We start from the raw sequence: 72,089 nt of genomic DNA, 5'->3' as shown, positions 1-72,089 counted from the left end.
AACTGTATTTTTTTGTGAAGAATCAACAACAAGTGGGACACAATCATGAAGTGGAACGACATTTATTGGATATTTCAAATTTTTTTAACAAATCAAAAACTGAAAAATTGGGCGTGCAAAATTATTCAGCCCCTTTACTTTCAGTGCAGCAAACTCTCTCCAGAAGTTCAGTGAGGATCTCTGAATGATCCAATGTTGACCTAAATGACTAATGATGATAAATACAATCCACCTGTGTGTAATCAAGTCTCCGTATAAATGCACCTGCACTGTGATAGTCTCAGAGGTCCGTTAAAAGCGCAGAGAGCATCATGAAGAACAAGGAACACACCAGGCAGGTCCGAGATACTGTTGTGAAGAAGTTTAAAGCCGGATTTGGATACAAAAAGATTTCCCAAGTTTAAACATCCCAAGGAGCACTGTGCAAGCGATAATATTGAAATGGAAGGAGTATCAGACCACTGCAAATCTACCAAGACCTGGCCGTCCCTCTAAACTTTCAGCTCATACAAGGAGAAGACTGATCAGAGATGCAGCCAAGAGGCCCATGATCACTCTGGATGAACTGCAGAGATCTACAGCTGAGGTGGGAGACTCTGTCCATAGGACAACAATCAGTCGTATATTGCACAAATCTGGCCTTTATGGAAGAGTGGCAAGAAGAAAGCCATTTCTTAAAGATATCCATAAAAAGTGTCGTTTAAAGTTTGCCACAAGCCACCTGGGAGACACACCAAACATGTGGAAGAAGGTGCTCTGGTCAGATGAAACCAAAATTGAACTTTTTGGCAACAATGCAAAACGTTATGTTTGGCGTAAAAGCAACAGAGCTCATCACCCTGAACACACCATCCCCACTGTCAAACATGGTGGTGGTAGCATCATGGATTGGGCCTGCTTTTCTTCAGCAGGGACAGGGAAGATGGTTAAAATTGATGGGAAGATGGATGGAGCCAAATACAGGACCATTCTGGAAGAAAACCTGATGGAGTCTGCAAAAGACCTGAGACTGGGACGGAGATTTGTCTTCCAACAAGACAATGATCCAAAACATAAAGCAAAATCTACAATGGAATGGTTCAAAAATAAACATATCCAGGTGTTAGAATGGCCAAGTCAAAGTCCAGACCTGAATCCAAGACCACAGATTCTCAATTGGATTGAGGTCTAGGCTTTGACTAGGCCATTTCAAGACATTTAAATGTTTCCCCTTAAACCACTTGAGTGTCGCTTTAGCAGCATGCTTAGGGTCATTGCCCTGCTGGAAGGTGAACCTCTGTCCCAGTCTCAAACCTCTGGATGACTGAAAAAGTTTTCCCTCAAGAATTTCCCTGTATTTAGTGCCATCTATCATTCCTTCAATTCTGACCAGTTTCCCAGTTCCTGCCAATGAAGAACATCGCCACAGCATGATGCTGCCACCACCATGCTTCACTGTGGGGATGGTGTTCTCGGGGTGATAAGAGGTGTTTGCGCCAGACATAGTGTTTTCCTTGATGGCCAAAAAATCTCAATTTTACTCTCATCTGACCAGAGTACCTGGACCTTCTTCCATATGTTTGGATAGTCTCACACATTCCTTTTGTTCAAACACCAAACATGTTTCCTTATTTTTTTATTTCAGCAATGGCTTTTTTATGGCCACTCTTCCATAAAGCCCAGCTCTGTGGAGTGTAAGGTGTGGCGGATGAATCAGAATTAGTTGGGTAACAGATAGTTAAGATGTTTTATTTGCATAATATGCTTATGTGAGATACTGGTCATTAGAATGTATCCTTTTGGACTATAGTGTTGGCAGTTGCACTTTTCCCTCAGCCAGGCCTTAGTCACTTGGGGCCCAGAGAGGGGAGAGGTCAGGCTTGTCTTTCACATGTCCCTGGTGCTATGCAGAATATCAGAAAGGGAAGGGGACAGAATGGAACATTGTCTTCATATGTGAATGTGTCTTTACCTATTCCTAAACCATGTGAAGGGATGGTGTGATTAATGGGGAACCAATTACTTGTCTCCACAATGTCTGTGAGCCAGTCACTCCCTCCTTTTCCCATTGGGGGGAGGTGTATGGCAGTGTCTGGAAACATTGTATGTCCTCTCTGACTCTTACATTTATCCTGGGATAGTGTATGAACTAGAGGCTCACTTCCCTCAGTGAGCTTGTCCAGGAGTGGGGTCAAGAGGGGGTTTACTTGAGATGGGCGTATCTAGAGTTGACAATTGATATATGCCATTGGATGAGTTGGTGTTTTTTTACTATGAAGTACCAGGAACGAGATTAGAACCTTGTCTGAGGGACCAAACTGAACAATAATTTATAGCGAATGTTATCTGGCTACGGGATATTCCTTTGTAATGTATTTCTTTGTGAACTGTTCTGTGGTTCATCACGTGAGTTGAGATGATGGTGTATCTGGGCTACAAAATATTTATTTAGTTTTCTGTAGGTACTTTTCAGTGGTTCATCACGTGAGTTGAGAGGGGTGTATCTGGGCTACAAAATATCTATTTAGTTTTCTGTTGGTACTTTTCAGTGGTTCATCAGAGATATCATCATTGAAAGTCAAAAAGGGCTATTGCAAAGCTCTTAATAAAAAACATGTAGTTTAAGTATAACTCTGACTGGTGTGTAGTTTGTAACTCTCCTTATTTGGTAAAGCAGAAGAATTCCACCACAATGGCTTAAAGTGTTCCTATGGACAGATAGTCAGATCTCCGCTGTGGAGCTTTTACAGCTCCTTCAGGGTTATCTTTGGTCTCTTTGTTGCCTCTCTGATTAATGCCTGGTCTGTGAGTTTTGGTGGGCGGCCCTCTCTTGGCAGGTTTGTTGTGGTGCCATATTCTTTCCATTTTTATTAATAATGGATTTATTGGTGCTCCGTGGGATGTTCAAAGTTCTGATCTTTTTATAACCCAACCCCGATCTATACTTCTCCACAACTTTGTCCATGACATGTTTGGTGAGCTCCTTTGTCTTCATGGTGCCGCTTGCTTGGTGGTGTTGCAGACTATGGGGCCTTTCAGAACAGGTATATATATACTGAGATCATGTGACAGATCATGTGACACTTAGATTGCACACAGATTGTCACGTTCTGACCATAGTTCTTCTGCATTTTCTTTGTTTTAGTGTGGTCAGGGCGTGAGTTGGGTGGGCAGTCTATGTTTTCTGTTTCTATGTGGGGTTTCTTGTTTGGCCTGATATGGTTCTCAATCAGAGGCAGGTATTAGTCATTGTCTCTGATTGGGAACCATATTTAGGTAGCCTGTTATCTGTTAGGGTTTGTGGGTGGTTGTCTTCAGTCTTTGTGTGTCTGCACCAGATAGAACTGTTTCGGTTATCACTGTTGTTGTTTTGTAATTTGAAGTGTTCAGTTTTTTGATTAATATTAAATTAAGATGAACACTAACCACCCTTTGGTCCTCTCCTTCTTCCACCCAAGACAGCCGTTACACAGGTGGACTTTATTTAACTAGTAATGTGACTTCTGAAGGTAATTGGTTGCACCAGATCTTATTTAGGGGCTTCATAGCAAAGGGGAGAATACATATGAACGCACCACTTTTCAGTTTTTAATATATATATTTTTTTTTAAAGTAATTTTTTCACTTCACTTCACCAAATTTGACTATTTTGTGTATTACATGAAATCCAAATAAAATCCATTTAAATTACACGTTGTAATACAACACAATAGGAGAAACACCAAAGGGGATGAACACTTTTGCAAGGCAATGCATATAGCTTGCTATAACTCAGCATAACTGTATAGCTGGATAGCCTGGTATAACTCAGTATAACTACAGTATATAGCCTGGTATAACACAGTATAACTACAGTGTATAGCCTGGTATAACTCAGTATAACTGATAACTACAGTATATAGCCTGGTATAACTCAGTATAACTACAGTATATAGCCTGGTATAACTCAGTATAACTACAGTATATAGCCTGGTATAACTCAGTATAACTACAGTATATAGCCTGGTATAACTCAGTATAACTACAGTATATAGCCTGGTATAACTCAGTATAACTACAGTATATAGCCTGGTATAACTCAGTATAACTGTATAGCTGGATGACCTGGTATAACTCAGTATAACTGTATAGCTGGATAGCCTGGTATAACTCAGTATAACTGATAACTACAGTATATAGCCTGGTATAACTCAGTATAACTGTATAGCTGGATAGCCTGGTATAACTCAGTATAACTACAGTATATAGCCTGGTATAACTCAGTATAACTACAGTATATAGCCTGGTATAACTCAGTATAACTACAGTATATAGCTTGCTATAACTCAGTATAACTGTATAGCTGGATAGCTTGGTATAACTCAGTATAACTACAGTATATAGCCTGGTATAACTCCGTGTAACTGATAACTACAGTATATAGCCTGGTATAACTCAGCATAACTACAGTATATAGCCTGGTATAACTCAGTATAACTACAGTATATAGCCTGGTATAACTCAGTATAACTGTATAGCTGGATAGCTTGGTATAACTCAGTATAACTACAGTATATAGCCTGGTATAACTCCGTGTAACTGATAACTACAGTATATAGCCTGGTATAACTCAGCATAACTACAGTATATAGCCTGGTATAACTCAGTATAACTACAGTGTATAGCCTGGTATAACTCAGTATAACTGATAACTACAGTATATAGCCTGGTATAACTCAGTATAACTACAGTGTATAGCCTGGTATAACTCAGTATAACTGTATAGCTGGATAGCCTGGTATAACTCAGTATAACTACAGTATATAGCCTGGTATAACTCAGTATAACTACAGTATATAGCCTGGTATAACTCAGTATAACTGATAACTACAGTATATAGCCTGGTATAACTCAGTATAACTAGATAACTACAGTATATAGCCTGTTAGTTAGGAGAAGCTAATACTGTCTGTTCCCCTACTACTATTCCCCCTCAGGAATTCTACCAGACCTGGGAGCTCACGAGGGAATCATTTGAAACATTCATATAAATGTTTTTTTACCACAGTAAAGTTAATCACATTTCATATGGTAATTTGAATTAGCCACGCTCTTCCTCTCTCTCTGAGCAAGTCGACTTCAATCCCAATCTAATTAGTAATTATATGCTTGGAGATTGATTGAAAGAACCAAGGCATCCCAGCTAACAACAAAACGTTCCCACGACTTTAGAGAACGTTCCAATAAGAGTCACGGTCAACAACTAACATTTTCATAGGAATGTTTTCTGTGATGTGCAAGGATTGTTTCCAAGAGACCATTCCCTTAAAGGAATACCCTTTATCTATCTACGTATTTATTTTTCTCCAGAGTCAGGTGAACTAGTGGAGAAGCTGTTTCTAGACCCAGTGTTGGTCTGTACGGTTCGCCTCAACCGTGTCTTATTAGAGTAACTACTGTATGTCTGTGTCTGTCTGGCCCTGAATCAGATACACAGGAGGAAACATGATCACAATACTGGAGCATCGTATATTTATTTTATATTTTTTATTTCACCTTTATCTAACCAGGCAGTCCAGTTGAGAACAAGTTCGACCTGGTCTACCTGGCCAAGATAAAGCAAAGCAGTTCGACACATACAACAACACAGTAAATAATACAGTAGAAAAAAAAAAGAAAAGAAAAGTCTATATACAGCATGTGCAAATGAGGTAAGATAAGGGAGTTAAAGGCAATAAAAAGGCCATGTTGGCGAAGTAATTACAATATAGCAATTAAACACTGGAGTGATAGATGTGCAGAAGTTGGATGGGCTATTTACGGATGGGCTGTGTACAGGTGAAGTGATCTGTGAGCTGCTCTGACAGCTGGTGCTTAAAGCTAGTGAGGGAGAAATAAGTCTCCAGCTTCAGTTCGTTCCAGTCATTATTGGCAGCAGAGAACCGGAAAGAGAGGAGGACAGGAGGAATTGGCTTTGAGAGTGACCAGTGAGATATACCTGCTGAAGTACGTGCTACGGGTGGGTGCTGTTATGGTGACCAGTGAGTTCTATATAAGGCGGGGCTTTACCTAGCAGAGACTTGTAGATGAGCTGTAGCCAGTGGGTTTGGCGACGAGAGTGAAGCGAGGGCCAGCCAACGAGAGCGTACAGGTCGCAGTGGTGGGTAGTATATGGGGCTTTGGTGACAAAACGGATGGCGCTGTGATAGACTGCATCCAGTTTGTTGAGTAGAGTGTTGGAGTATATCCCCCCTGTATATGAACCAAATGTTCTCTGTATGATCTATTAGCCTACCAAGGCAACAACACAGTAGTAAAACGAATGTCACAAAGAGAGAGACTGTTTGACAAAGGAGTATTCTGCCACCATGAGTTATCATGGTAGAGATCTCCTGCCGTCTCACTGGTTAACGAAGGGACAATAGACCTGATTTAATCAATTAACCAATCAGTCATATTTAAATATCAACCCTGATTAAGGAGCTGTATCACTCTGATTAAAACCCTTTATTCATTATTTATTCTGATTTAAAACACTTTATTCATTCATTATTCTGATTAAAACACTTAATTAATTAATTAATTATTCCGATAATCTTTGCTAGAGGGACATTGCATAAAAACAGTTTAGAAATATCTGATTGGGATAAGGAGGATGAGAAAATGTATCAAACCAAATTTTGCGCTTAAAGGTGAAGTTCACTCAAAAACACTTCTGTGTCTTTTGCCTAAGTGTTTCAGTACCCCAGACAGTTTTTAGGTCCATTGTTTGAGTACTTAGATTTCTGTATTTTTATATCAAAATGCAGAATTTCAGAATTTACCTAAAATCCATAAAAATGATTTTATCAACACAACATTGTATTACCTTGTAAATGTGTTGTTTTAATGTAAAAAGTATTTTTTTTAAAAGCAAATACCTACATCGGGCACAAAGGTCACCCATATAAATCTGTAATCTGGTAAAAACTCTTCTTCATGGTTCTAAAATGGATAATTATAGGAGGCGGGACGAAGGAGCGTCTTACTATTGGTCTTCAAGAAAGGAAATCAGAACGAAGGGAAGTTAACGAAGGTAGCTAGACTAGCGGTTAGTAGTCTGACGTAAACTAAGGCTAGTGGTTAGTAGTCTGATGTAAAGTAAGGCTAGCGGTTAGTAGTCTGACAAAGTAAGGTTAGCGGTTAGTAGTCTGACAAAGTAAGGCTAGTGGTTAGTAGTCTGATGTAAGGTAAGGCTAGTGGTTAGTAGTCTGATGTAAAGTAAGGCTAGCGGTTAGTAGTCTGATGTAAAGTAAGGCTAGCGGTTAGTAGTCTGATGTAAAGTAAGGCTAGCGGTTAGTAGTCTGATGTAAAGTAAGGCTAGCGGTTAGTAGTCTGATGTAAAGTAAGGCTAGTGGTTAGTAATCTGATGTAAAGTAAGGCTAGTGGTTAGTAGTCTGACAAAGTAAGGCTAGCGGTTAGTAGTCTGACGTAAAGTAAGGCTAGTGGTTAGTAGTCTGATGTAAAGTAAGGCTAGTGGTTAGTAGTCTGATGTAAAGTAAGGCTAGTGGTTAGTAGTCTGACAAAGTAAGGCTAGCGGTTAGTAGTCTGACGTAAAGTAAGGCTAGTGGTTAGTAGTCTGATGTAAAGTAAGGCTAGTGGTTAGTAGTCTGATGTAAAGTAAGGCTAGTGGTTAGTAGTCTGACAAAGTAAGGCTAGCGGTTAGTAGTCTGATGTAAAGGAAGGCTAGTGGTTAGTAGTCTGTTGTAAAGTAAGGCTAGTGGTTAGTAGTCTGATGTAAAGTAAGGCTAGCGGTTAGTAGTCTGATGTAAAGTAAGGCTAGTGGTTAGTAGTCTGATGTAAAGTAAGGCTAGCGGTTAGTAGTCTGATGTAAAGTAAGGCTAGTGGTTAGTAGTCTGATGTAAAGTAAGGCTAGTGGTTAGTAGTCTGATGTAAAGTAAGGCTAGCGGTTAGTAGTCTGATGTAAGGTTAGGCTAGTTGTTAGTAGTCTGATGTAAAGTAAGGCTAGCGGTTAGTAGTCTGATGTAAAGTAAGGCTAGCGGTTAGTAGTCTGATGTAAAGTAAGGCTAGTGGTTAGTAGTCTGATGTAAAGTAAGGCTAGTGGTTAGTAGTCTGATGTAAAGTAAGGCTAGTGGTTAGTAGTCTGATGTAAAGTAAGGCTAGCGGTTAGTAGTCTGATGTAAGGTTAGGCTAGTGGTTAGTAGTCTGATGTAAAGTAAGGCTAGCGGTTAGTAGTCTGATGTAAGGTTAGGCTAGTGGTTAGTAGTCTGATGTAAAGTAAGGCTAGCGGTTAGTAGTCTGATGTAAAGTAAGGCTAGTGGTTAGTAGTCTGATGTAAAGTAAGGCTAGCGGTTAGTAGTCTGATGTAAAGTAAGGCTAGTGGTTAGTAGTCTGATGTAAAGTTAGGCTAGTGGTTAGTATTCTGATGTAAAGTAAGGCTAGCGGTTAGTAGTCTGATGTAAAGTAAGAATGTAGTAACACAACTATAACCTCTACTAATGAGCTATGTAGTAGCAATACTCTCCTGGCAGACAGTTTGTGCAAAACTTCAGAATTAAAAGAACTGACAAAACTCACAGAGCTTTAATCCTCAAATCAGACTGTTTGCGTGTGTTCTTCTATGTTTAGTTCTGATGTGAGTTTCAGTGTGATGTGAAGGATCTTTCTCTCCCTATCTCTCCATTCCCCACCACTAACCCCAGCAGTCGTACCACAGTAGGATATCATCTCTCTGTTGATTATTATATATTTTCCCCAGCGGTGGCACCCGGTGAATCAGACTTGTCAATCCAGTATCAGCTTACGTCCCAAATGGCACCTTATTCCTTAGGGGTTCTAGTCCAAATTAGTAGGGAATAGGCTGCCATTTGGGATATAACCTCAATCTCAAACACCACATGGAGAGGGAGGCCATGTTTATTTTGTTCCACTTGGCAACCGTTCAGTTGGCAGGAAGGGAAGGAACACTGTGAGAGCTCACACACACACACACATCAAGACCTCACTGACCTCATTGGGCCACCAAGGACCTCTATACCAGGCGGTGTCAGAGGAAGGCTCCTGCCATCCTGAACATCTATACCAGGCGGTGTCAGAGGAAGGCTCCTGCCATCCTGGACCTCAATACCAGGCGGTGTCAGAGGAAGGCACCTGCCATCCTGGACCTCTATACCAGGCGGTGTCAGAGGAAGGCTCCTGCCATCCTGGACCTCTATACCAGGCGGTGTCAGAGGAAGGCACCTGCCATCCTGGACCTCTATACCAGGCAGTGTCAGAGGAAGGCACCTGCCATCCATGACCTCTATACCAGGCAGTGTAAAAGGAAGGCTCCTGCCATCCAGGACTTCCATTACAGGCGGTGTCAGAGAAAGGCCCTAAAATTTGTCAAAGACTCCAGTCACCCAAGTCGCAGTCGGTTCTCTCTGCTACCGCACGGTGAGCAGTAACGGAGCGCCAAGTCTAGATCTGAGCAGTTTCCTTCCTCTCCAGCAACTGAGACAGGAAGGACGCCTGTATCTTTGTAGTTACTGGGTGTATTGATACCCAATCCAAAATGTAATTAATAACTTCAACATGCTCAAACAGATATTCAATGTTTTTTACCCATCTACCAATAGAGTACCACAGTATGAGTCATAATACCCATAAAACCTAGCGGTGAAACAGGGAAATAGTTCCAATCGTTTTTCCACCATTCATTTTTCCTATAGAGGATTTTGTAAATCTCTCCAGGACAAGGTGACATTTATCAATATATTCGCCTGTATTTAGCCCCCAAATATGAAATAATAATTAGCTGATAATGAGGCTATCATAAAGAAGTACAAATGCCTTGATGATCTGGACGAGACTGCCGAATCGAGGCAAAGGTAAGAATCTCTGGATGTAATGTTAGCTAAATGCAGTAATGACTAGAGATGACTTGCAGGGATTTGTAGTTTTGCAAGATGTCTAATTTGATGCCAATTAGCATTTTTTTGAATCTGAAAGTAAATAGAGACGAATATATTGATAAAAGTCCCCTTTTCCGAGAGAGAATTACATGGTTATCAAAATGTCATGCCAGAGCGAGCCTACACGAAACACAGACCTTATTTTAAGTGTTTCTAAAAAAGACCCTATGGGAAAAATGCATGCTGTAAAAACGATTGGAGCCATTTCCTTATTTGACCGCTAGGTTTTATGGGTATTATGACATCTCCACTGTGGGGTTCTATGGGTGCTATACTTTGCGATGCATTGGAAAACCTCCCTCTCTTTGTGGTTGAGTCTGTGTTTTGAAATTCACTGCCTGACTAGGGGACCTTATAGATAATTGTACGTGTGGGGTATAGAGATGAGGAAGTCATTCAGAAATCATGTTAAAAACACTATTATTGCACACAGAGTGAGTCATTGCAATTTCCTATGTGACTTGTTAAGCACATTTTTACTTCTGAACTTATTTAGGCTTGCCATAACAAAGGGGTTGAATACTTATTGACCCAAGACATTTAAGATAAAAAAATTTAAAAAACGAATTCCACGTTGACATTATGGGGTATTGTGTGTAGACCAGTGACGCACTCTCTCAATATCATCTGTTTACAATGCAGGATGTAAAATACCAAAATGTGGGAAAGGTCAAGGGGTCTGAATAATTTCTGAAGGTGCTGTAGCCTCGCTATTGTTATTTTATTGTGTTATTATTTTATTTTTATTTGCAAATGTTCGTATTTTTTAACTGTTGGGAAAGGTTTTTAACTCATTGTTGGGACAGGTATTTAACTCACTGTTGGGAAAGGTATTTAACTGTTGGGAAAGGTATTTAACTCACTGTTGGGAAAGGTATTTAACTCATTGTTGGGAAAGGTTTTTAACTCATTGTTGGGAAAGGTTTTTAACTCACTGTTGGGAAAGGTATTTAACTCACTGTTGGGAAAGGTATTTAACTCATTGTTGGGAAAGGTTTTTAACTCATTGTTGGGAAAGGTTTTTAACTCACTGTTGGGAAAGGTATTTAACTCACTGTTGGGAAAGGTATTTAACTCATTGTTGGGAAAGGTATTTAACTCATTGTTGGGAAAGGTATTTAACTCACTGTTGGGAAAGGTTTGGGACCAGGCTATAGGAGGAGACAACAGATCTGGGACCAGGCTATAGGAGGAGACAACAGATCTGGGACCAGGCTATAGGAGGAGACTACAGATCTGGGACCAGGCTGTAGGAGGAGACTACAGATCTGGGACCAGGCTATAGGAGGAGACAACAGATCTGGGACCAGGCTATAGGAGGAGACAACAGATCTGGGACCAGGCTATAGGAGGAGACTACAGATCTGGGACCAGGCTATAGGAGGAGACTACAGATCTGGGACCAGGCTATAGGAGGAGACAACAGATCTGGGACCAGGCTATAGGAGGAGACTACAGATCTGGGACCAGACTATAGGAGGAGACAACAGATCTAGGACCAGGCTATAGGAGGAGACAACAGATCTGGGACCAGGCTATAGAAGGAGAACAGATCTGGGACCAGTTTGAAGTACCTCAGAAATGTAGGCTAGCATATGAAACTAAAGTGCGAAAAAAAAAAAAGAGTTGGAAGAAGGAGAAAATGAGTCATGGTGGAAATAAATGCAGCAGCTGGCAATGATTAGTATCCCTTAATTAGTGTTATCTTGGGCTTTAAATATATCTATATTGAACCTTTATTTAACTACGCAAGTCAGTTATTAACAACAAATTATTTACAATGACAGCCTATGAACAGTGCCTTGTTCAGCAACAGAACAGGGATTCGATCCAGCAACCTTTCAGTTCCTGGCCCAACGCTCTAACCACTAGGCTACCACAGGTCATGAAGCTGAAGGGTAATTAGCTCACAGGTCTCTTACGAAGTTAAATTAATATGTCAGTGTAACATTCATGGTCTCATGACAGCTCTCTCTGTGTGTGTGTGTGTGTGTGCCTGTGCGTGTGTGCGTGTCAGAACACTGCTCAGTCCTGGTCTCATGACAGCTAATGAGGGTCAGAGAGCATAGCAGCTAACTTGCCTGGCTGCACTATACTGGAGGGCCTGTTAAGGCATGTAGTGGAGCCTGATACGAGCCTGATACGGCATGTAGTGGAGCCTGATACGGCATGTAGTGGAGCCTGATACGGCATGTAGTGGAGCCTGTTAAGGCATGTAGAGGAGCCTGTTAAGGCATGTAGAGGAGCCTGTTGAGGCATGTAGAGGAGCCTGTTAAGGCATGTAGAGGAGCCTGTTAAGGCATGTAGAGGAGCCTGATAAGGCATGTAGTGGAGCCTGATACGGCATGTAGAGGAGCCTGTTAAGGCATGTAGAGGAGCCTGATACGGCATGTAGAGGAGCCTGATACGGCATGTAGTGGAGCCTGATATGAAATGTGTCTGTAGAGGAGCCTGATACGGCGTGTAGCCTCTAATACTCTATAGACCTTATAATCTAATACTGTTTTTATTAAGGCTTATTATAATCTAATACCTTATAGACCTTATAATCTAATACTCTATAGATTTAATAATCTAATACTCTATAGACTTCATAATCTAATACTGTTTTTATCAAGGTTTATTATAATCTAATACTGTTGTTATCAAGGTTTATTATAATCTAATACTGTTTTTATATAGGTTTATTATAATCTAATACTGTTGTTATCAAGGTTTATTATATTCTAATACTGTTTTTATCTAGGTTTATTATAATCTACTACTCAGGAAGAAGGAGAGATGTTGTCTGCCTCCTAAAGACACTCTAACACACTCGGTCGCAGAATGAATCAGTCCCACAGGATGGCTGCTGCCATTGTCCCAGATGATGTTGACACGTCTTCCTCGCAGGGTCTTGTCTGAGACGACGGTGTCATTTAGACCCCGATACCCTGGAGTATTCTCCTCCTCATGCAGACTGCTTAATGAAGCAATTAATGGCCCGAGAGGGAGAGTGTAGGGGGAAGGGGGAGAGAGAATGTATGAGTGTGTATGACAAAGAGGGAGAAGGAGAGAGAGAAGGATGGAGGGAGAGCTAGAGAAGAAGTAATGGCCCGAGAGGGAGAGTGTAGGGGGAAGGGGGAGAGAGAATGTATGAGTGTGTATGACAAAGAGGGAGAAGGAGAGAGAGAAGGATGGAGGGAGAGCTAGAGAAGAAGCCGTGGAGGGGTACTGATGATGAGTGTTGAAAATCGCCTGCCTGCCATTTACCTCCACTGATTAACTTACATTTTAACACATCAACACTGTGGTTTTGTTTCTGTCACATCTAGGTACAGTACATTACTGCATTGGTACATTACTACATTGGTGCATTACTGTATCGGTACATTACTGCATTGGTACATGTCTGTATTGGTACATTACTGGATTTGTCCATGACTGCATTGGTACATGACTACATAGAGCAATGACTGCATAGGCACATGGCTACACTGGTACATGACTGTGTTGGCACATAACGGCTGTACATGGCTGTATTGGTACATGGCTGTATTGGTACATGGTTGTATTGGTACATGGTTGTATTGGTACATTGCTGTATTGGTCCATGATTAGAAAGGTACATAGCTACACAGCTACATTACCACATTGGTACATGACTGTATTGGTACATGGCTGTATTGGTACATGGTTGTATTGGTACATTGCTGTATTGGTCCATGATTAGAAAGGTACATAGCTACACAGGTACATTACCACATTGGTACATGACTGTATTGGTACATGACTACATCGGCACATGGTTGTATTTACTGTATTGTTATGTGCATGTGTTGGTACCGGTACATAAATATACCTACTATATTGGTACATGACTATATTTACTGTATTGGTACATGCATGTGTTGGTGCATGCATGTATTAACTATATTAACACATGACTGTATTGGTACATGACTGTATTGACTGTGTTGGTACATTAATATATTTGCTGTATTGATACATGACTGCATCAGAACATGAATGTATCACATGTATTGGTACATTAATATATTGGTACATGTCTGCATTTGGTACATTACTGTATCGGTACATGACTGCATCGATACATGACTATATAGGTACATGTCTGTATTGGCACATGCCTGTATAGGTACATGTCTGCATTGGCACATGACTGTATTGGTACATGTCTGTATTACCTGTATTGGTACATGACTATATAGGTACATGTCTGTATTGGCACATGCCTGTATTGGTACATGTCTGCATTGGCACATGACTGTATTGGTACATGTCTGTATTGGCACATGACTGCTTTGGTACATGTCTGTTTTGGCACATGACTGTATTGGTACATGTTTGTATTGGCACATGACTGTATTGGTACATGCCTGTATTGGTACATGCCTGTATTGGCACATGACATGTTACAAAACATTAGGAACACTTTCCTAATACTGAGGAAGCTTTTGGCCCTCAGAACAGTCTCAATTTGTCGGGGCATGGACTCTACAAGGTGTCGATAGCGCCCCACAGGGATGCTGGTCCATGTTGACTCTATAAGGTGTTGATAGCGTTCCGCAGGGATGCTGGTCCATGTTGACTCTATAAGGTGTTGATAGCGTTCCGCAGGGATGCTGGCCCATGTTGACTCTACAAGGTGTTGATAGCGTCCCACAGGGATGCTGGCCCATGTTGACTCTACAAGGTGTCGATAGCGTCCCACAGGGATGCTGGCCCATGTTGACTCTACAAGGTGTTGATAGCGTCCCACAGGGATGCTGGCCCATGTTGACTCCAATGTTTCCCACAGTTGTGTCAAGTTGGCGGGATGTCCTTTGGGCAGTGGCCCATTCTAAGTGTGAAAACCCAGCAGCGTTGCAGTCCTTGACACAAACCGATGCGCCTGGCACCTACTACCATACCCCGTTCAAAGGCAACTCAATATTTTATCTTTGTCCATTTGTCCACTCTGAATGGCATAAATACACAATCCATGTCTCAATTGTCTCACGGCTTAAAAATCCTTCTTCAACCTGTCTCCTCCCCTTCATCTACACAGATTTTATTTTTATTTTTCCTTTATTTAACTAGGCAAGTCAGTTAAGAATAAATTCTTATTTTCAATGCCAGCCTAGGAACAGTGGGTTAACTGCCTTGGTCAGGGGCAGAATGACAGATTTGTACCTTGTCAGCTCAGGGGTTTCGATCGAGCAACTTTGAGCATGCCACCATTTAATAGCAGGTACATTTATGTAATTTCGATGTCACAGACACATCACTTGAAAAACCCTTTTAAATCCCATTCAAATTACAGACTATATATATATATATTTTTTTTAAATCTGGCTTCCAGACATTCTTTCTCATACAGGACAAGAACAAATTGGCCTAGCAGCATTGACAAATGTCACTTGGTACAAGTAACCTACAGTACTCCCATCTGAAGCGATGTCAAAGTGCTCCCTATTGATGTCAGGCAACACAGTAAGTAAAGCATTACCCAGACACATTATAAGGAGATCTATTAGTTACCGCTGTGCAGCATGCATAATGGGCCACCCACGGGAGAGCAGGAAATCATTTGAATCTCCACCCCAAATGGCACCCTATTCTCTATATAGTGCACTACTTATGACCAGGGCCCATATTGTATTATATAGAATAGGGTGCAATTGGGACACAGATTAAACTTCAGTAAATTCCAAGCAGTGGCAAGCCTCTGTAATCTGCACGCAGCCCCAGGCAGCAATACGGACCAGATGCAGATAGAGGGTTACAACATTCAACACAGCAAACAAAGAGACATGTAAATTGCTGTTAACTCATGAAACAAAGAAGAACAGAAATATAGAGAGGGTATTTCTATTACCTGATGAGCATGTAGGCCTACTGATATAGCTCAGTATCTCTCTATATGATTTACAATCATATCTGGATATTTTTCTGTAATTCAGTAGTTAGTTATTGAGAAGGTAGTTGTAATATTGTAATGACTAAGTAGGCTAACCCCCCCCAAAAAAAAAACTGTGTAGTATTAAATATCTGAACCCTATTTTAATACACTATTACCATATTTGAATGTATTTAACAGTTGATTTTATCTTAATAAACCTAGTTAAATTGCTCAGAATCAGATGTTACGTTCTCCTAAATGAACCACAGATACAGTCCTTTCTCCTTTAAATCGGTCTCTTCCTCCTAGATAAGGATACGGGGTTGTTGGTTGGTCAATTGTCAGAAGACTGATCGTACTCCTGCAGCAGAAGAGTCTGGTAAGTGTGGAGGAGAGGCTCATATCAATATATTTATACAGAAACATGCAGACAGCCTAAAACGTGTGCCACTGTGGTTAGTAATGTCCTGCTCGGTATTTCTGAGTCTATAGCTTCTTACCTAGCCGTTCTTAGACAATTTTTTGTGATGAGTGGAAGCGCATGTCAATTGTTTTTTTTGTTTGTGAGTCCCGCCTTCCACTCTACTATTGGTCAAATCCGCAAATACTCGTCTCTGATTAGAGAGCTAAATTGTCTATCATTAGTGGTGACGTGGAATACCAGGAAATGATAATTGGGGTGAAGTGATGTGTTGGCATGTTAGGGAGAATTTGGTGGAAAATACAGCAAATCTGTCAATTATCTCTTACATGTTTGCAGACTGCAGACAGGCAACCTGAGAATGCAGAAGTACCTTGAATAAGCAACAATATTTCGACTTACTGAGTAGGTAAGTGCACCAATGTAGCAATGTATTTGGGTGTAGTCATTCGATATTGTGCACAGAAAGTGCAGCTAAATGATTGAGTTCAGCCTGTCTGTTGCAGTGGATATGCGTTTTGAAGAGTTGTACAATATGTAGTTGAGACAATCACCGCATAGGGAAAATATACAACTATTATTATCAACATTATGGTATAAAATGGCTGTTGTGGATTTTTGCGTCCTCCTGGCCCAGGTTTACATTTTATAGTGAATTAAAGCAAGGTCATAGTGCTGTTTCCTAATCAACCAATCCCACTGTACTGGACATATGGTTTGTTTTTAAAATGCATTTCCTCCTATTTCTTAGTATAGTTGGAGGTGCAAATGGTTTTCTCTGTGACGCTCAAACCTTTTTGTTTACTCAGTCTTCAATGGGTTAGCCTACACACCTACAGGCTTCTTCAGACTAGGACCATATATATTATTTTACCTTTATTTAACCAGGTAGGCTAGTTGAGAACAAGTTCTCATTTACAACTGCGACCTGGCCAAGATAAAGCAAAGCAGTGCGACACAAACAACATGGAGATACACATGGAATAAACAAACACACAGTAGAAAAAGTCTATATACACAGTGTCTATATACAGTGAGTGCAAATGAGGTAAGATAAGGGAGGTAAGGCAATAAATAGTTGGAGAAGTAATTACAATCTAGCAATTAAACACTGGAGTGATAGATGTGCAGAAGTTGGATGTGCAGGTAGAGATACTGGGGTGCAAAGGAGCAAGATAAATAAATAAATAAATAAATAAATAAATAAATACAGTATGGGGATGAGGTTGTTGGATTGTTTGTCAAAGCTGCGGAGGAATTAAAGGTTGTTGGATTGTTTTCTGAAAGAATAGGTCAGAGGGGATTTAGATGCCATCAGAAACACTCCTGACCTTTGACTCCTACTGTCTCCCCCTCTTAAACAGAGTAGGGCTGGGTTACATGGCCAACATCTCATGTCCTGATTATAGGTCATTTCATATAACGAAACATCACAATATACACATTTTCTGTCAATTAAATCAATAAATAGTATATTTAAAATAACCACATGTAAAGGCCTATTTCTTATTTAATTTTGAATTAGACTCCACAATTATTATTATTATTATTTTTTTCTTCGTTTGGTACCTTGGGTTGAGTGTTAGCACCAACTCACGAAACCCCCGTTTCTCAACCGTGTAAATTGGGGCCATGTCTTTGCAGCTGTTATCTCCTTCCATCTTTGTGGTTCTTTGCCATATGCTGTGCCGCGGGCAAAAGCCTCGTGCAACGTCTGAGTCGGGGTTTGTTTTGAGCGCTTGACTTTTTAGGGTCTCATCCGGAGTAGACTCTCTCCATACTGTTTCACATGACTCCTGCGTAGGTGGTAAAGGAGGTTAGTGGTGTTTGAGCCTGTTGGCGGGACCGGTCTGCGGCATATTCTGCAGAGGACGGTTTTCTGGTCCGTGTCAGACTTTTCATACCCAAACCACGTCCATGCGACCGAAGTAGCCCCTCTTTTAGGTACGAAGTAGCCCCTCTTTTAGGTACGAAGTAGCCCCTCTTTTAGGTACGAAGTAGCCCCTCTTTTAGGTACGAAGTAGCCCCTCTTTTAGGTACGAAGTAGCTCCTCTTTTAGGTCTCTGTCACGTTCTCCATGTTTGTTTGTGTTGCACATTTCTTTCCACACGACACGAAGAGTGCAAAGCGACGTCCAATTGACAAAAAATATTTCCGTAAAGTGATTTGCAACACAATGAAATAAACGGTAGAGCATAATATGAAACCATAGAAAAACATCTATCATCCATAGAGATACAGATATCTCCCTAAAACAGAGTTTTGATGTAAAACAGTACTGTGTATAGGCCTACGAGCTTTGATACAATACCACAGTTGATTACTAAAGATCTTGTATTGAAGATCCATGTAATATTTAGCTGTAGGCCTATTGTCCTCAATGTTAACTCTTCTACTCTTCTTCCTCCCAGGTGAGGATGGGGAGGAAGGATGCATGCGCTGTGATGGCCCCGGTCGACCAGTACCGGAAACAGATTGGTGAGTTTCTTGTACTGAGTCAGAGCTAACGTAACTAGCTGTACGCCCTGGTAATACCGGTGATGCTGTACAGCCCTGGTAATACCGGTGATGCTGTACAGCCCTGGTAACACCGGTGATGCTGTACAGCCCTGGTAACACCGGTGATGCTGTACAGCCCTGGTAAGCCCACCGGTGATGCTGTACAGCCCTGGTAACACCGGTGATGCTGTACAGCCCTGGTAACAGCCCGGTGATGCTGTACAGCCCTGGTAACACCGGTGATGCTGTACAGCCCTGGTAATACCGGTGATGCTGTACAGCCCTGGTAACACCGGTGATGCTGTACAGCCCTGGTAACACCGGTGATGCTGTACAGCCCTGGTAACACCGGTGATGGTGTGTAACCGTATCTTCTAAATCGGAGGAATACACAAAGCAAGAATGTTGGCTACGTGAAGTAGCTAACACGACATTACATGTAGCTACAGATTAGAAGGTCACCTAGGAAACACTTTGGTTTCTACCTTGTCACAATGGCTCCTCCCTTGCATTTTCATTTGTTGTTTTCTCAAGACACTGTATTCAAAGTGCCCACTATTATATTCTATAAATTTAAAATAATCATTCTATTTCAACAGTTCACAAGTGTTTTGCTCTAAATCACAAGTCAAATTGCAATTGCAAAATGTTGTTAAAAATAAGGCCAATATTGTGCAGACCTACGTGACCGTGTGGAAATGATCTGAAATTATGAAATTGCAGAAACATATTTTGGGTTGAATTGAACAGTATACAACATCAGAACAGAGAAAGACCCATTTGGGGCGGCAGGTTAGCCTAGTGGTTAGAGCGTTGGACTAGCTGACAAGGTAGTCTGCCCCTCTCGTTCTGCCCCTGAACAGGCAGTTAACCCACTGTTCCTAGGCCGTCATTGAAAATAAGAATTTGTTCTTAACTGACTTGCCTAGTTAAATAAAGGTTAAAAAAAATAAAAAAATAAAAAATTGAAATCATTAATGTCTCACTACAAAGGGTCGGAAACTTTTCCGGATAAATTTCTGCTCGTTTTTTTGCTACAATGTGGGCTTTAGCTTGCTTGAGCCTGCTAACTGAGTGTTAATTCACCAGTTTCCATACATGTTTAGTTTTAAAACATTTATCTTACAAAGAAGCAGTTAGATTAAACAACTCAACTATTTATCTGTAATTGTATTTTATTTGACTCTTTTCTAATCTTTACATGAAAATGCCTCGGGCACTATCTGATGTGTGGAGACATTTCACTGCAGCTAATGTAGAAGGAAAAGCTGTGTACATTTGCAAATAATGTGCCAAATTTTATGTGAAGACTGCAACAAAGATGCAGAATCGTCTGGCCAAGTGCATAAAGTTCCCTCGGCGCTCACAACAAGCAACCTCTGACAAAACTCCCTCTACTTCTATTCGAGGTGAAAATCATGAATCAGACACCTTATCGATACCAACAGCTCATGGTCCTCCTGGAATCAGACACCTTATCGATACCAACAGCTCATGGTCCTCCTGGAATCAGACACCTTATCGATACCAACAGCTCATGGTCCTCCTGGAATCAGACACCTTATCGATACCAACAGCTCATGGTCCTCCTGGAATCAGACACCTTATCGATACCAACAGCTCATGGTCCTCCTGGAATCAGAAGGTTTTTTGACTCATTGGAGGAACATAGTCAGAGAAATGCTTATGAATGTCAACAGCTGCGTATGCAACTGGTTCACCTCTGATGCTCCAGGCAATGTGTATTGGAAGAGATTACTGAATGTTCTTTACCCAGCAAACACCCCTCCAACCAGACATGCTTTATCTACTCATTTGCTGGATGCAGAGTTCAACAGAGTTCAGGTCAAGCAAATGTTGGGTGGTTGAATGGACAAGGAATAATTAACTAGCATCATCTCCACCCCTCAACCCATATTCCAAGAGCACAGACACAAGGGACAACATTGCAGATGAGCTGAAGGACCACAGCACTGGTGCCAGACAATCCTGGAATCATGACACTTGGTCTAAAGTGGAGGAGTCGACCCTCAGCATCACACCCATTGGCTGTGCTGCTCATGCATTGAATCTGCTCCTGGACATCATGGCACTGAAAACAATGGATACACTCTACAAGAGAGCCAGGAAATGGTTAGGTATGTGAAGGGGTCCAGAAATCTACCTCACCAAGCAAAGGAAGAATAAGAGCACCAGATTGAAGCTACCCATCAACACTTGTTGGGGTGGCGTTGTCATCATGTTTGACAGTCTCCTGAGGGGAATCAGAAATGGTTTTTCACAGTCTGCCATTGATATGGAAGCCCCATAGGATCCTCCTGGATGATGTATTTTGGGAGAGAGTGGTGCCTGAACCTTGAAATCTATAGCAGTAGCCATTGCACGGATTGAGGGAGACAATGCCATCCTGTCTGATGTTCAGACTCTGCTTGCAGATATAAGAGAATAAATCTGTACTGCCCTGCCCACTTCACTGTTTCTCCAAGCAGAGGAAACTGCAGTTCTGAAATACATCAAAAAGTGTGAAGACTTCTACCTGAAGCCCAAACACACCGCAGGGTAGATGTTGGACCCCAACTATGCTGGCAAGACCATCCTGTCTGGTGCCGAGATCAACAAGGCCTATGGTGTCTCGCCACCATGGTGTGTCTCGCCACCATGGTGTGTCTCGCAACCTTGGCCTGGATGAGGGCAAGGTTCTTGGCAGTCTGGCAAAATACACTTCCAAGCAAGGGCTTTGGGATGGAGATGCAATATGGCCGTCGTGCCAACATATCTCATCAGCCACCTGGTGGAAGGGACTTTGCGGATCTGAGGTTCTTTCCCTTGTTATTTAATCTGTAGGGTAATAAACTGCATGGTTTCCTGGGTCGTAGTGGGAGGACCACACAACAACACAAAGACTCAAAGTTTACTTCCATGTGGTTATTATATCGATATTTGCGCATTAAGGCGTTTCCACCGCCATTTCTCGCAAAATGAATTTTACCGACACAAAACGATCCCACCTTGTCTAGCGTGTTTTGTCGACATTTGGAAAGTTTACCTACAAATGTTCTGTTTCCATCAGACCTGTTGCATAAAAAATGTCAACGTACTTTACCGGTATTAAAAGAGTGGAAACCTGGTTACTGACTCGTATTGTCTTATTCTGACTAGGGCTGGTCCAATCTATTAAAGTTGGGTCTTTTCTGTAGTATTTTATTATTTCTCCCCCCAACATGTCGTTGTCCTAACCAAGACAAGATGCTGCATATCAATCATGATTTCAGGCCTTCAGCATGTCAGCTGTCTTCCCTAGCTGGAGCACCAATAAGAGAGGGTTTTATTCCCTGGAGCACCAATGAGAGAGGGTTTTATTCCCTGGAGCACCTTCGTTTCTGAGGAAATGGCAGTGTTGGAAAATTGCACTGTTGTGTAGTACACACAAACCAAGGTTGTCCATGTACTGGCCTTCCATCTTGTGCAACCCAGCTTATTGGTACATATTTGGTCTATCCCCCTCAAATTCAACTCTGGACTTCCAAGCCAGTTCCACTGTATAATAAAAAATAAACAAATCCTCGTTCCCCTCTAAACAGGGACTGATTTAGACCTGGGACACCAGGTGGGTGATCCCCTTCTAATCAGGGACTGGTTTAGACCTGGGACACCAGGTGGGTGATCCCCCTCTAATCAGGGACTGGTTTAGACCTGGGACACCAGGTGGGTGATTCCCAGGAAACCAGCTCCAGACCTCGTAGGGTCAGAGTTGAATATCCCTGGTCTTCCCTATTCTCCAAAAAAACAAAAAAAATGTAAAAATTCCAAATCAAAATGTTACATGCCCTCAATACAACTGGCGTAGTCTGTACTGTGAAATCCCTAAACACACTCAGATATATATAACATACCAAATACACAGTCACTCACTGACAGAAAACATCACTGCTCTAGAGGAGATCTGCATGGAGGAATGGGCCAAAATACCAGCAACAGTGTGTGACAACCTTGTGAAGACTTACAGAAAACGTTTGACCTCTGTTATATACCCTTTGTTGGCAATGACAAAGTATTGAGATAAACTTTTGTTATTGACCAAATACTTATTTTCCACCATAATTTGCAAATAAATGCATAAAAAATCCTACAATGTTATTTTCTGGATTTTTTTCCCCTCATTTTGTCTGTCATAGTTGACGTGTACCTATGATGAAAATTACAGGCCTCTCCTCCTTTTTAAGTGGAAGAACTTGCACAATTGGTGGCTGACTAAATACTTTTTTGCCCCACTGTGTGTGTATATATAATATATATATATATATATATATATATATATATATATATTATATAACATACCATATACACAGTCACTCACTGACAGCCAGTGCAGATAGTCAATTAAATGGTATCCACACTATTTAGTAGTCTTATGGCTCGGGGGGTTCGCTGTCTCAGAAGCTGTTGGTCTGATAGCCGGCGCTCTGGGACTGTTTGCTGGAAGGCATCAGTGAACTAGTTCTTCGGGCCTTCCTCTTAGATCACCTAAAGTTTCTAAATAACTCTAAATCAAAGCATATAGGACTTGTTTCAAATGCCACTTCACATCATCACACGGGGGAAAATATCCTTTTATTTAGCTCAGTTCAATTATTTTCTTTTACTATCAATTAATGGCACTGGACTTATCAGCATATCTAGTCTGATAAATGAACAGCCTATAGTCAGATAACATACAGTATCTAGTCTGATAAATGAACAGCCTATAGTCAGATAACATACAGTATCTAGTCTGATAAATGAACAGCCTATAGTCAGATAACATACAGTATCTAGTCTGATAAATGAACAAGCCTACAGTCTATAGTCATATAACATACAGTATCTAGTCTGATAAATGAACAGTCTATAGCCAGATAACATACCGTATCTAGTCAGATAAATGAACAATAGCCAGATAACATACAGTATCTAGTCTGATAAATGAACAAGTCTATAGCCAGATAACATACAGTATCTAGTCTGATAAATGAACAAGTCTATAGTCAGATAACATACAGTATCTAGTCAGATAAATGAACAAGCCTATAGCCAGATAACATACAGTATCTAGTCTGATAAATGAACAAGCCTATAGCCAGATAACATACAGTATCTAGTCTGATAAATGAACAGCCTATAGTCAGATAACATACAGTATCTAGTCTGATAAATGAACAGCCTATAGTCAGATAACATACAGTATCTAGTCTGATAAATGAACAAGCCTACAGTCTATAGTCATATAACATACAGTATCTAGTCTGATAAATGAACAGTCTATAGCCAGATAACATACCGTATCTAGTCAGATAACATACAGTATCTAGTCTGATAAATGAACAAGCCTACAGCATGGAGAATAGCCAGATAACATACCGTAGACCAACTCGTATTCTGTTCTTCTGAAATACATTTTCTTCATGTTTCTTTGGACCTGACTAAAATAAATAATGGATTTATTGGGATGCTGTCTATTAAAATGATTTATCACTGTTTAATGTAGATGTTACAGGCACACAACAGTGTGCTTGCAGGCCTGGAGATGTAACCGTGAGACCGGCAGGCTTCTTCTGCATGACAATAACCAGCTGACACAATTTGATGACCGCCACAGTCTTTCATAACATGGGACATAAACTGCTCTAATCTCTACATTATGATGGTGCTGTATGAAAGCACAGGACATAACAAACTACTCTCCCGCTGTATCCCTTTCAACGGGCTGAGGCCCAAACCGTACCCTGTTCCCTCTACAGTGGTCCATAGAGCTCCGGATTAAAAAGTAGTAGACTGTAAAGGGAACAGGGGTGCCGTTTGGGTCGTCTCTGTCTCTGCGACGTTTGCTCGCAGCCGTTCTCCTACTCATCAATTCAAAGATGTAACCGCAGGTCACAGACAGTTTTATTTCCCTGTGAAAAGAAAGAACCACTATCAACCAGTTTTAGAGAACCGCTGGTTAACAACAAAAAGAGTATTTAAAAAAATAAAAGAATCTTCCAGAATAGTACGAGGCAATTTGAGTTTATGTTGAGAGACCTGAAAGGGAAATGCCGCTAAGGTAATTCATAGGCTGCCACTACTCTGGCGCTTTATGAAGAGCGAGGCTCTGTGATGTCAGACACTGTCAAAAAGACCTCTGCTGACACTGGCTTTTAAATACTATTATTATGGGTTCATAATTGACTAGTCAGCTGTCATCCACCCACCTGCCTGGCCGAGAGTATGGGAGATGAGAAGAGGATTGGATGGGAGAGGACGGGAGGGAATGGGAGGAGAGGACGGGAGGGAATGGGAGGAGAGGACGGGAGGGAATGGGAGGAGAGGACGGGAGGGAATGGGAGGAGAGGACGGGAGGGAATGGGAGGAGAGGACGGGAGGGAATGGGAGGAGAGGACGGGAGGGAATGGGAGGAGAGGACGGGAGGGAATGGGAGGAGAGGACGGGAGGGAATGGGAGGAGAGGACGGGAGGGAATGGGAGGAGAGGACGGGAGGGAATGGGAGGAGAGGACGGGAGGGAATGGGAGGAGAGGACGGGAGGGAATGGGAGGAGAGGACGGGAGGGAATGGGAGGAGAGGACGGGAGGGAATGGGAGGAGAGGACGGGAGGGAATGGGAGGAGAGGGGGGGGAGGGAATGGGAGGAGAGGAGGGGAGGGAATGAGAGGAGAGGAGGGGAGGGAATGAGAGGAGAGGAGGGGAGGGAATGGGAGGAGAGGACGGGGGGAGGGAATGGGAGGAGAGGGACGGGAGGGAATGGGAGGAGAGGACGGGATGGGGGAATGGGAGGAGAGGACGGGAGGGAATGGGAGGAGAGGACGGGAGGGAATGGGAGGAGAGGACGGGAGGGAATGGGAGACGGGGACGGGAGGGAATGGGAGACGGGGACGGGAGGGGATGGGAGACGAGGAGGAGAGGAGAGGAGGGAAGGGGAGGAGAGGACGGAAGGGGAGGAGGGGAGGGGAGGAGAGGGGGGAGGAGAGGACGGGAGGGAATGGGAGACGGGGACGGGAGGGGAGGACGGGAGGGAATGGGAGACGGGGAGGGGAGGGAATGGGAGACGGGGAGGGGAGGGAATGGGAGACGGGGACGGGAGGGAAAGGGGGGAGGGGAGGGGATGGGAGACGGGGAGGAGGAGAGGAGGGGGGAGGGAAGGAGGGGAGGAGGGGAAGGGAAGGAGAGGGAGGGGGGAAGGGGAGGAGGGAAGGGGGAGGAGAGGACGGGAGGAGAGGAGGGAAGAGGAGGAGAGGACGGGGGAGGGAAGGGGAGGAGGGGAAGGGGAGGAGAGGAGGGAAGGAGAGGAGGGAAGGGAGGAGAGGAGGGGGAGGAGAGGAGGGGAAGGGGAGGAGAGGACGGGAGGAGGGAAGGGGAGGAGAGGACGGGGGAGGAGAGGGAGGGAAGGGGGGAGGGGAGGGAGGAGGGGGAGGAGGGGAAGGGGGGGAGGAGAGGAGGGAAGGAGAGGAGGGAAGGGGGGAGGAGGGAAGGGGAGGAGGGGGGGGGAGGGGAGGGGGGGAGGAGGAGAGGACGGAGGGGGAGGGAAGGGGAGGAGGGGAAGGGGAGGAGGAGGGGGGAAGGGGAGGAGGGGAGAGGGGAGGAGAGGACGGGGGAAGGAGAGGAGGGAAGGGGAGGAGGGAAGGGGAGGAGAGGACGGGAGGGAGGAGGGAAGGGGGGAGGAGAGGACGGGAGGAGGGAAGGGGAGGAGAGGACGGGGAGGGAGGAGGGAGGGGAGGAGAGGAGGGAAGGGGAGGAGAGGAGGGAAGGGGGGAGGAGAGGGAAGGGAGGAGAGGAGGGAGGGAAGGGGAGGAGAGGACGGGAGGAGGGAAGGGGAGGAGAGGACGGGAGAGAGGAGGGGGGAGGAGAGGGAGGGAGGGAAGGGGGAGGAGAGGACGGAAGGGGAGGGGTGACGAGGAGGAGGGGGGGGGGACGAGGAGGACGGGAGGGGGGGAGGGAGGAGGTGGACGGGAGGAGGGGAGGGGAGGAGGAGGACTGGAGGGGAGGGGAGACGAGGAGGACTGGAGGGGGGAGGGGAGACGAGGAGGACTGGAGGGGAGGGGAGGAGGAGGGGAGGGAGGGGAGGGGAGACGAGGAGGACGGAAGGGGAGGGGAGGGAGGGGAGGAGGGGAGGGGAGGGGTGACGAGGAGGACGGGGAGGGGAGACGAGGAGGACGGGAGGGAAGGGGGAGGGGAGACGAGGAGGACGGGAGGGGGGAGGAGGGGAGGAGGAGGACGGGAGGGGAGACGAGGAGGACGGGAGGGGAGGGAGGAGGACGGGGGAGGGGAGGGAGGAGGACGGGAGAGGGGAGACGAGGAGGACGGGAGGGAAGGGGAGACGAGGAGGACGGGAGGGAAGGGGAGACGAGGAGGACGGGAGGGAAGGGGGAGGAGGGGGGAGGGGAGGGAGGAGGGGAGGAGGGAGGACGGGAGGGAAGGGGGGAGGGGAGGGAAGGGGACTGGGGAGGGAGGAGGGAAGGGGGGAGGAGAGGACGGGAGGGAAGGGGAGGAGAGGACGGGAGGGAGGGGGTGACGAGGACGGGAGGGGAGGGGTGACGAGGAGGACGGAAGGGGAGGGGTGACGAGGAGGACGGGGAGGGGAGGGGTGACGAGGAGGACGGAAGGGGAGGGGTGACGAGGAGGGAGGGGAGGGGAGGGGGTGGGAGGAGGAGGACGGGAGGGGAGGGGAGACGAGGAGGAGGGGAGGGGAGGGGAGACGAGGAGGACGGGAGGGAAGGGGAGACGAGGAGGACGGGAGGGAAGGGGAGACGAGGAGGACGGGAGGGAAGGGGAGACGAGGAGGACGGGGAGGGAAGGGGAGACGAGGAGGACGGGAGGGAAGGGGAGACGAGGAGGACGGGAGACTAGGAGGACGGGAGGGAAGGTGAGACGAGGAGGACGGGAGGGAAGGGGAGACGAGGAGGACGGGAGGGAAGGGGAGGAGGACGGGAGGGAAGGGGAGGGAATTGACTCTGTATTTAATGTTATTTTTTTACTGCTCCTCTTTAATTACATACTTTGTATCTCTTAACCATATTTTTTTTTAAACTGCGCTGTCGGTTAGGAGCTCGTAATTAAGCATTTCACTAAAGTCCACACCTGTTTTGATTTGCTGGTCATTCTGTCCTCAGAGATGTTCCTCCAGTGATTCTCCTCAGAACAAAGGGACAGAATGTCGTTTTATAACCCTGTGGTTGACCAAGTAGAATTCCTTGCAATTAAACTAGCCAATGGCCAAATAACAAGCATCCTATTTCTGAAGACATATTCCTCCCATGTCTCTGAACCATGGATCAATAATTCCCTGTTACCACATCCTGTATCAGTCCCACATAGATGACTATTAGACATGACCAGCTCTTCACACTGGTATCAGTCCCATAGATCTTTACAGACTACATTAGTAGCGACCATAGCTTCCTTACTAATGGGATATTGTTTTGTTCAAGGTGGGACAACACCTGTCAAGCACACTGGTTCCATATCAAAAGTTCGACACTAATTTGTCTTTGTAGTCCTAATAGGATCTGAACTGTAGATCCCTGCAGTTGTCTAATTTGCCACGTCACCTTCCCTTCAGAAATGTTCGATGTAAAGTTGCATAATAACATCAAGGGCTAAAATGGGTTGTTTTAAATGAGCCTATCCACACCCCTGCATCAATCTTCATTGGACCAATAGAAATTGATAATGGTTTGGTTTGTTTCATATATGTCTCTCCTCCACTCCTGTCGTTCTCATGTTCTTGCCCGTGTACTGACGACATATGCAAAAACATATGTCATGACATTGGCCTGGGGGAAGGTTTATGACAGTCATAAATAGCTCTTCCCCCCCCTTTTTCCTCTCTCTACCCTTCTGATGTTTCATTTGCAAATCCCTTTGGTTAACATAGATATTCTGGGAACATCAGAAGGTGGGGGGAAATTAACTATATTCTGGTAATCCGACCAATTGAACATATGCGGTGGTACTTAATGAATATGATGTCAGTTCGGTTGTCATCTGAGACATTCTCATCAATGGTAAGATGACAAACTCTACAGTGGAAAGTCTACACATCAGAGTTATCGGATTCACATGGAATTGTTGTTCAATTTAAATGTTTGAATATGAAATTATTCGTGATGGGATGAAATGTGATTTTAGCTTCTAAAATGTGAGATTAGGGTTTTCATAAGGTAGGGCTCTGCTCAATCAGTGGCCCGCCCCTGTGAAGGGACATGGGCTATAAAACTCTTCAAACACGCCCTCCTCTCTCTTCCTTCAATGTAACCTCAAGGATGTGAGGAGACGGTCCTTGGCAGAATGGTTCAGATAATAACTACAGAACGAAGCCAACATCAGCGTGAGATTTGGTTGCGAATGGTATAAACTTTGAACTCTTATTCACTACAGAAGTGATACCTCCTAGCCGTTGAGTTAGCAACAGCCGCTGCAAACAAGGGTTAGGAAGGAACAGACAGAGTATCCCGTCTATGGATACTCAATGACGTTACTACAACGTATCCAATTGACCACCAGAGGCATTCTTCTTCTTGTATATGTAATTCTGTGTGATTAGTTAGGTAAAAAGATACTGTATTTATGATAGCACAGCTTTGCCCTTTGTTCCTCAATCTTCCCGCTCCTTCACTCAAACCCAGCCCTTTTCTTTTGTGTAACCAGCTGTCATATCTGTTCCGCCCGCTAGGGACGTTTTCTTTACGACATCATTTGTAAACAAGGTTTAATTAATTCTTTGTAATTCTGTGTGATTAGTTAGGTATTTAGTAAATAAATAATGAAACCCAATATTGTAAACTTTCAGATGAGACTGAATTAAGGTGACGATTAATATTGACTGCTATTAATGTAAAATATTACTCTGTCTTTAAGAGTTTACTTGGAAGATAACAGCTCTATAAATATTATTTTGTGGTGCCCCGACTCTCTAGTTAATTACATTTTACATGATTAGCTCAATCGGGTAATATTAATTACGGAGAAATGATTTTATAGAATTGCATGTCATATCACTTAATCCGGCATAGCCAAAGACACGACACATAAGATATGGGCAATACAATGACTTCAGCATATCTACTGAAACGTTATTAACCATCATGTTCACTTTATATTCCATCTGATTTTCATATGCCAGCTGAGAGGGGACGTAAGAGGGGAGTCTGTCAGTTTACCTCCACAGCATCTAGCAACCTCTGCTGCTGAGATGGGGAGAGCTTCTTACATTTCTGCATCAACAATGTCATTGGGGCTGTTGTCTTGATTCCATTTTACCTTAGATGGACCCATCTTCTCCTGGCCACTTCTTCTCATAAAATCACTTTTCCGACATTCTCGTTGCCACAGTGACCAGCAATCCCATAATAATGATATATACACCAGGTTTCTCTTCTGCTGAACGAATGATGTTGTTTGGTTTTACTCGGAAACCTGCACAACTCTGACAGTCGGTTTATTATGTTGATTGATGTCTCTGTCCATTCGTGATGTCGATGTCGCTGTAGTTTTCTCTCCCAGTCATTAGTTGTGGAAATGTTTTTCGCACGTCATCATGTGGGGATTGCATAAGCTGATGAGTGATTGCCCCATTTTTTTTTCTGGGAGTAATTTAGTGGGTCTTCATCTCCCCCATGTCAGATAATGTGTCTAACCACCTCTGATCTAAACCGTTCTACAAATTCAACAAACGGTTCTTTCGGTTTTTGAACACGTTTTGGTCTCTCCCCAGTTGGTGGTTTCAATGGTCAGACCGTTAAGGAAAACCGTGTATGGCTCTCCGTCCATCACCCACATCTTGCTCTTCACCACCCACAGCTCCTCCCTAACCCTGAGTCCTGTGATATTGTGTTTGATTAAATGCCATTGTTGTCCAAAAACCTACCTGTAAGGCAAAGCCACAAATAATGTATAATTATTTTAAATTTGTCTCTTCATATAGGGCAGACTATATTTAAAACTGCGATGACAGGAAGTTTACTGACTAATCTCTCCCTGCACACGGAACACAATTACTGGAGTTATTTAGTCTCTACACCCATACCCCACAATACATGCCACCAGAAGTCTCTTCACAGTCCCCAAGTCCAGAACAGACTATGGGAGGTGCACAGTACTACATAGAGCCATGACTACATGGAACTCTATTCCACAGTACTACATAGAGCCATGACTACATGGAACTCTATTCCACAGTACTACATAGAGCCATGACTACATGGAACTCTATTCCACAGTACTACATAGAGCCATGACTACATGGAACTCTATTCCACAGTACTACATAGAGCCATGACTACATGGAACTCTATTCCACAGTACTACATAGAGCCATGACTACATGGAACTCTATTCCACAGTACCACATAGAGCCATGACTACATGGAACTCTATTCCACAGTACTACATAGAGCCATGACTACATGGAACTCTATTCCACAGTACTACATAGAGCCATGACTACATGGAACTCTATTCCACAGTACTACATAGAGCCATGACTACATGGAACTCTATTCCACAGTACCACATAGAGCCATGACTACATGGAACTCTATTCCACAGTACCACATAGAGCCATGACTACATGGAACTCTATTCCATAGTACTACATGGAACTCTATTCCACAGTACCACATAGAGCCATGACTACATGGAACTCTATTCCACATCAGGTAACTGATGCAGCAGTAGAATCAGATTTAAAAAAACAGATAAAAATACACCTTATGGAACAGAGGGGACTGTGTGAAGAGACACACACACACTCTACACACGTACACATGGATGTTGTATTGTAGATGTGTGGTAGTAGAGTAGTGGCCTGAGGGAACACACTGTGTGATGTGATGTTGTATTGTAGATGTGTGGTAGTAGAGTAGTGGCCTGAGGGAACACACTGTGTGATGTGATGTTTTATGTAACCGTATGTTGGACCCCAGGAAGAGTAATGGGGATCTGTAATACATCTAAATGACCAAAGCATTCCAGGTGCAGGCTGGTAATGCTTTCACAAGCTGATACAACTAGTTTAACCTAGGCCCAGTCGTATGGTGTTTTGCACTATAACAGGTGAAATTTAGAAGCCACTCAAGCAAGCAATTGTTACATTTTGGTTTTAAGTGGAACCATTTTGTGCCCTCTTGAGTATCATTCTTCAATTCTGAATTAAATACTTGTGAACCTGTAGAGATTTACCACTAGACATTCTGTTTGACGTTCTGTCTGCTAATGATTTCTTTCCCCCAGCCTGTTCCACCCTGATTACCATATATACATGCTGGAGTAGTGTCAGAGAGAGAGAGGCAGACTCTGCCCCATCCATCTGTATGTGGGAGGCCAAGGCTTATTTGTTCCAGAGGGATTGTCTCGGAGTGTGTCTGTAAATTGGCCCTGTGTGTTGACAGCACTCTGCCAGACCTCACCCTGGGCATTCTGCTGGAGTCACCAAGGACACCTCTCTACCTCTCTCCTCTACTCCTTTCCGCCCCTCCACCCTACCTGGTGACCAGTTTGTCCGCTTCACCTCAGAAAGAACAGCTGTTTAGAATCCAAACTGAACCATGCACACAAATATCTCACTTTGTTAATTAAATACAATTACCACAGTCCTCATTCTCATTCATTGTATTTTTTTTCATCATATTTCTTACATTGATTTTATATATATACACTGCTCAAAAAAATAAAGGGAACACTAAAATAACACATCCTAGATCTGAATGAATGAAATATTTTTATTAAATACTTTTTTCTTTACATAGTTGAATGTGCTGACAACAAAATTACACAAATTATCAATGGAAATCAAATGTATCAACCCATGGAGGTCTGGATTTGGAGTCACACTCAAAATTAAAGTGGAAAACCACACTACGGGCTGATCCAACTTTGATGTAATGTCCTTAAAACAAGTCAAAATGAGGCTCAGTAGTGTGTTTGGCCTCCACGTGCCTGTATGACCTCCCTACAATGCCTGGGCATGCTCCTGATGAGGTAGCGGATGATCTCCTGAGGGATCTCCTCCCAGACCTGGACTAAAGCATCCGCCAACTCCTGGACAGTCTGTGGTGCAACGTGGCGTTGGTGGATGGAGCGAGACATGATGTCCCAGATGTGCTCAATTGTATTCCGGTCTGGGGAACGGGCGGGCCAGTCCATAGCATCAATGCCTTCCTCTTGCAGGAACTGCTGACACACTCCAGCCACATGAGGTCTAGCATTGTCTTGCATTAGAAGGAACCCAGGGCCAACCGCACCAGCATATGGTCTCACAAGGGGTCTGAGGATCTCATCTCGGTACCTAATGGCAGTCCGGCTACCTCTGGCGAGCACCAAACCGGTCATGCTGGAGGATGTTGCAGGCAGCAGATTGTTCTCCACGGCGTCTCCAGACTCTGTCACGTCTGTCACGTGCTCAGTGTGAACCTGCTTTCATCTGTGAAGAGCACAGGGCGCCAGTGGCGAATTTGCCAATCTTGGTGTTCTCTGGCAAATGCCAAACGTCTCGAGCCCTCATGGAGTCTGTTTCTGACCGGTTTGAGCAGACACATGCACATTTGTGGCCTGCTGGAGGTCATTTTGCAGGGCTCTGGCAGTGCTCCTCCTGCTCCTCCTTGCACAAAGTCGGAGGTAGTGGAGGTAGTGGTCCTGCTGCTGGGTTGTTGCCCTCCTACGGCCTCCTCCACATCTCCTGATGTACTGGCCGGTCTCCTGGTAGCGCCTCCCATGCTCTGGACAGTACGCTGACAGACACAGTAAACCTTCTTGCCACAGCTCGCATTGATGTACCATCCTGGATTAGCTGCACTACCTGAGCCACTTGTGTGGGTTGTAGTCTCCGTCTCATGCTACCACGAGTGAAAGCACCGGCAGCATTCAAAAGTGACCAAAACATCAGCCAGGAAGCATAGGAACTGAGAAGTGGTCTGTGGTTACCACCTGCAGAACCACTCCTTTATTCGGGGTGTCTTGCTAATTGCCTATAATTTCCACCTGTTGTCTATTCCATTTGCACAACAGCATGTGAAATGTATTGTCAATCAGTGTTACTTCCTAAGTGGACAGTTTGATTTCACAGAAGTGTGATTGACTTGGAGTTACATTGTGTTGTTTACGTGTTCCCTTTATTTTTTTGAGCAGTGTATATTATATCTATGTCCATTTTATATTTCAGGTAAACAAGACTACAAGAAGACCAAGTCAGCTCTAAAGTTGACGAAGTTAAAGGCTGAGGCGAAGAAGAGTGCTCCTGGAATAAGGGTCTGTATGTCTCACCCTCCTTCATACCCTCTCCTCTCTGTGACGAAATAGTTTTATGCCCACTGGTCACGAACACACACACACACACACCGTCTAATCTGACATTTATATTAAGAGTGTGTTCTATTTCTCCTTATGCATTTAAGCCATTTTCTTTCTAGAAGCATTATCTATTAACTTCTATTTAACTGTTGAAAACACCTTGAGACTTAGGTCTCAGTTGCCCCGGGAACAAGACAGAAAATGTAATTGTACACAATTTAAAACACAATGTAATAAGTAGCATATATTATAAAAACATGACTAATATTATTTAGCTCCTTTGTTAGCAGGAAGCTGTAGTTTATAGTATAATCTGTTCAGGGTTTCTGTTAGCCGCTTTTGGCCCCCAAAAGTAGTGTTTTTTTAAATTTTATTTTTAGTGTTTAAAAATATATATATATTATATGACTGTGTCGTCTGACTATCATTAAATGTGAAGACTTATTTTATCAAATCAATTCTCTGTGTAATAATTATTATTATTACGTGATTAACTAGGAAGTCGGCACCACGGGAAAATGTTTAGTCTGTTTTCCCGAATCTACTATTTTCATATCTTCTCGAGTCTTCTATTAATGTATTATTATGACATCATCAGTCTCATTACTGAACGTCGCAAACCCTTGGATATCTGTACAAAATTATGAATCAGCAAAATACAGAGTTGGCTTAATTATTAATTTACTACACTTACTAATCAAATCACAGAAATACATGAAACACACCCACAATTAGTATTACATAATACAAAGATAGTGGATGAAATGGATACGATGACAAAGGGAAGGGGGTGTGGACCACTCGAGCGGAAACTCAGAACTACACTCATAGAAATTGCTAATACCTTACAAGAACGACCGCTCATTCGAAAATAAATTGCAATTTACATATTTACGGGTATTTGTCTTTTCTCTCTCTGTGGTCGCTGGTCCATCTGCTGGAGAGTATTGACAGAAAGGTGCGTTCCCCAGGAGTCACAGTCTATCGTAGTTGTTATAATGGATACTTCAGAGTACCATTCGGGAACTGTTCTTAGAGTGGCTCTGCTTTTACTAAAGTATTTGAACAGTTGCAGTCTACATAATTGTTCTTTTAGTTTGTAGATTTTTAAAAAAACATTTCAACGTGGGATCTCCACGTTCTCTGGTCTTGTCCTTTTGGTAGAGTTGTAGTGTCAACCATTTCAACATGTAGCTACCGCTTCATATCTTCTGGTCTTAAAAATTCAACCATTTTGCAACCTTAGTTTACACCGTGGTTTGCGTGGTCTGGTGTGAATTGCGTCACGTGGGCTTTTATACTTGAATAATGGGCGGGTCTCATCATGTTTGTGCACACCTGGGCGTGGCTACTGACTGTGAATAAATTACCATAAAACATCCAATTCTCATTTAGAAGACTAAATCACATTTTGTTTTCTTTTTCAAAAATATTCTTATACTTATTCATCAATTTTTTTTATACAACATTCAGATGCCAACCTGACAGCTGGGAAATGTGCACTTTAAGAGAGTTGTGTGTTTCCTGTCCTACATGAGATCACCAAATGAAACACACTCGACATGACTGCCCCTTTAGTGTCCCAAATTCTCAAAAATAATTACATTTTGGGGATTAGGAGTTTTCTAAAGTTTAGCTGTTTGTTCTCTGTAGGCTCTCTCCCTCCGTGCTCTCCCTCCGTGCTCTCCCTCCGTGCTCTCCCTCCGTGCTCTCCCTCCGTGCGTCTCCCTCCATGCTCTCCCTCCGTGCTCTCCCTCCGTGCTCCATGGCAGCGAAGAGAGTTTCTAAGCAGGAATTTATGACTGTTGTAAAACCTGATGTGGGTGAGCGAGGGGGCGGGGGGGAGTCCACAATTTACACCCTGAAAGGACCACCTTGTGACAACTGTTGCTGGCCAAAATGGCCGAGAGAAAAAAAAAAAAAACTTAGCAAAATAATGCTTTTTATTCACTGATGAAAATACCAGTTGAAGTAAGTAAAAAATTTTGACCACCATGCTTATCTGTGTGTAGGTTCATTTGCATAATTAAATTGGCCTTTCGTTAGTCATCATGTATCTTATTTATCCAACACCACTATCACACACTCACAGCATACAGAGCCTGGGAGAGATTTCTCATGTTGCTGCCGGAGTAGAACATGTGCAGCAATTCATGCACGTAGACAGTTTTCATTTTAAAAAAAATTGCTGCGATTTTTCAATTTCTCAACTGGTAATTGAAGTGCGTCTCCCATTTCACAATTCAACAGTCTATCAGAGCGTCATCCACCACTACAAGGTTAGCTGGAGACATTTTGATAACATACTTAATTGTTTTGAAACCTGCATTTTTATTTCATATTATCAGGCTATATACAAAATCCAACCATGGAAATGTGGAGGCAATTATTTTACAAAGACTTCGTCGTGTTTTAACGGGAAAACGTACAATTTCCAGAAAAAGACAACTAATAATACAACAAATATTAAGGTTAAACTCAAATATACGGATTGATAAATAACAAAAAAATTGCTTTTTTTTGAGAAATGCTCTCCTTTCTGCATAACAGTTTGTGCTTTTTCATCTGTGCATTTTTGTGGAACAGTTTTCATATCAACAATGTTCAATTCTCAAAATCACGTTGGTTAATCTGAAACATCTTAATTTAAAATAATAAGTGCAGTCAATGTGAGATCCTCTATGTGGAAGATCTGTTGGCGACTAAAGAAACGAGATGCGATTCTTTTGTTATTTATCAATCCGTATATTTCCGTATTTTTCATTGTAACCAGCTTTGTTGTTTTTATGTGTGGGTTGTTTTTATGGGTGATATGTTGAACAAAGTTTAATTTTCAGTTAATTGGAAAATGAGAAGTTGCGGTCTGTATGAAGGCTGAGCCTTATAATCTACTGGCAAACCAATTAATGTATGAGTGAAGCTTTTAATGAGAAGTTTAATGCTTTAATGTTGTATAATTTAATAATTTCAGCCTCCCAAACGCATTCATTATATAAATATGCATGTTTAATCCTGTCTGGTTTAGCATTCCAAATCAAATGAAATATTTTTTGCTCATATGATTTAAAATGAAAACGAGTTGTCTGGAGTAGGCAGCGCCATTAATGAAGTGTGAACAAAGAGGTAATCATTCCATAAATAGACAATATTTTCTAGTTTACTTTGATACTGTAGTTATATCGATATTTACCTCTGCTGCATAAAGGCATTTCCCGTATAATACGTTTTCCAGAAACAAAAAGATCGAACAAACAAATTGTCTGTCTGCATTTATAAAATCGTATTTCATGTTTCCATCAGCTATTACTTTCCTATGTAATTCACCCACATGACATGGTTGGATGGAAACCTGGTTATTAACAAATACAAATAAAGTAAAAAAATGTGTTATTGTTTATTATTATTATTGTTATTATTATATTAGTACCAGTCCACAAGGTGGCACAGCGCCTATCTTACAGTCTTTAGGGAGAAACCTTGGTGAAATTCAGACACCTTCCATGTTCATGAGAGCAGGGTTGTGTTGCCTCTCTTTTTTTCTCCTCCTGGGTATATAAATGTTACTCTTGAGCGATCAGGAGTTTTGAGGATATTTTGTCTTTGTTCCTTGTGTGGTTGGATTCGCTAAAAACTAAAGCTTCTCCATTAAAACTTCTCGACTGGCGTAGTGGATGGGGATGCATCAGTCTGTTTTTGCTTGTTTTTTATCTTCAATATATTGGCAGCAGAGAGATCCTTGATGAAAACGTGCTCAGACTGGGGTGAAGGTTAACCTTCCAACAGGACAACGACACTAAGCTCACAGCCAAGACAATCCAGTGGCTGTCTCCTTGAGTGGTCCTTTTGCTTTGTCATTATGGTGTATTGTGTTGTGAAAAAACTATTTAATCCATTTTAGAATAACGGCTGTAACGTAACAAAATGTGGGGAAAAAATCCACACAGAACGGGACCGCTGAGTGTTGAAGCGCGTAGCTCATGAAAATCGTTTGTCCTCGGTTGCAACACTCACTACTGAGTTCCAGTTCTAGAACATCATCAGGAGCTTCATTGCCACCACCTGTTGTGCTGATCAAGGCTTCCTGCCAGAGGACAGAGGACCTGATTGGTCAACTGGGGATGGAAGTGTATCCTGGTGTTGCCTAACCGTGTGCTAACACTAAACTATCCCCATATCAAAACTGTGTGTGTGTGTGTGTGTGCGTGCGTGCATATACTTTTCAACTTTTATATCACTACATCGCAGTGACTGAGCAGCCGCACACAAGCCGAAGATCACCATGTGGAATGCCAAGCGTCAGCTGGAGTAGTGTAAAGCTCACTACCATTGGACTCTGGAGCAGTGGAAACGCGTTCTCTGGAGTGATGAATCACCATCTGGCAGTCCGATGAACGAATGTTTGGCGGATGCCAGGAGAACACTACCTGACCCAATGCATAGTGCCAACTGTAAAGTTTGAAGGAGGGATAATGGCCTGGAGCTTTTTTTCATGGGCCCCTTAGTTCCACTGAAGGGGAATCTTAACGCTACAGCATACAATGACATTCTAGATGATTCTGTGCTTCCAACTTTGTGGCAACAGTTTGGGGAAGGCCCCTTCCTGTTTCAGCATGATAATGCCCCCGTGCACAAAGCGAGGTCCATACAGAACTGGTTTGTCGATCGGTGTGGAAGAACTTGACTGGCCTGCACAGAGCCCTGACCTCAACATCAGTGCCCGACCTCACTAATGCTATAGCAGTAAAGGGGGGACCATCTCCATATTAATGTCCATGAATTTGGAATGAGATGTTGGATGAGCAGGTGTTCACATACTTTATACAGTACAGTGTGACTGGTACATGGGCGGGGATGGGGGGATACATGGGCGAGGGGGGGGACGGGGGGGGGGGGTACCGGTCAAAAGTTTGCTTGCACCTACTCATTCAAGGGTTTTTCTTTATTTTTACTATTTTACTATTTTATTATTATTTATTTTTCCTACTTTGTATTATAATAGCGATTATATAAAAACTATGAAATAACACACATGAAATGTAGCGACCTAAAAAGTATTATGACAGCTTTGCACATTGTTGGCGTTCTCTCAACCAGCTTCATGACATGGTCACCTGGAATGCATTTCAATTAACAGGTGTGCCTTGTTCAAGGTTAATTTATGGAATTTTTTGCCTTAATGCTTTTGAGCCAGTCAGTTGTGTTGTGACAAGTTAGGGGTGGTATACAGAAGATGGAATTTTACCAAATAGGGATAAGTCCATATTATGGCAAGAACAGCTTAAATAAGCAAAGAGAAATGACAGTCCATCATTACTTTTAAGACGGGAAGGTCAGTCAATTCTGGATAATTTCCATAACTTTGAAAGTTTCTTCAAGTTCAGTCGCAAAAACCATCAAGCGCTATGATGAAACTGTCTCTCATGAGGACCGTCACAGGAAAGGAAGACCCAGAGTTACCTCTGCTGCAGAGGATAAGTTTATTAGAGTTAACTGCACCTCAGATTGCAGCCCGGGACGGAACACAGAGGAACCGCCCGACCGGGACGGAACACAGAGGAACCGCCCGACCGGGACGGAACACAGAGGAACCGCCCGACCGGGACGGAACACAGAGGAACCGCCCGACCGGGACGGAACACAGAGGAACCGCCCGACCGGGACGGAACACAGAGGAACCGCCCGACCGGGACGGAACACAGAGGAACCCGCCCGACCGGGACGGAACACAGACACATTAACACACAGCTTCTACTTCCTGAACTGTCCACAGTAGTGTGGTGGGGAGGGTTCATGAAATGTAACATCCAATTAAATGTTATTAGTTGTATATGTCATGGGTACAGGTCATGTTAAAGTTGATATATGCTGGTTTGAGAGATACTGGTCTTCATCAAGCATTCCCTTAATCCCATTAGATTAGTCGTGAAATACTAATGTTCTTAGTGGTCAACTGGAGAATCAAAGGGAACAGTATTCCTCTGGTAGGAAGATGGAAACCACTTAAATACCCAAATATTGGGTTGGAATGTAGATAATGGAATGGTTATGGCCTCCCCTTCAATATAGTATTTGAACAGAAATCATGTTTTTACATTTATTTTAGAGGGGTCATCTCCCTGTTTGTCTTTGAGGCCGTGGGCTTCATTTTGTTATTACACTGTTAGCCTGATTTTGGGGAACATCACTCTCTCTCGCTGACGGTTACGGCTTTGTTGGGCCTGTTTTTTGTGTCAGACGATTTGAGGGCCCCTCTCCTCCGTGTGTTCTGGTCTCCGCTGCAGCTGGTGTCTCCTAGGGTTCCAGCTGGCCAGGCAGCCAGGCGGGCAGACAGGCTGTCCTGCAGCCCAGAGCGTGTGTGTGGCAGGCAGGTACGGCCAGCTGCTCCATGGGGCTGGTGGATCTTGGCATGCTGCGAGAGCTCCTGTGCTGTGACCAGGTGGTGTGGTGATGTTCGGGGAGCCAAGGAGCGGGAACCCACCTGCTGTGGTCTCTCTCTCAATTCAATTCAGTAAATGCTTTATTGGAATTAATGGCTGGTTGCCACTGTTGCCAGAGCAATGTATTGTGCGTGAGTGCTATGGGGCGATAGTCATTTAGACATGTTACCTTGGCATTCTTATGCACAGGGACTATTGTTGTCCGCTTGAAACATGTAGGTATTTCAGACAGGTATTTCAGACAGGTATTTCAGACAGGTATTTCAGACTGGGAGAAATGTTTGGACTCATTCAAGGGTTCTTTATTTTGAGTATTTTCTACAATATAGTATTTTGAGCTTGTTTGAAGCTGGTGTACAAAACCTTAAGTAAAGGATGCAATAACAAAACACAGACATAGCGTACAGAGTAGATCTCCCACTTCTTAGACTGGCTTTCAATGAGAATGATAGATCTATAATGCACATTTCTTTGTGAATATGGTCGGGTCGCCCAAAAAAAAGTAACATTGAAATGTTTCCCCTCTTGAGTTTACCCGACGCAGCCGGTGTAAGACGCGGGATATGGTGCTTCCCACGGGAGAATGTCCTATGTCCTATGTCCTATGTCCTATCCTATGTCTTAGACCATTAAACCATGAGGAAATGCCCTGGTGTCTGAAAAAAGACACTGGTTTTGACACAGGAAGGGCTACCACATCATGTGACCATGAGCAATTATTCTGTACAGGCTTCCTTCTTTTCACTCTGTCATTCAGGTTAGTATTGTGGAGTGTCGTGTCTTTACTATCAATAACTGAAGACTTTTCGTTTTTATCAAAAGATTCTCTGCAATTAGCATTTCGTGAATTAACTAATCAGGCAAATGTAATTAACTAGGAAGTCGGGGCACCAAGGAAAATATTCAGATTACAAAGTTATAATTTTCCTAATACAACTTTTCAGATATTTTAATATCTGATCAATTAGTCTTCTTAATTAATGAATTATTTATTTTACCTCACGTTAGTCTCATTCCAAATGTTGTAAATTGTTGGTTATCTGCTAGGTGCACAAAAGGGAAGTGGGGGTCGACTGAGATAAAACGACACACAGTTGATAATTATAACAATTGAAATGCTAATCCTTTGCACATGAACGCTCACTCATTCGGGAACAATTGCAATCAATATATATATTTACGCTCAGTGTGTCGTCAGGGTCTCTGTTGAAAAGTTCGTTCTGTTGGAGAGTGTCCGTCCTCTCTGTCGTGGTTAGAATGGGTAGTTCAGAGTGACATTCATTCATGTCGTTATAGAATAGATGTTTCGGCGGTTGTCAGTCTTTGTGTTCAATGATACCGAATTCCTAGCTGCATCCTAGCTGGGATGGTTAAAAGATTCAGCAATCTACTTGAACCTTATTTCCCTCTATGATAGAGGTACTGGTGTCGTCTCAACCCTTAGCGCTCTCATAATTTGAGGTAAGCTCGGTCTCAAACCTTGGCCCACTCGTTATCGAGGTAAGCTGGTCTGGTGATAGAAAAACCCAGGTGGGGGTTTTATTGGGAACATCGAAAGGGGCTATCTCATGACGCCTGGGCCTGTCTGTGCCCCTGGGGGCGTTCCCATGACGCCGGGTCCTGTCTGTGTCCCTGGGGGAGTTCCCATGACGCCGGGTCCTGTCTGTGCCCCTGGGGGTGTTCTCATGACGCCGGGTCAAGGCTGTGCCCCTGGGGGCGTGCCAAGGACTTAGTGAAACTTTTTAGGGAATTGGAGTTTCCTCCATTAAACAGTCCCAAATCACATGGCACAATTTCACAAACAGTTCCATCCTCACTCATTCATCTGATACAATAATTAGATGTAAGCCTCATATCTGAGGCTATTATATAAACAGCGTTATGGTAATGAGGCCGTATTGTCTCACAAATTGTACCAACGGACCAGTTCTTAGCTTCACCGATCTTTTATACCCTCTCCAGAACATAAATGTTGTTCGGACCTCAAGTTCTGTGAGGTGTGTTGGGTCATTGTCCTGTTGAAAAACAAATGATAGTCCCACTAAGTGCAAACCAGATGGGATGGCATATCGCTGCAGAATGCTGTGGTAGCCATGCTGGTTAAGTGTACCTTGAATTCTAAATCAATCAGACTGCGCCACCAGCAAAACACCATCACACCACCTCCTCCATGCTTCACCGTGGGAACCACACACCATCCCACCACCTCCTCCATGCTTCACCGTGGGAACCACACACCATCACACCACCTCCTCCATGCTTCACTGTGGGAACCACACACCATCACACCACCTCCTCCATGCTTCACCGTGGGAACCACACATGCAGAGATCATCCGTTCAACTACTCTACGTCTCACAAAGACACGGCGGTTGGAACAAAAAAAACTTTGACGGAGTGACAGATTGTCACTGGTCTAATATCCATTGCTTGTGTTTCTTGGTCCAATCAAGTCTCTTCTTCTTATTGGTGACCTTTTTAGTACTGGTTTCTTTGTAGCAATTAGACCGTGAAGGACTGATTCACGCAATCTCCTCTGAACAGTTGATGTGTCTGTTACTTGAACTCTGTGAAGCATTTATTTGGGTTGCAATGTCTGAGGCTGGTTACTCTAATGAACTTATCCTCTGCAGAAGAGGTAAATCATGTCTCTGACCTACTCATCGTCAGCCTTGTCATTCCACCCCGTCTCTGAAAGATGGCAGTACTGCTGCAGCATATTGACGATTATGTAGGTTTAGAGATGTGAATATCAGCATTACACTTTTTTTGTGTTGAAAATAACGCAGCTTTATAATTGCAGATATGTGAATGTTTAGAATAAATTCACATCCTTTTTTATTAGGACTTTGGTTTGCATCGTCTAAAAAGAGCGATAATGTAGGTGCTGGTATCTTTCTGCAAATTGAAATGGTCTCACCATTTTAGTACATTTGAATGAATAACATACTTGAATGAAATGCTTGCTTGAAGGAAAGGCCTTCTGCAAAACAACTAGCCCAGAGCAGCACCTTTTCAGCTATCTCGACACAGTAGAGCCCCTGAATGAACCATTTGAATGAACAAAACACTTGAATCACTTCAGTTTTGATTACAAAGTTTGGTAATGACTTCTTAAAACAATGGTTGAGAGGAGAGTGGACCCGTGTGGACTCTAGTGGACCCGTGTGGACTCTAGTGGACCCGTGTGGACTCTAGTGGACCCGTGTGGACTCTAGTGGACCCGTGTGGACTCTAGTGGACCCGTGTGGACTCTAGTGTGGACTCTAGTGGACCCGTGTGGACTCTTGTGGACCCGTGTGGACTCTTTTGGACCCTTGTGGACCCTAGTGGAACCGTGTGGACCCTAGTGGACCCGTGGCTGGTGAGAGTTGTAATGCGGTGTAAAAGGTATTAAAGGAGCACATAGAAACCCATTTGAAGTTGGAAACCACTCAGCTCCAGCAACCATCCAATTAACAGCACAATTAAACACTTCAACTCTACGTTTAAATTATGAAAATTGATTTGTGAATATTGAAAAAAGTTCATCTCAATCAGTGTGGGACACAAATAATAATTTAATAATGACCACTATATAGGCCATGTTGGCTTCTGTTTGATACCGTATTAATAATGACCTCTAGATTAGTTGTGATATGGTGTCATCAGTCACTGTTTGATACAGTATTAGTATTGACCACTAGATTACAGTTGTGATTCGGGGTTAACATGAGGTTGAATAACTTGAGCACCTTGCAGCTCAGAGCTGTTTGTTCAAGCATCTCATTTTTGATGCTGTTAAAACCACAATGTTTTTAGTGATTTGATCTTAAGTGCTAATTCCTCATGTGGAATTGGAAAGTGGGTTTTGATTTAATTCTAATATTTAGAAATTTTTCTTAAATCAGATTTTAATTTATTTTATTTATTTAGTTTAGTTGTTTTTTCAAAATGTTCTTTCCAGATGTTTCCAGATTTTTGTCATCCCTCTCTTTATAAATCCATGTGGTCTTTGTACCTTAACTTTAGGCACGACAGTTTAACTAAACTCATGAGGGATCTATGGGTTGTATTTTTCACCAATCAATGGATATACACTGAGTGTACAATGCATTAGGCACACCTTCCTAATATTGAGTTGCACCCCCCCACCCCCCCCTTTTGCCCTCCAGAACAGACTCAATTTGTCGGGGCATGGACTCTACAAGGTGTTGATAGCGTTCCACAGGGATGCTGGCCCATGTTGACTCTACAAGGTGTCGATAGCATTCCACAGGGATGCTGGCCCATGTTGACTCTACAAGGTGTCGATAGCGTCCCACAGGGATGCTGGCCCATGTTGACTCTATAAGGTGTTGATAGCGTTCCGCAGGGATGCTGGTCCATGTTGACTCTATAAGGTGTTGATAGCGTTCCGCAGGGATGCTGGCCCATGTTGACTCTACAAGGTGTTGATAGCGTTCCACAGGGATGCTGGCCCATGTTGACTCTACAAGGTGTTGATAGCGTCCCACAGGGATGCTGGCCCATGTTGACTCTACAAGGTGTTGATAGCGTCCCACAGGGATGCTGGCCCATGTTGACTCTACAAGGTGTTGATAGCATTCCACAGGGATGCTGGCCCATGTTGACTCTACAAGGTGTCGATAGCGTCCCACAGGGATTCTGGCCCATGTTGACTCTACAAGGTGTTGATAGCGTCCCACAGGGATGCTGGCCCATGTTGACTCTACAAGGTGTTGATAGCGTTCCACAGGGATGCTGGCCCATGTTGACTCTACAAGGTGTCGATAGCGTTCCACAGGGATGCTGGCCCATGTTGACTCTACAAGGTGTCGATAGCGTCCCACAGGGATGCTGGCCCATGTTGACTCCAATGTTTCCCACAGTTGTGTCAAGATGACTAGATGTTCTTTGGGTGGTGGACCATTCTTGATTCAACAGTTTCCCATGTGTATGTGAAAAACCCAGCAGCGTTGCAGCTCTTGACACACTCAAAGCCTGGCACCTACTACCACACACGGTTTAAAGACAATTCAATCTTTTGTCTTGCCCATTCACCCTTTGAATGGCGCAAACACACAATCCATGTCTCAAGGCTTAAAAATCCTTCTTTAACCGGTCTCCTCCTCTTCATCTCCACTGATTTGAAGTGAATTTAACACATTTATTTATTTATCCGTTATTTTATCCGTTATTTTACCAGTGTAAGTTGACTGTGAACACGTCATTTACAACATCGACCTAGTTACAGGGGAGAGGAGGGTGATGAATGAGCCAATTGTAAACTGAGGATTATTAGGTGACTATGGTGGTTTGAGGGCCAGATTGGGAATTTAGCCAGGACACCGGGGTTAACACCCCTACTCTTATGATAAGTGCCATGGAATCTTTAATGACCTCAGAGAGTCAGGACACCCATTTAACATCCCATCTGAAAGACGGCACCCTACACAGTGACATCAATAAGGGATCTTTCACCTGGTCATTCTCATGGAAAGTAATACTCCGTGTATATCATTATTTTAAAATTGCAGATTGCCTTTTTTTTACTATATACTTGTCTCTCCCCTTTCTGTGATTGCAGGATGCTTTCCTGGTCATCTTAGCCATCCTGGTGTTCATGCTCTGTGTGTATGCGTTCTTCTACCTCAACCTGAGCACTGAACTGGACATGGACCTGGATGTGGACTAAAGCAGGAGAGGAGAGGACAACTTAACCTCGGGCTCTTGCTGGGCTACTGTCAGGCTCTGTCGGCATGGCTCATTGGATATTGTCAGGCTCTGTCGGCATGGCTCATTGGCTATTGTCATGCTCTGTCGGCATGGCTCATTGGCTATTGTCAGGTTCTGTCGGCATGGCTCATCAGGTTCTCGGCATGGCTCATTGGCTATTGTCAGGTTCTTCGGCATGGCTCATTGGCTATTGTCAGGTTCTGCGGCATGGCTCATTGGCTATTGTCAGGCTCTGTCGGCATGGCTCATTGGCTATTGTCAGGCTCTGTCGGCATGGCTCATTGGCTATTGTCAGGCTCTGTCGGCATGGCTCATTGACTCATCTGGATGCAAATTTGACTCAAGATTTTTTTTTTTGTCTGATTCTGTTTAATTTTTTTCCTGTTTTCTCCATTTTGTTTTCTCTTTTTTTCGGCTTTTGTTCTCAAAATCACACTTTTATAGAACATTCCATTTTAGTTGTGGTCCAGAACGATGCTTAAACCACGTCAGGAGACCACTTGAGGTCTGGGAAAAATAAACAAATATATAATTGTCGATGCTAGCGCACACCAGCAATAGACTGTTTGATAAGCGCTGATAGCGGTAGCGTTCATGTGATGGCAGAGTTTGCAAAACAATTGTCCACTGGATTGTCATTCTGCCAATTAGTCTACTTTTGTAGTTAACATTTAATTGATATGTTTTTTGTTTTTTTTTGGGGGGGGGGCGGGGGGAGCTTTATCATCTACCAAGAAGACTGTTGACATTAGCATCATCTCTAACAGCTACACAGAGACAAATGCGCGAACACAGACAGGGCAGTCCTGTTGCCTCTTCAGAAATATGAATCACTGATGCGTTTTTATTTCATGTCTTTATATTAATGAATGTTACAAGTTCAATAAATTTTGTAATATTGTTGAATTCCGTTTTTTCTGCATTATGTCTGCTGTTCTCCGCAACAGAGATTTTATACATACATCCTGTCCTGGACAAACTCCTCTGGGTCACCATCTGAAGAGTCTTTCTGATTAACAGAGGAGACTTCCCAACCTCTACCTGCACTAACAGAAGGAGAAACATGGATATGGTCTTCTACGTGACACGTGATGATGATGATGGACCTCGGAGATGACCTTATCTTGATTGTTCCACTCTTCTTCGCTTTTTCATTATTATACATATATTTTTATACAGATTTTTTTTACATTTTTTTATGTATTTATTTATTTTATTTATTTCACCAGATAGGAGATAAAGCAAAGCAGTGTGACACAAACAACAACACAGAGTTACACATGGAATAAACAAAACATACAGTCAATAATAGAGTAGAACAAAAGAAAACAAAAAGTCTATATACAGTGAGTGCAAATGAGGTGAGTTAAGGAAATAAATAGGCCATGGTGGCGAAGTAATTACAATATAGCAATTAAACACTGGAATGGTAGATGTGCAGAAGATAAATGTGCAGGTAGAGATACTGGGGTGCAAAGGAGCAAAATAAATAAATACCAGTATGGGGATGAGGTAGGTAGATAGATGGGCTGTTTACAGATAGGCTAAGTACAGGTGCATTTTCATTGCCCCCTTTTGTTTGACTGTAATACCATCTGAATAGTAACGTTGTCCAGTTACCTTCATAAACTATTAACACCTCTTGACTTTTCCTGCATTTTGTTGTGTTACAAAGTGTCCTTAAGAGTCTATCGACGCACCAATCGCACTAACTAACTAACCGCGCATCAATCGAAATAATATAACAAAATCCCCATCAAAATCTGTTCGTTTAAGAGATGTCTTTTTGTGTCTCGATCCACTGAATCCATCTGTCAGACATCCTGAAAAGCTGACAGTGTATTATGACCCCACTATGGAAGGGAGAGACACTCACGAACACAATGTTTTGCTCTATACAAGTGTCATGGGACTAAATGTAACCCATACAAACAAATGGAGGTCGTTTTTTGCCAACAAAAATAAGGGGTTAGAATTGTCCAGCTTTCATATTTTCTAGATATAGGACAGACAGATATAGGACAGACAATTTAAATCCTTGTTCCTGATGATTTATTTTTTGACTGTTTCAAAGCGCTGTACTAGTAAAGGGGTCCTAATTGCTAAATGATCCATGGTATGACCTTAAAACAATTCCTATGCCCCCCCCACACACACACACACACGATGGCAGCGATGTTTCTGGGTGTTTGCACACCTGGATTTCTCATTATTCTTGATCATTGCTAGACAACTGTTTTCAGGACCATTGATTTTCAAGTATATTTAAGTAAAAATTGTAACTCAGCCACTCAGGAACTTTCTTTTTATTTAATTTCTTTTTAAATGTATTTCACTGTTTTTATTTTTTATTTTTTTATTTCACCTTTATTTAACCAGGTAGGCTAGTTGAGAACACCTTTATTTAACCAGGTAGGCTAGCTGAGAACACCTTTATTTAACCAGGTAGGCTAGTTGAGAACACCTTTATTTAACCAGGTAGGCTAGTTGAGAAGACCTTTATTTAACCAGGTAGGCTAGTTGAGAACACCTTTATTTAACCAGGTAGGCCAGTTGAGAACACCTTTATTTAACCAGGTAGGCTAGTTGAGAACACCTTTATTTAACCAGGTAGGCTAGTTGAGAACACCTTTATTTAACCAGGTAGGCCAGCTGAGAACACCTTTATTTAACCAGGTAGGCTAGTTGAGAACACCTTTATTTAACCAGGTAGGCTAGTTGAGAACACCTTTATTTCAACCAGGTAGGCTAGTTGAGAACACCTTTTATTTAACCAGGTAGGCCAGTTGAGAACACCTTTATTTAACCAGGTAGGCCAGCTGAGAACACCTTTATTTAACCAGGTAGGCCAGCTGAAAACACCTTTATTTAACCAGGTAGGCCAGCTGAGAACACCTTTATTTAACCAGGTAGGCTAGTTGAGAACACCTTTATTTAACCAGGTAGGCTAGTTGAGAACACCTTTATTTAACCAGGTAGGCTAGCTGAGAACACCTTTATTTAACCAGGTAGGCTAGTTGAGAACACCTTTATTTAACCAGGTAGGCTAGCTGAGAACACCTTTATTTACCCAGGTAGGCTAGTTGAGAACACCTTTATTTAACCAGGTAGGCTAGCTGAGAACACCTTTATTTAACCAGGTAGGCTAGTTGAGAACACCTTTATTTAACCAGGTAGGCTAGTTGAGAAGACCTTTATTCAACCAGGTAGACTAGTTGAGAACACCTTTATTTAACCAGGTAGGCCAGCTGAGAACACCTTTATTTAACCAGGGAGGCCAGCTGAGAACACCTTTATTTAACCAGGTAGGCCAGCTGAGAACACCTTTATTTAACCAGGTAGGCTAGTAGAGAACACCTTTATTTAACCAGGTAGGCTAGTAGAGAACACCTTTATTTAACCAGGTAGGCTAGTAGAGAACACCTTTTATTTAACCAGGTAGGCTAGTTGAGAACACCTTTATTTAACCAGGTAGGCCAGTTGAGAACACCTTTATTTAACCAGGTAGGCCAGCTGAGAACACCTTTATTTAACCAGGGAGGCCAGCTGAGAACACCTTTATTTAACCAGGTAGGCCAGCTGAGAACACCTTTATTTAACCAGGTAGGCTAGTAGAGAACACCTTTATTTAACCAGGTAGGCCAGCTGAGAACACCTTTTATTTAACCAGGTAGGCTAGTTGAGAACAAGTTCTCATTTAAAACTGCGACCTGGCCAAGATAAAGCATAGCAGTGTGACACAGACAACAACACAGAGTTACACATGGAATAAACAAGCTTACAGTCAATAACACAATAGAAAAAAAGAAAGTCTATATACAGTGTCTGCAAATGGCGTGAGGAGGTAAGGCAATAAATGGGCCATAGTAGCGAAGTAATTACAATTTAGCAGATTAACAGTGGAGTGATAGATGAGCAGATGATGATGTGCAAGTTAAAATACTGGTGTGCAAAAGAGCAGAAAAGTAAATAAAAACTATGGGGATGAGGTAGGTAGATTGGGTGGGCTATTTACAGATGGACTATGAGGTAGGTAGTGATGGAAATATAAGTCTCCAGCTTCAGCGATTTTTGCAATTCGTTCCAGTCATTGGCCACAGAGAACTGGAAGGAAAGGCAGCCAAAGGGGGTGTTTGCTTTGGGGGTGAACAGTGAGATATACCTGCTGGAGCGCGTGCTACGGGTGGGTGTTGTTATCGTGACCAGTGAGCTGACATAAGGCAGTGCTTTACCTAGCATAGACTTATAGATGACCTGGAGCCAGTGGGTCTGGCGACGAATATGTAGCGAGGGCCAGCCAACTAGAGCATACAGGTCGCAGTGGTGGGTGGTATTAAGGGCTTTTGTGACAAAACGGATGGCACTGTCATAGACTGCATCCGGTTTGCTGAGTAGAGTATTGGAAGCTATTTTGTAAATGACATCGCCGAAGTCGAGGATCGGTAGGATAGTCAATTTTACGAGGGTATGTTTGGCGATGTGAGTGAAGGATGATTTGTTGCGAAATAGGAAGCCGATTCTAAATTTAATTTGGGATTTGAGATGTTCAATATGAGTCTGGAAGGAGAGTTTACAGTCTAGCCAGACACCTAGGTATTTGTAGTCCACATATTCTAAGTCAGAACCATCCAGAGTAGTGATGCTAGTCGGGCGGGCGGGTGCGAGCAGCGAATGGTTGAAAAGCATGCATTTGGTTTTACTAGCGTTTAAGAGCAGTTTGTGGCCACAAAAGGAGTGTTGTGTGGCATTGAAGCTTGTTTGGCGGTTAGTTAGCACAGTGTCCAAAGAAGGGCCAGATGTATACAGAATGGTGTTGTCTGCGTAGAGTTGGATCAGGGAATCACCCGCAGCAAGAACGACATCGTTGATGTATACAGAGAAAAGAGTCAGCCCGAGAATTGAACCCTGTGGCACCCCCATAGAGACTGCCAGAGGTCCGGACAACAGGCCCTCTGATCCACTCCAATCCACCACACTGAACCCTGTGGTACCCCCATAGACTGCCAGAGGTCTGGACAACAGGCCCTCTGGTTTGACACGCTATACTTTGTCTGAGAAGTAGTTGGTGAACCAGGCGAGGCAGTCATTTGAGAAACCAAGGCTATTGAGTCTGCCGATAAGAATACGGTGATTAACAGAGTCGAAAGCCTTGGCCAGGTCGATGAAGACGGTTGCACAGTACTGTCTTTTATCGATGGCGGTTATGATATCGTTTAGTACCTTGAGCGTGGCTGAGGTGCACCCGTGACCAGCTCAAAAACCAGATTGCACAGCGAAGATGGTACGGTGGGATTTGAAATGTTCAGTGAACACTTCAGTGAGCAGGCCTCTCTAATTGGCCTGGCCCGGGTATCCTGGAAGGATATTGACCTCATTCTGTCAGTCGAGGATGCCTGGTTGTTCTTTAAAAGTAATTTCCTCACCTTCTTCAATAAGCATTCCCCTTTCAAAAATGTAGAACTAAGAACAGATATAGCCCTTGGCTCACTCCAGACTTGACTGGGTCCAGTGGATTAGTGGATTCTAGCCGAGTTGGGGTAGAGCCCGGGGGCATCGGCTGTGTAGCCGAGTGATCACAGAGTATGCCGGGAGGTGGGCCTGGCTCAGGGCTATCTTCGGGGCTGGGTCACTCGGTGGCAGCTAGCTGTGATGATCAGAAGTAATGGTCCAGGGCTTACGGCAGGAATCCGGTTTGTAGTGGAGAAAACAGTCCAATACTGGCAGGTTGGCAAGTATTATCCAGGCTAAGAAAAACAGCTGGTGTCTGTGCAGAAGGTAAAGGACGCTAGCAGTGGCAAACAATGACTAAATTGCTAATTAGCTGGTTAGCTTCTGATGGCTAGCTTTTGATGGAGGTTCTGGCAATAAGGTCTAAAAAATTGCATATCCGTGTCACATTGGGTGAGGCAGGTTACCGGAAGGTTTATTTAATTTAAAAATGGAAAATGGAAAAGAGATTGAAAACAAATTGAAATATAGACAAAAAAGATGAAAAATATAAAAAGTACAAACCACGTCTGCACTGCTACGCCATCATGTCCACTTGGTAAGCAAGTCTGGTGTAGATGTGGCTTTATGTTTTAGGTTATTGTCCTGCTGAAAGGTGAATTCATCTCCCAGTGTCTGTTAGAAAGCAGGCTGAACCAGGTTTTCCTTCTCCAGCTGCTGAGTCAGGAAGGATGCCTATACCTTTTATAGTGACTGGGTGTAATTAATAACTTCACCATGCTCAAAGGGATATTCCATGTCTGTCTATTTTTGGGTACCTATCTACCAATAGGTGCCCTTCTTTGCGAGGCATTGAATATACCTCCCTGGTCTTTGGTTGAATCTGTTAATGAAATTCGCTGCTTGACTGGGGGACATTACAATTGTCTATATGTGTGGGGTACAGAGATGAGGTAGTCATTAAAAAATCATGTTAAACACTTACTTCACACTGAGTTCATGCAATTTTTTTGTGACTTGTTAAGCACATGTTTACTTCTAAACTTAGGCCTGCCATAACAAAGGGATTGAATACTTATTGATTCAAGACAATTCAGCTTTTGATTTTTTAAAATTAATTTGTAAAAAATATCAAACATTTGTGGGTATTGTGTGTAGGCCAGTGACAAAAATGTAATACATTTTATATCCAGGTTGTAACTCAACAAAATGTGTAAAAAGTTAAGGAGTGTGAATATTTTCTAAAGGTCCATTGAAACTAGTTTTGTGTCCCACATGCCTCCCTATATAGTACACTACTTTAGACCAGAGCCCTATGGGGAATAGGGTGCCATTGGGAAGCATCAAGAATGTGGACTGACTACTACCTAATCATATTCCTGTCACTTCTCCTCACTGCCTAAGGATGTTGTCAGGATTTTCTATGTCCGTAAGACTGCAGAGTCATGTCGCTACCTAATGTTGTGACTTAACATTAACATTTCATCTGAATACTTATTTATCTATTTACCTAACTGTTTAATTTTGAATTAATTATGTAACAATGATGTAGGATCTGGGGCACCCAATTAAATTAATTATGTAACATTTAACTCATTAGGATCTGGGGCACCACGAGAGAGGTTGTTTAAAGAGTTACCATCTCCCTAATTAAACTCTAAGGTCTTTACCTATCACATCTATAAACACTCAACTTATTAACCTCGTATCATCATTCTGAACAGTCGTAGCCTCCTTGCATCTGCAACAACAACAAAAACAAGCCTTGTGATTCAGTACAAATTGGTTTATTCATTTACTAGCTAATTAGATGGGAAGACAGGATAAACATACACACTTTGCATCGGTTATTGACTGGAGACTTAATATGCTGAAAACAGAATGACAACAACATGGCTGCTTGTTAAAGAAGAAAGAGAGAGAGGGACAGAGACACTTAAAATTGGTACATTCAGAAACTACTCTCACCTACAGTAACCATATACTTTGCACACGAACTGCCGCCCGCTTTGAGTAAGATCATGAATATATTTAAGTGAAATGCCTGGGATCTCTCTCGGTGGGCAGCCTTGGAAAGGGAGTTGGGCCTTTATGGTGGGGTGCGGGTACAGTAGCATGTAAGACTCTGATTGTCTGAAATGGTTCCGACAAGTATTTTACTGTTCTCTGTCGTTGTCTGGTATCCTGTGACTTCCTGAACAGAACTACAGTTGACTTTCCTTCCATTCGCTCTTGAAGATAGCCAGCCGTGTCGATGGTTCCCAGTGGGGTGATGAGAGTAGCGTAATACGATAATATTGTCCGAGAGGTGAGTTTATCGTCTCCACCTCGTGTTGAGATTGAGTTCAAACCACTTTAAATATGCAGCTGCAGCTCTACGTCTTTCTGGTCTGGTATGTTAATTATTAACCTATCATTTATACAGTTTGCAGGAAAGGGGTGGTTCTGGCAGGCTGACACGCTCTCTGTCTTCACTCATGGGGGGCGGTAACTACTTACTGTGCGCAGTTATAAAAACAATTGTCATAGCTTCTCAAGTTCCGGCATGTCTTAAAGTAATTATGGACTGTCGTTTTTCTTTGATTATTTGAGTTGTTTTCGCGCTATGGGACTCCCGAGTGGCGCAACGGTCTAAGGCACTGCATCTCCGTGCTAAAAGCGTCACTACAGACACCCTGGTTCGAATCCAGGGTGTATCACAACCAGCTGTGATTGGGAGTCTCATAGGGCGGTGCACAATTGGCCCAGCGTCATCTGGGTTTGGCCAGCGTAGGCCATTGTTGTAAATAAGAATTTGATTTTAACTGACTTGCCTAGTTAAATAAAGTATTAAAAAATAAAATTATTATTATGGTCTTTGGACTGGCAGCTTCATAAAATAGTACCCGCAAAACACCAGTCTCAATGTCAACAATAAAGAGGTGACTCCTTGATGCTGGCCTTCTAGGCAGAGTTGCAAAGAAAAAGCCATATCTCAGACTGGCCAATAAAAATAAAATATTAAGATGGGCAAAAGAACACAGACACTGGACAGAGGAACTCTGCCTAGAAGACCAGCATCCTGGAGTCACCTCTTTACTGTTAACGCTGAGACTGGACAGAGGAACTCTGCCTAGAAGACCAGCATCCTGGAGTCACCTCTATACTGTTAACGCTGAGACTGGACAGAGGAACTCTGCCTAGAAGACCAGCATCCTGGAGTCACCTCTATACTGTTAATGCTGAGACTGGACAGAGGAACTCTGCCTAGAAGACCAGCATCCTGGAGTCACCTCTATACTGTTAATGCTGAGACTGGACAGAGGAACTCTGCCTAGAAGGCCAGCATCCTGGAGTCACCTCTATACTGTTAACGATGAGACTGGACAGAGGAACAATGCCTAGAAGACCAGCATTCCAGAGTCGCCTCTTCACTGTTGATGTTGAGACTGGTGTTTTGCGGGTACGTCTGTTTCTTTAAATAGACACCCTAATGTACTTGACCTCTCGCTCAGTTGTGCACCAGGGCCTCCCACTCATTCTATTCTGGATCGAGACAGTTTACGCTGTTCTGTGAAGGGAGTAGTACACAGTGTTGTACGAGATCTTAAGTGTATTGTTAATTTCTCGCATGGAATGGCCATTTCTCAGAACAAGAATAGACTGACGAGTTTCAGAAGAAAGGTCTTTGTTTCTGGCCATTTTGAGCCTGTAATCGAACCCACTAATGCTGATGCTCCAGATACTCAACTAGTCTAAAGAAGGCCAGTTTTGTTGCTTCTTTAATCAGAACAACAGTTTTCAGCTGTGCTAACATAATTGCAAAAGGGTTTTCTAATGATCAATTAGCCTTTTACAATTATAAACTTGGATTAGCTAACACAACGTGCCATTGGAACACAGGAGTGATGGTTGCTGATAATGGGCCTCTGTACGTCTATTTAGATATAAATGAAAATCTGCCGTTTCCAGCTTCATTTACAACATTAACAATGTCTACACTGTATTTCTGATCAATTTGATGTTATTTCAATGGACAACACAATTAGCTTTTCTTTCAAAAACAGGACATTTCTAAGTGACCTCAATGGTAGTGTATAATGCAGTTGAAGTCAGAAGTGTACATACACCTTAGCCAAATACATTTAAACTCAGGTTTTTTGTTTTAGGTGAATTAGGATCACCACTTTATTTTAAGAATGTGAAAGGTCAGAATAATAGAAGAGAGAATGATTTATTTAAGCTTTTATTTCTTTCATCACATTCCCAGTGGGTCAGAAGTTTACATACACTCAATTAGTATTTGGTAGCATTGCCTTTAAATTGTTTAACTTGGGTCAAACGATTCAGGAAGCCTTCCACAAACTTCCCAGAATAAATTGGGTGAATTTTGGCAACATTCCTCCTGACAGAGCTGGTGTAACTGAGTCAGGTTTGTAGGCCTTCTTGCTCACACATGCTTTTTCAGTTCTGCCCACAAATGTTCTATGGGATTGAGGTCAGGGCTTTGTGATGGTCACTCCAATACCTTGACCTTGTTGTACTTTAGCCATTTTGCCACAACTTTGGAAGTATGCTTGGGGTCATTGTCCATTTGGAAGACCCATTTGCGACCAAGCTTTAACTTGCTGACTGACGTCTTGAGATGTTGCTTCAATATATCCACATAATTTTCCATCCTCATGATGCCATCTATTATGTGAAGTGGACCAGTCCTTCCTGCAGCAAAGCACCCCCACAACATGATGCTGCCACACCTGTGCTTCACGGTTGGGATGGTGTTTTTCAGCTTGCAAGCCCCTCCCTTTTTCTCCAAACAAAACGAGTGTCATTATGGCCAAACAGTTCTGTTTTTGTTTCATCAGACCAGAGGACATTTCTCCAAAAAGTATGATCTTTGTTCCCATGTGCAGTTGCAAACCGTAGTCTGGCTTTTTTATGGCGGGTTTGGATCAGTGGCTTCTTCCTTGCTGAGTGGCCTTTTCAGGTTATGTCAATATAGGACTCGTTTTACTGTGGGTATAGATACTTTTGTACCTGTTTCCTCCAGCATCTTCACAAGGTCCTTTGCTGTTCAGAGATTGATTTGCACATTTCGCACCAAAGTACGTTCATCTCTAGTAGACAGAACGCGTCTCCTTCCTGAGCGGTATGACGGCTGCGTGGTCCCATGGTGTTTATACTTGCATACTATTGTTTGTACAGATGAACATGGTACCTTCAGGTGTTTGGAAATTTCTCCCAAGGATGAACCAGACTTGTGGAGGTCTACAATTATTTTTCTGAGGTCTTGGCTGATTTCTTTTGATTTTCCCATGATGTTAAGCAAAGAGGCACTGAGTTTGAAGGTAGGCCTTGAAATACAGCCACAGGTACACCTCCAATTGACTCAAATGAGGCTTCTAAAGCCATGACATCATTTTCTGGCATTTTCCAAGCTGTTGAAAGGTAATGTAAACTTCTGACCCACTGGAATTGTGATACAGTGAATTAAGTGAAATAATCTGTCTGTAAACAGTTGTTTGAAAAATGACTTGTGTCAAAGTAGATGTCCTAACCGACTTTCCAAAACTATAGTTTAACAAGAAATGTGTGGATTGGTTGAAAAACAAGTTTTAATGACTCCAATTTAAGTGTATGTAAACTTCGGACTTCAACTGTATGTGTGTATATATATATATATATATCACACACGCATTACTGTAACACACACACTACCGTAACACACACACTACTGTAACATACACACACTACTGTAACACACACACACTACTGTAACACACACACACTACTGTAACACACACTACTGTAACCCATTAAGGCAGTTTCTAAAATCTAGATCATAAGAACATAAAATAAATGTCTGGAACATGACTACAATGGATGGTGGTGGGGAGTCTTTCATTTACAGCTTACACATATATAATCCTGTATAACACACCAGTCACTTCCTGTCTCTAGTGCTTCCTAAGTTCCAGGTAACAGCGGGGAGGTGTTCGCACATCACCTCCCTCATCATCAGCCACAGCTGGCCAATAGGCAGTTAACAGTAGGAGGCGACTAATAACATTCCTAGTTGCACTGTCCCCTGTACATTTATGAAAGCTCAACGTTCTTTTTCTAAGCGTGAGTCCCAAATGGCACCCTATTCCCTACATAGTGCACACATTTTTGGTCAGAGCCCTATGGACCCCGGTTAATTGTAGTGCACTAAAAAGGGAAAATGATTTCGTTTGGGAGACAGACTAAATGTATTCTATGAAGAGTGCCCGCCCCACGCGAGGCACTAAGGTTCCCACCTTATATATTATCGCCGCAGAGTTCTGCAGGTTAACAATGAAGCCTGTATTTTAACAAAGTACACGAGAGCAACTTTACGAGGATTACAAATGACTCACATTTACAGAATAATGAATGATGAAGGTAAACGGCTTATGTTCCTACAGCTAGGTGAGTTAGGATGGTGGACACTTTTATGATCGTGAATCTTGAGGACTGCAGATACTGTGGGGACATACTTGAAAATATTAGGACAAGTTCCATGGTTAAGTTTTAAGCATCGGGCAATTAAAAACATTGACTGTGTGTCACGAGACACGGGAACGCTACATTGTAGCTGGTCCCATCAGATAACATGGCACACGTTAGCCCGATGCTAGCCTCAACAGCTGGCAGGGATTCTTTACTGAAGTAACTTCCTCATCCAAATGTGTCTGTGTGCTAGTTTGTCCCCTGACTCTAACCCCTGTGTGTCCAAGACTACAGCACCTTCTCTTGGGGCATTACAGTTAATCTGATCCTATATAATAACAAGAATCTGACGACTGCTTGAGTATGTTGATCTATGATAGTCTCTAACAGGTTGGTTCCTGTATTGATCTATGATAGTCTCTAACAGGTTGGTGCCTGTATTGATCTATGATAGTCTCTAACAGGTTGGTGCCTGTATTGATCTATGATAGTCTCTAACAGGTTGGTGCCTGTATTGATCTATGATAGTCTCTAACAGGTTGGTGCCTGTATTGATCTATGATAGTCTCTAACAGGTTGGTGCCTGTATTGATCTATGATAGTCTCTAACAGGTTGGTGCCTGTATTGATCTATGATAGTCTCTAACAGGTTGGTGCCTGTATTGATCTATGATAGTCTCTAACAGGTTGGTGCCTGTATTGATCTATGATAGTCTCTAACAGGTTGGTGCCTGTATTGATCTATGATAGTCTCTAACAGGTTGGTGCCTGTATTGATCTATGATAGTCTCTAGAACAGGTTGGTGCCTGTATTGATCTATGATAGTCTCTAGAACAGGTTGGTGCCTGTATTGATCTATGATAGTCTCTAGAACAGGTTGGTGCCTGTATTGATCTATGATAGTCTCTAGAACAGGTTGGTGCCTGTATTGATCTATGATAGTCTCTAGAACAGGTTGGTGCCTGTATTGATCTATGATAGTCTCTAACAGGTTGGTGCCTGTATTGATCTATGATAGTCTCTAACAGCTTGGTGCCTGTATTGATCTATGATAGTCTCTAACAGGTTGGTGCCTGTATTGATCTATGATAGTCTCTAGAACAGGTTGGTGCCTGTATTGATCTATGATAGTCTCTAACAGGTTGGTGCCTGTATTGATCTATGATAGTCTCTAGAACAGGTTGGTGCCTGTATTGATCTATGATAGTCTCTAACAGGTTGGTGCCTGTATTGATCTATGATAGTCTCTAGAACAGGTTGGTGCCTGTATTGATCTATGATAGTCTCTAACAGGTTGGTGCCTGTATTGATCTATGATAGTCTCTAGAACAGGTTGGTGCCTGTATTGATCTATGATAGTCTCTAGAACAGGTTGGTGCCTGTATTGATCTATGATAGTCTCTAGAACAGCTTGGTGCCTGTATTGATCTATGATAGTCTCTAACAGCTTGGTGCCTGTATTGATCTATGATAGTCTCTAACAGCTTGGTGCCTGTATTGATCTATGATAGTCTCTAACAGCTTGGTGCCTGTATTGATCTATGATAGTCTCTAGAACAGCTTGGTGCCTGTATTGATCTATGATAGTCTCTAACAGCTTGGTGCCTGTATTGATCTATGATAGTCTCTAACAGGTTGGTGCCTGTATTGATCTATGATAGTCTCTAGAACAGCTTGGTGCCTGTATTGATCTATGATAGTCTCTAACAGGTTGGTGCCTGTATTGATCTATGATAGTCTCTAGAACAGGTTGGTGCCTGTATTGATGTCATTCAGCCCAGTCATTATCGGAGCTCCAGTACTCAGCATCTATCAGAGTAAGGAACAGCTTCATACCATCCCACTGTCCGGTGGTAATTACTAATGACCTATTAAAATGTGTGTATTGGGTTGGTGCTCGTCATGTCTGTGTATGTTGTGGGTTGTATGTTGTGTGTGTGTGTGTGTGTGTGTGTGTGTGTGTGTGTTTTGTAAGTGTGTGTGTGTTCCCACCATACATCTGCATTTAAATTAATCACGTATCGCAGCTTCGTAGCGTTTAAAGCGACCTTAACTTGTGTTTCTTTGGGATTCATTAAAGCTGAAGTAGCCAACAGCCATAGTACCTCACTGCCTGTTTATGTGCCAAATTAACTGTCTGTGGTGGACTGAGCTAGTCTCGTTAGTCACTATGTCACCAAGAGTAATTACACCTACACGGGTCCACCCCTCGCCTCATAGGCAGACACACACACACACACAAACCCCTCGCCTCATAGGCAGACACACACACACATAAACCCCTCGCCTCATAGGCAGACACACACACACACACACAAACCCCTCGCCTCATAGGCAGACACACACACACACACACAAACCCCTTCGCTCATAGGCAGACACACACACACATATAAACCCCTCGCCTCATATGCAGACACACACACACACTTAAACCCCTCGCCTCATAGGCAGACACACACACACATATAAACCCCTCGCCTCATATGCAGACACACACACACACTTAAACCCCTCGCCTCATGCAGGCAGACACACACAAACCCCTCGCCTCATAGGCAGACACACACAAACCCCTCGCCTCATAGGCAGACACACACACACATAAACCCCTCGCCTCATAGGCAGACACACACACACACAAACCCCTCGCCTCATAGGCAGACACACACACACACAAACCCCTCGCCTCATAGGCAGACACACACACACACACAAACCCCTCGCCTCATAGGCAGACACACACACACACACACACAAACCCCTTCGCTCATAGGCAGACACACACACACATATAAACCCCTCGCCTCATATGCAGACACACACACTTAAACCCCTCGCCTCATAGGCAGACACACACAAACCCCTCGCCTCATAGGCAGACACACACACACACACACATAAACCCCTCGCCTCATAGGCAGACACACACACACACATAAACCCCTCGCCTCATAGGCAGACACACACACAAACCCCCCTGAAACCACTCAGATATACAATACTACACTACCAAAGAAACATTCTCCTACAGTACGTTATTGACCCATGACTCATAACACAGTGAACTCCAAAAGTATTGGGACAGTGACACGTGTTGGCTCTGTACACCCTCACTTCAGATATGAAACGATACAATGACTATGAAAAAAGTTCAGACTATCAACTTTAATTTGAGGGTGTTTTCATCTACATGTACCAGTCAAAATTCAAGGGTTTTTCTTTATTTTGACTATTTTCTACATTGTAGAACAATAGTGAAGACATCAACACTATGAAATAACACATGTTAAATTAAGACATTCTCTCAACCAACTCTATGAGGTAGTCACTCTTGGCATTCTCTCAGCCAGCTCCATGAGGTAGTCACTCTTGGCATTCTCTCAGCCAGTTCCATGAGGTAGTCACCCTTGGCATTCTCTCAGCCAGCTCTATGAGGTAGTCACTCTTGGCATTCTCTCAGCCAACTTCATGAGGTAGTCACTCTTGGCATTCTCTCAGCCAACTTCATGAGGTAGTCACTCTTGGCATTCTCTCAGCCAGCTCTATGAGGTAGTCACTCTTGGCATTCTCTCAGCCAGCTTCATGGGGTCGTCACTCTGGCATGAGGTAGTCACTCTTGGCATTCTCTCAGCCAGCTCCATGAGGTAGTCACCCTTGGCATTCTCTCAGCCAGCTCTATGAGGTAGTCACTCTTGGCATTCTCTCAGCCAGCTCCATGAGGTAGTCACTCTTGGCATTCTCTCAGCCAGCTTCATGAGGTAGTCTCTCTTGGCATTCTCTCAGCCAGCTTCATGAGGTAGTCACTCTTGGCATTCTCTCAACCAGCTTCATGAGGTAGTCACTCTTGGCATTCTCTCACCCAGCTCTATGAGGTAGTCACTCTTGGCATTCTCTCAGCCAGCTTCATGAGGTAGTCACTCTTGGCATTCTCTCAGCCAGCTCTATGAGGTAGTCACTCTTGGCATTCTCTCAGCCAGCTTCATGAGGTAGTCACTCTTGGCATTCTCTCAGCCAGCTCTATGAGGTAGTCTCTCTTGGCAAGACTTTGGCAAAAGAAAAGTAGAGCAAAAGTTGTAAATTATCACTGGTTTCTTGTCGGAGAGCGATTAGTTCATGATGATGTGTTAATAGTGATGAGTTAATGATGATGTATTGATGATAATGTGTTAATAGTGATGTGTAGTTAATAGTGATGAGTTAATGATGATGTGTTAATGATGATGAGTTAATCGTGATGAGTTAATCGTGATGTGTTAATGATGATTTGTTAATGATGATGACTTAATAGTGATGTGTTAATGAGGATGTGTTAATGATGATGTGTTAATGATGATGTGCTAATAGTGGTGTGTTAATGACTATATGTTAATAGTGGTGTGTTAATGATGATGTGTTAATGATGATGAGTTAATAGTGATGTGATAATGATGATGTGTTAATAGTGGTGTGTTAATGATGACGTGTTAATGATGGTGTTAATAGTTATGTGATAATGATGTATCAATGATGATGTGTTAATAGTGCTGTGTTTATGATGTGTTAATGATGATGTGTTAATAGTGATGTGTTAATGGTGATGTGTTAATGATGATGCGCTAATGATGATGCGTTAATGATGATGTGTTAATGATGTGTTAATAGTGATGTGTTAATGATGAGTTTATGATGTGTTAATGATGATGTGCTAATGATGATGTGCTAATGATGATGTGCTAATGATGATGTGCTAATGATGTGTTAATAGTGATATGTTAATGATGATGTGTTTCTTGTTGTAGGGCGATGTGTTAATAATAATGTTTACTTGGGGAGATCCATTTGAGGTTAACAATGATTTAGGAAAGTTAGAGTATCTGTCTACACATGTAAAGATGGGGATAGATGAGATACGCTGTCAGAGCCTTAGGGGTTTGATGAAGAGTATCTGTCTACACATGTAAAGATGGGGATAGATGAGATACGCTGTCAGAGCCTTAGGGGTTTGATGAAGAGTATCTGTCTACACATGTAAAGATGGGGATAGATGAGATACGCTGTCAGAGCCTTAGGGGTCTTGGTGGCTCAGTTGGTTGAGCATGGTGCTTGCAATGCCAGGGTTGTGGAATTGATTTCCACGGGGGGCCAGTACGGAGGAGAAGAAAACGATTAAATGTTTGCCCTGGATAAGAATGTCTGCTAAATTACTAAAATGATACACACTTGAGACATACTTTTTTGCACTAATGGTTTATTTACATTTATTGAGTTTGACATTGCAAGAATCTCTGCAGATTGCAAGAAGCAGAGGTGCAGGAAACAGTCAAATTAGCAAGTAGAGCTGAGGAAGCTACGGCAGTGGATGACCCGCTAGAGGAGCTGAGGAAGCTACGGCAGTGGATGACCCCCAAGTAGAGCTGAGGAAGCTACGGCAGTGGATGACCCGCTAGAGGAGCTGAGGAAGCTACGGCAGTGGATGACCCCCACGGCAGTGGATAGAGCTGAGGAAGCTACGGCAGTGGATGACCCGCTAGAGGAGCTGAGGAAGCTACGGCAGTGGATGACCCCCAAGAGGAGCTGAGGAAGCTACGGCAGTGGATGACCCCCCAAGTAGAGCTGAGGAAGCTACGGCAGTGGATGACCCCCAAGTAGAGCTGAGGAAGCTACGGCAGTGGATGACCCGCTAGAGGAGCTGAGGAAGCTACGGCAGTGGATGACCCGCAACCAGTTCATAATGTCGCTCAACCATTGAGGGATACTGATATATTGATGTTTTATTGTCACATATATCGGATAGGATGCAGTGAAATGAAGCATTGCAGGGAATAAGCTACGATGCCCCCCCCCCAGGCCCTTGAACCTGTGTAGGGATTTGATTTATATTGGACTGTGACCGAAAGAGTGTGAGGCTATTGTTTTTTTGTACATGAAATGTACATTCCGCAATGGACATGTATTTTATCTACAGTTCTCTACCCCTTACAGTAGGTGGAGTAATGTGCATTTAATGTTTGTGAGTGCCATTATACCAGAGAAGAAGAAGTAACATTAATGCCTGGAGTGGTAGACCCCCGTCGATTAACCTCTAGTGTCGAGCAATCTCGTATCCGGGAGCGTAATCATAGCCTCAAGCTCATTACCATAACGCAACGTTTCCTATTCATGAAAATCGCAAATGAAATGAAATAAATATATTGAAACACAAGCTTAGCCTTTTGTTAACAACACTGTCATCTCAGATTTTCAAAATATGCTTTAACCAAAGCTACACAAGCATTTGTATAAGAGTATTGATAGCCTAGCATAGCATTAAGCCTAGCATTCAGCAGGCAACATTTTCACAAAAACAAGAAAAGCATTCAAATAAAATAATTTACCTTTGAAGAACTTTGGATATTTTCAATGACAAGACTCTTAGTTAGATAGCAAATGTTCATTTTTTTCCAAAAAGATTATTTGTGTAGACGAAATAGCTCCGTTTGTTCATCACGTTTGGCTAAGAAAAAGACCGGAAAATGCAGTCACTTACAACGCCAAACTTTTTTCAAAATTAGCTCCATAATATCGACAGAAACATGGCAAACGTTGTTTAGAATCAATCCTCAAGGTGTTTTTCACATATCTGTTCGATAATCTATCAGTGGTGGCAGCTGGCTTCTCATCAGAAGCAAACGAAAAATACTGCAGCTGGAGATTACGCAATAATTGCGACGGAGGACACCAAGCGACCACCTGGTAGATGTAGTCTCTTATGGTTAATCTTCCAATGATATGCCTACAAATACGTCACAATGCTGCAGACACCTTGGGGAAAACGTGGAAAACGTAAGCTAACTCCTAGCTCCTTCACAGCCATATAAGGAGTCATTGGCATGAGGCGGTTTTAAAAAATGCGGCACTTCCTGATTGGATTTTTATCTGGGTTTCGCCTGTAACATCAGTTCTGTGGCACTCACAGACAATATCTTTGCAGTTTTGGTAACGTCAGAGTGTTTTCTTTCCAAAGCTGTCAATTATATGCATAGTCGAGCATCTTTTCGTGACAAAATACCTTATTTAAAACGGGAACGTTTTTCATCCAAAAATTAAAATAGCGCCCCCTATATCCAAGAAGTTAAACAGAATGATTGACAGGAAGGAGGAGGAGGAGGAGGAGGAAGGAGGAGGAGGAGGAGGAGGAAGGAGGAGGAGGAGGAGGAGGAGGAGGAAGAAGGAGGAGGAGGAGGAGGAGGAGGAGGAGGAGAAGGAGGAGGAGGAGGAGGAAGGAGGAGGAGGAAGGAGGAGGAGGAGGAAGGAGGAGGAGGAGGAGGAGGAGGAGGAGGAAGGAGGAGGAGGAGGAGGAGGAGGAGGAGGAGGAGGAGGAGAGGAGGAGGAGGAGGAGGAGGAGGAGGAGGAGGAGGAGGAGGAGGAGGAGGAGGAAGAAGGAGGAGGAGGAGGCTATCAGTGCTACTGTGGTTTGATGACGTGGTTCTCCTGACTATCACATACCTGGGTATGTGAGATATGAGGTGAGACCAGAGCTTAATTTGAGGCAGATCCTGCCGGAACAGGATCCGGCACCTCTCAGATTTGAGTGTGTTTCTTCCGGGAAATATTTGACCGTATCTGTTACCTCTTGCGGCTTGATTAATTATTTCACTGTTCGCACTGTAGACATTCTAATAACAGCAATGAGCGTTAACTTCTTGGATATAGGGGGCGATCTTTTAATTTATGGATAAAAAAACGTGCCCGTTTTAAGCGCAATATTTTGTCACGAAAAGATGCTCGACTATGCATATAATTGGCAGCTTTGGAAAGAAAACACTCTAAGGTTTCCAAAACTGCAAAGATATTATCTGTGAGTGCCACAGAACTCATGCTAGAGGCGAAACCAAGATGAAACTTCAACCAGGAAATGGGCAGAATTTTTGAAGCTCTGTTTCCCATTGTCTCCTTATATGGCTGTGAATGCGCCGGGAATGAGCCTGCCCTTTCTATCGTTTCTCCAAGGTATCTGCAGCATTGTGACGTATTTGTAGGCATATCATTGGAAGATTGGCCATAAGAGACTACATTTACCAGGGGTCCACCCGGTGTCCTTTGTCTAAATTGGTGCGTAATCTACAAGCTGCACGCAGTCATCCAGTGATTGAGAGGAGAGAGGAGGCTTTCAACGAATGATATATCATGAAGAGATATGTGAAAAACACCTTGAGGATTGATTCTAAACAACGTTTACCATGTTTCAGTCGATATTATGGAATTAATTTTGAAAAAAGTTTGGCGTTTTGAAGACTGAATTTTCGTTTTTTTTTGGTAGCCAAACGTGACGCACCAAACGGAGCAATTTTTCCTAAACAAACAATCTTTCAGGAAAAACTGAGCATTTGCTATCTAACTGAGAGTCTCCTCATTGAAAACATCTGAAGTTCTTCAAAGGTAAATTATTTTATTTGAATGATTTTCTGGTTTTTGGGAAAATGTTGCCTGCTGATGCTAACGCTAAATGCTACGCTATCTGCGCTAGCTGTTACACAAATGCTTGTTTTGCTATGGTTGAGAAGCATATTTTGAAAATCTGAAATGACAGTGTTGTTAACAAAAGGCTAAGCTTGAGAGCTAGCATATTAATTTCATTTCATTTGCGATTTTCATGAATAGTTAACGTTGCGTTATGGTAATGAGCTTGAGGCTGTATTCACGATCCCGGATCCGGGATGGCTCGACGCAAGAAGTTAAATCAAGTTGCCCCCTCGTTATTTATCCCCCCCCCCATCCCCAGAAATACCATAATGTAAAAGCGCGGGGATCCTTTTATGTAATCATCCTATCCTGCCACACAATGTTCCTGTTCTCTTATGTGTACATGGACCTTAGTCCTCTCCTTACTCAATGTGAATGGTGGGAAAGCCAAATAAAAAATGGTTAAGAAAAGGCAATCGAGTTTGATGACATTTTTCAATCCTCCAGGGATCTGTACAGAATGAAGAGGTTCCCTCCTCTCAGTCTCCTGTAGGGATCTGTACAGAATGAAGAGGTTCCCTCCTTTCAGTCTCCTGTAGGGATCTGTACAGAATGAAGAGGTTCCCTCCTCTCAGTCTCCTGTAGGGATCTGTACAGAATGAAGAGGTTCCCTCCTTTCAGTCTCCTGTAGGGATCTGTACAGGATGAAGATGTTCCCTCCTCTCAGTCTCCTGTAGGGATCTGTACAGACCGAAGAGGTTCCCTCCTCTGTCTCCTGTAGGGATCTGTACAGACCGAAGAGGTTCCCTCCTCTCAGTCTCCTGTAGAGATCTGTACGGAATGAAGAGGTTCCCTCCTCTCAGTCTCCTGTAGGGATCTGTACAGGATGAAGATGTTCCCTCCTCTCAGTCTCCTGTAGGGATCTGTACAGAATGAAGAGGTTCCCTCCTATCAGTCTCCTGTAGGGATCTGTACAGACCGAAGAGGTTCCCTCCTCTCAGTCTCCTGTAGAGATCTGTACGGAATGAAGAGTTCCCTCCTCTCAGTCTCCTGTAGGGATCTGTACAGGATGAAGATGTTCCCTCCTCTCAGTCTCCTGTAGGGATCTGTACAGACCGAAGAGGTTCCCTCCTCTCAGTCTCCTGTAGGGATCTGTACAGACCGAAGAGGTTCCCTCCTATCAGTCTCCTGTAGAGATCTGTACAGACCGAAGAGGTTCCCTCCTCTCAGTCTCCTGTAGAGATCTGTACAGACCGAAGAGGTTCCCTCCTCTCAGTCTCCTGTAGGGATCTGTACAGGATGAAGAGGTTCTCCCCTCTGTCTCCTGTAGGGATCTGAGAAGACATTTGAATCTGAGGAGTAAAGGTTTTGTTTTCATTCACCCTTCCCCTATTATTTCTGCATTAAAGTTGATTAGTTTTCACACCAACCAGTAGATGGCAGCATGCACCTTTAACATTGTTCCCTGACTGTCATAATACCGTAAAAGAAGTAAGTAACTTTAGTATATCATGGTCAGATATTGGATTATTGTACCAATGTTGAATGTCCAAACTGAAATAGTTAACTAGCTATTATCTTAAGGTAATAATTATTTAAGATAAAAAGTTGTTGCTTTGTTTATTGCTGGGCAGTGATATTAGCTAGCAAATTAGTGATCTAGCTAGCTAACGTTAGGTCAGAGACAACTTGCTAGTGATCTAGCTAGCTAACGTTAGGTCACAGACAACTTGCTAGTGATCTAGCTAGCTAACGTTAGGTCACAGACAACTTGCTAGTGATCTAGCTAGCTAACGTTAGGTCAGAGACAACTTGCTAGTGATCTAGCTAGCTAACGTTAGGTCAGAGACAACTTGCTAGTTGTCTAGCTAGCTGGGCCCGGTTTCCCAAAAGCATCTTAAGGCTACGTTCATAATTTGAACCTTCATGGGAGCATCGTGAACCTTCATGGGAGCATCGTGAGATCCCTGAGCTGTTTCCCAAAACCGTTGTTAGATTGAAAAGGCTTGTTATTTAACGACTGCCTCAGACCACTCAGTTGTTAGATGCTTTTTGTCCTTCCACTTCATACACAGAAGATCTCCGCTAAACACAACATCCATCGATAACTTCAGAACAAACGTGACTAGGGTGACCACATTTACAATACCCAAATGCGGGACGACATAATTATTTCGCGGGACAGTGTAGCCCACACCACCACCACACACACACACACACATCCCCTTCCCACTCATGGTGCATTGTACATTTTTTAAGTGCCAGAGAGCAATAAAAATGTAAATTACGTCATAAATTCTCAACGTTTGTACCGACAGCCTATTGAATATCTTTATAGGATATGCATAAAATGCATCCTCCAATTGCAACGTCTGCCTACGCCCACAGATATCATCTCAAAAATATGTTTTATTTTAGATACCCTTAAGCACCAAGTTTGGCATACCTCATTTGAAAAAAGGCCATGCTGTCATCCTCACTGTCAATCAAGAATTATAATTCTTCTACGTTTTACCGGTGAAATGTCCAAAACTACATCTAAATACCAATCATTTGATCTTTATCTTACAAGATCTTCTTGTATTGCTGGTTGGTGAGTGAATTGGAGCAGATGGCATTACGAGCCTTTCATGCATTTTGTTTCATTCAAAGTCCATATCTAGCGTTGAGTTTAGGTAATTCATTTAATACAATTTAAAAAAAATGAATGATAATTTTTTGGAGACTATTAAGTTAACCATTCTAACATTAATGTCATGTTATATTTGTTTTTGTTATGTAGAGTGCTAACTAATCAGCTTTGATCTGACAACCATCATGAGAAGTGGCGGGGCGACCCTCCAGTGTGCTCTGGCAAGCAGCATTACACCGCTGCACCGTCTGCTGAAGCCAACGAGGAAGAGCACTGAAGCCTACTATTTTGCCTTGTGCACCATTTGGTGATGCAGAAACGAGAGACAACCGCGTGGATATTTATTTATTTATTTTATTGTATTTTTTTTAATGTATTTTATTCTATTATGTTATTTTACCTCCTTTTTCTCCCCAATTACCATCCAATTACCATCCAATTACCATCCAATTACCATCCAATTACCATCCAAATACCATCCAATTACCATCCAAATACCATCCAATTACCATCCAAATACCATCCAATTACCATCCAATTACCATCCAATTACCATCCAATTACCATCCAATTACCATCCAAATACCATCCAATTACCATCCAAATACCATCCAATTACCATCCAATTACCCAATTACCATCCAAATACCATCCAATTACCATCCAATTACCATCCAAATACCATCCAATTACCATCCAATTACCATCCAATTACCATCCAATTACCATCCAATTACCATCCAAATACCATCCAATTACCATCCAAATACCATCCAATTACCATCCAATTACCATCCAATTACAATCTTGTCTCATCTTGTCTCAAGTCCAGAACAGACTATGGGAGGTGTAACTCTATTCCACAGTACTACATAGAGCCATGACTACATGGAACTCTATTCCACAGTACTACATAGAGCCATGACTACATGGAACTCTATTCCACAGTACTACATAGAGCCATGACTACATGGAACTCTATTCCACAGTACTACATAGAGCCATGACTACATGGAACTCTATTCCACAGTACTACATAGAGCCATGACTACATGGAACTCTATTCCACAGTACTACATGGAACTCTATTCCACAGTACTACATAGAGCCGTGACTACATGGAACTCTATTCCACAGTACTACATAGAGCCGTGACTACATGGAACTCTATTCCACAGTACTACATAGAGCCGTGACTACATGGAACTCTATTCCACAGTACTACATAGAGCCATGACTACATGGAACTCTATTCCACAGTACTACATAGAGCCATGACTACATGGAACTCTATTCCACAGTACTACATAGAGCCATGACTACATGGAACTCTATTCCACAGTACCACATAGAGCCATGACTACATGGAACTCTATTCTACAGTACTACATAGAGCCATGACTACATGGAACTCTATTCCACAGTATTACATAGAGCCATGACTACATGGAACTCTATTCTACAGTACTACATAGAGCCATGACTACATGGAACTCTATTCCACAGTATTACATAGAGCCATGACTACATGGAACTCTATTCCACAGTACCACATAGAGCCATGACTACATGGAACTCTATTAAACAGTACTACATAGAGCCATGACTACATGGAACTCTATTCCACAGTACTACATAGAGCCATGACTACATGGAACTCTATTCCACATCAGGTAACTGATGCAGCAGTAGAATCAGATTTGAAAAACAGATAAAAATACACCTTATGGAACAGAGGGGACTGTGAAACAACACAAACATAGACACAGACACACACACAATAACATACACACTATGAACACAAGTACACATGGATTTTGTGTTGTAGATATGTGAACGTGGAGTAGGGGCCTGAGGGAACACAGTATGTTGTGAATTCTGTCATGAATGTATTGTTGTAAAATTGTACAACTGGCATAATTTTGCTGGACTCCAGGAAGAGTGGTTGTTGCTGCCTCGGCAAGAACTAATGGGGATCCATAATACACATCAATACAAAGAAGTGGAGGGAACAGAAGGCCCCAGCTATCCAACAGAGTAGTCAATATGTCAAACTGACCCGAACAGGAGTTGGCGTTAGTATGAACTGTTTGGATGTGGTACCAAAAACCCCATCAGAAAGAAAAACACATGAGAAGTGTTTGTTGCAGTGTAAAGAGTTTTTAGAGGTTTAAAACTTCTTAAGGCTAGCATGCAGTATTTTCACGTCCGGATGAAAAGTGTGCCCAAAGTAAACTGCCTGCTACTCAGGCCCGGATATGCATATAATTGGTAGAAAACACTCTAAAGTTTCTAAAACTGTTAAAATAATGTCTGTGAGTTTAACAGAACTTATTTGGCGGGCAAAACCCTGAGGACAAACCATCCAGGGAAATTGAGTTCACTGTGTTTCTATCTCCTCCTTCTCTTTCTCTCTCTCTCTCTCTCCTCTATCTCTCTCCTCCTTCTCTTTCTCTCTCTCTCTCTCTCACCTCTACCCAGATGTAAACTCCTCACCTCTACCCAGATGTAAACTCCTCACCTCTACCCAGATGTAAACCCCTCACCTCTACCCAGATGTAATATGTAAACCACTCACCTCTACCCAGATGTAAACCCCTCACCTCTACCTAGATGTAAACTACTCACCTCTACCCAGATGTAAACCACTCACCTCTACCCAGATGTAAACCCCTCACCTCTACCCAGATGTAAACCACTCACCTCTACCCAGATGTAAACCACTCACCTCTACCCAGATGTAAACCCCTCACCTCTACCCAGATGTAAACCCCTCACCTCTACCCAGATGTAAACCCTTCACCTCTACCCAGATGTCAAATGTAAACCCCTCACCTCTACCCAGATGTAAACCCCTCACCTCTACCCAGATGTAAACCCTGCACCTCTACCCAGATGTAAACCCTGCACCTCTACCCAGATGTAAACCCCTCACCTCTACCCAGATGT

General features: G+C 42.9%; 1 protein-coding gene across 2 annotated transcripts; it reads left to right on the top strand.

The window, feature by feature from the left end:
* The first annotated feature begins 16,080 nt into the window (after positions 1–16,080).
* On the top strand, positions 16,081–47,091 carry triqk (triple QxxK/R motif containing). Of its 2 annotated transcripts, none has more exons than XM_042310249.1 (6): positions 16,081–16,174; positions 16,556–16,621; positions 18,628–18,694; positions 33,903–33,988; positions 46,037–46,296; positions 46,415–47,091. In XM_042310249.1, the coding sequence occupies exons 3-5, from the start codon at positions 18,634–18,636 to the stop codon at positions 46,142–46,144; spliced, it is 255 nt and encodes an 84-aa protein (XP_042166183.1). In that variant the 5' UTR covers positions 16,081–16,174; positions 16,556–16,621; positions 18,628–18,633; the 3' UTR covers positions 46,145–46,296; positions 46,415–47,091. The 2 variants fall into 2 exon arrangements, with proteins under 2 accessions (XP_042166183.1, XP_042166182.1); XM_042310248.1 differs by having other exon boundaries at positions 16,556–16,625.
* The last annotated feature ends 24,998 nt before the right edge of the window (positions 47,092–72,089 follow it).

This window comes from Oncorhynchus tshawytscha, linkage group LG31 (assembly GCF_018296145.1).
Source record: "Oncorhynchus tshawytscha isolate Ot180627B linkage group LG31, Otsh_v2.0, whole genome shotgun sequence".
In the NCBI taxonomy this organism is placed as follows: Eukaryota; Metazoa; Chordata; class Actinopteri; order Salmoniformes; family Salmonidae; genus Oncorhynchus; species Oncorhynchus tshawytscha.
This window is presented reverse-complemented; position numbering and strand designations above follow the sequence as displayed.

Coding starts and splice junctions, on each gene's coding strand:
- triqk (XM_042310249.1), top strand. CDS start 18,634: ATGGGGAGGAAGGATGCATGCGCTGTGATGGCCCCGGTCGACCAGTAC. Junction 18,695..33,902: donor CCAGTACCGGAAACAGATTG/GTGAGTTTCTTG, acceptor TTTATATTTCAG/GTAAACAAGACTACAAGAAG. Junction 33,989..46,036: donor AGAGTGCTCCTGGAATAAGG/GTCTGTATGTCT, acceptor CTGTGATTGCAG/GATGCTTTCCTGGTCATCTT.